General features: G+C 37.9%; 3 protein-coding genes across 9 annotated transcripts; 1 reads left to right on the forward strand and 2 right to left on the reverse strand.

Annotated features, from left to right (window-relative positions):
- Positions 1–7,902: 7,902 nt before the first annotated feature.
- LOC132603336 (protein APEM9) lies at positions 7,903–12,696 on the reverse strand. 2 transcript variants are annotated; one of them, XM_060316349.1, is made up of 6 exons: positions 12,498–12,696; positions 12,169–12,327; positions 10,527–10,715; positions 9,744–10,029; positions 8,966–9,324; positions 7,903–8,218 (listed from the first exon to the last, which is right to left on the reverse strand). In XM_060316349.1, the coding sequence occupies exons 1-6, from the start codon at positions 12,530–12,532 to the stop codon at positions 8,089–8,091; spliced, it is 1,158 nt and encodes a 385-aa protein (XP_060172332.1). In that variant the 5' UTR covers positions 12,533–12,696; the 3' UTR covers positions 7,903–8,088. The 2 variants fall into 2 exon arrangements, with proteins under 2 accessions (XP_060172332.1, XP_060172333.1); XM_060316350.1 differs by having other exon boundaries at positions 10,638–10,715; positions 12,498–12,687.
- Positions 12,697–15,889: 3,193 nt separating this feature from the next.
- LOC132603337 (lariat debranching enzyme-like) lies at positions 15,890–44,833 on the reverse strand. 6 transcript variants are annotated; one of them, XM_060316355.1, is made up of 12 exons: positions 44,693–44,833; positions 41,420–41,542; positions 40,727–40,884; positions 38,668–38,789; positions 38,252–38,445; positions 29,277–29,459; positions 22,091–22,209; positions 21,872–22,011; positions 21,485–21,576; positions 20,516–20,632; positions 19,789–19,890; positions 15,890–16,125 (listed from the first exon to the last, which is right to left on the reverse strand). In XM_060316355.1, exons 2-10 carry the CDS (start codon positions 41,540–41,542, stop codon positions 20,597–20,599), a joined length of 1,167 nt encoding a protein of 388 aa, XP_060172338.1. In that variant the 5' UTR covers positions 44,693–44,833; the 3' UTR covers positions 15,890–16,125; positions 19,789–19,890; positions 20,516–20,596. The 6 variants fall into 6 exon arrangements, with proteins under 6 accessions (XP_060172338.1, XP_060172334.1, XP_060172336.1 ...); XM_060316351.1 differs by having other exon boundaries at positions 21,457–21,576; XM_060316353.1 differs by lacking the exon at positions 44,693–44,833 and adding an exon at positions 44,532–44,684 and having other exon boundaries at positions 21,457–21,576.
- Positions 18,727–19,569, forward strand: LOC132601434 (uncharacterized). The gene has a single exon (XM_060314514.1). The coding sequence runs from the start codon at positions 18,727–18,729 to the stop codon at positions 19,567–19,569; it is 843 nt and encodes a 280-aa protein (XP_060170497.1).
- Positions 44,834–72,089: the final 27,256 nt, after the last annotated feature.

Here is a 72,089-nt window from a genome sequence, read left to right on the forward strand (position 1 = left end):
TAAAAACCTGAAAGTCAGTAACGAACCCCAAACATCCAATTAAACATATCCATCATTCCAACAACAAACCTTTCAATCGTTCCATCGTTCCAACATTTCACCGGAGAAATCTCCATTGATTTTGCTGCTACAACATCGGAAAAGATAAATACATAATATATAGCGTTTCAATTGAACGTAATTCAACTCAATTTGATGCTTTATTAAGTTTAGATTTGTTAATATTTGAAAATAATAACAAATCATCTTCTATGAACTAAACAACTGATATTCAGTTGAGATTCAACATTGCGAATCATAATTTTACTCAACAACATAGAATTGATCAAATTTATTGCTTTGTTCTGATTTTGATTAGTTTATACGTTCCATTTGATTAGTATACAATGCTCAATGACTTAGACTTGAAATTATAGTAACTTCAGTTGACAAAAAATAATCAGGCAACGTTCTGAACAAGTATGCCGGAGGAGGCAGAAGTTCACTTTGCAAAAGAACAAAGTATGCCGCTAGAGTCAAACTTTCATTTTCATAAGCAAAACATCAAGTATACAAGTGTTAAGAACTAGAAAAGTATGTCGGAGGAGGCAGAAGTTTACTTTACAAAAGAACAAAGTATGCTGTTAGAGGCAACTTTTATTTTCATGAGCAAAACAAAAATTTACGCAAGTGTTATGAACTAGAAAAGTATGCCGGAGGAGACAGAAGTTTACTTTACAAAAGAACAAAGTATGCTGTTAGAGGCAACTTTCATTTTCATAAGCAAAATAAAAAGGTAAAATTACTCAAATGACTATCTTATGGTAGTTTTCTATCATTTATAGCTACCCTTTTAAATATTACCATTTGTAGCTATGTTTTCCCAAATTAAGGTATTTTTCAGATGTATTTGATGCGTGTAAATTCATAAAAACACAGTAAAAAAGAAAACATATCCCTTGATTTTAGGCCATAACGGTGGGATCATTTAATTAGTTATTAATTGGTATTTTTACCATACATTTAATTAGTTATTAATTGGTACTTTTTACCATACTCTTTCACATTATCAGATTTTAGATTTTTTTTCCATAACCGTTTTCTAGTCCTTCATCAAATCTTTAACATTCAAACGTAAAAAATCAAAAATTCAAAATTTGAAAACATTCAACAGTCAATGTATTTGAAGTTTTCAATATTGATTTCGTATTTTATTTACCCATGTATTTGATAACATAACTAATGTATTTGAAATTTCCAATCAAACTCCATGTATTTTATATTAATATCATATATTTGTGTGAGTAACAATTTGCATCAACTATGTATTTAGTGGTAATGTATTTGAAGTTTTCAATATTGATTTCGTATTTTATTTACCCATGTATTTGATAGCATAACTAATGTATTTGAAGTTTCCAATCAAACTCCATGTATTTTATATTAATATCATGTATTTGTGTGAGTAACAATTTGCATCAACTATGTATTTAGTGGTAATGTATTTGAAGTTTTCAATATTGATTTCGTTTTATATTTACCCATGTATTTGATAGCATAACTAATGTATTTGAAGTTTCCAATCAAACCCCGTGTATTTTATATTAAATCTCATGTATTTGCGTGAGTAACAATTTGCATCAACCATGTATTTGATGGGATTAATTTGAACAAAATACATAAATATATAGAAAACTTACCATGTATTTGTGTCACCCGTGTATTTGAAACTAGATGAACTGATGGAATTAATTTGAACAAAATACACAAATATATAGAAAAACTTACAAAAATACACCACCAACCACAACAATTAGTAGTTATATCATAGAACATACACAAATACATATATTTTTCATCTTCTCAAAACCCTAAAAAACTTTCTCTCTCCCCTTATCTCGTGTGCGCCGCCATAACCACCACCACGGCCTGGAGCAAAAACAATCATTTCCACCAAGTTGATTTTGTGAAAAAATAATAACACAAATAGCGAAAATTTTATGAAACAAACGAGATTGGATAGAACGTGAAAGAGGCCAACTTTGATCACATATACCTTGAATCGGAATAACCGTACTGAAAATACCGTTTCAGATTGCAATACCCCAAAATAGAAAATCGAATTATTGTGATTTTTAATAATTCACAAGGAAATAGAATCTGAGGTGACGATTGATATACTGGAACTTTAAAAGAAGAAAGAAGAGTACTTTGAGGTTTTTTTTTTGTTTTTTTTTTGAAAAAGAAGAAGAAAGAATACAACGAATCTTCTTGATTGGTGAGAATGAAACTGAAATTTTTGCAGAAGGGTGAAGAGAAGAAGAAGACACTATTTCACTAGGCATTCACAGATTTTTTCTTTTTTTTAAAAAGGTAAGAATTTATGAAAAAGGAGAGAGAATGGTAATGTATATTAAGTGATTAATATTGTTACCATTAAAAGGGGATATGAGATTGGGGGTACTAATTTTTAGGTGTATTTGTGAAATGGTAATTAAAAGTTACTGTGTAGCTATAATAGTTAAATTAGAAAAGTATTTAGTTATTATTAGTAATTAAAATAAAAGATAGATATTATCACTAATTATGTATTAGAAGTAGTTATAACGCGTAAGAATTAGACAAGTCTGCCGAAGGAGGCAGAAGTTCACTTTACAAAAGAACAAATTATGCTGTTAGAGGCAAACTTTCATTTTCATAAGCAAAACATCAAGTATACAAGTCTTAAGAACTAGAAAAGTATGCCGGATGAGACATAAGTTTACTTTACAAAAGAACAAAGTATGCTGTTAGAGGCAACTTTCATTTTCATAAGCAAAATAAAAAAGTACACAAGTGTTAAGAATTAGACAAGTCTGCCGGAGGGGGCAGAAGTTCACGTTACAAAAGAACAAAGTATGCTGTTAGTGGCAAACTTTTATTTTCATGGCAAAACAAAAATTTACGCAAGTGTTAAGAACTAGAAAAGTATGCCGGAGGAGGCAGAAGTTCACTTTACAAAAGAATAAAGTATGCTGTTAGAGGCAACTTTCATTTTCATAAGCAAAACAAAAACATTATTAACAAAACAACACCAAAAACACATAAGATTGCATAAAAACCAAAATTATTAACAAGACAACACCAAAAAACCAAGCACACATAAATTAACTTAATTCATGAAGTTATGCCGGAACAAGCATAACTTTATGCCGGAACCGGCATAACTTCAGTTTACAAAATTACAAAGTATGCCGTGAGAGGCAAACTTTCATTTTTCATAACCAAAACAAAACATTATTAACAAAACACCAAAAACACATAAGATTGCATAAAAACCAAAATTATTAACAAGACAACACCAAAAAACCAAGCACACATAAATTAACTTAATTCATGAAGTTATGCCGGAACAAACATAACTTATGCCGGAACCGGCATAACTTCAGTTTCAAAACCAAGAACTCTGCCGGACCCGACATATGTTGCCTCAGACAAACACATTCTTCACAAAAACCAGATTATTAAATAAAAACAGCAGCAACAACATAAAACAGCTGTTCACAGGCAAAACTTCAACGATTCAACAAAGAGAAAACCAAAACGCATATCAAAATCAACTAAAACATATTACGACATTCAAAAAACCAAAATATATACATGGGGAATGAAACTAAAGTTCAAAAAATCATACAGACACTATAACAAAACACTATAATTTTAAATAAAAAAGGATCAATTAAATATAAAAAACGATGAAGACAAGGATATCAATTCAACAAATAACAATTTAACATAAAAACAAATATTGAAACGAGCAAAAGATCCAAATTCGTACCTAAGTTTTAGAACAGATGAGACAAACAAAAAACAGAGGAGGAAAGAAGAAGCAAAAAAGGAAAAGAAAAGGGCAAATGACGAAATAAAAAGGATTTTAATGGGGTAGGGGTAATTTTGTCAAAAAACTTTCATTAAACAGGCGGCAAGGACAAAATTTAAAGAAGACATAAATGAGGTGCAAAATATTAAGACCAGCCCAAAAGAAGGGTACTCCGCACAAAAAATTGTTCTTTCAACTAGAGCTTAACAAAAGAATTTGCTATAACAGATGTGTTTTTTGCAATACTAACAACCACCCGAATTAATTTAACGTAAGGTGATCATTTAATCTTCAGAAACTGAATATTTTGTGATCCTTTTCTTTTTCTTCAAGCTCTTATTTCAGCTTTATTATGACAGTCAAGTTTCCTTCTTAAAAGGAAGGCATAATTCATAAACAAGCCCTCAAACTTGGCCTCAACTGACAAGTATGTCCTCCAACTTTGGGTGTGCACAAGTAGGCACCTCAACTTGTATAAAGTTGAACACGTAAACACAAATGCTAACGTGGCGTCGACGTGACACATAAATATTGGAGGTGTCTAGATGATCATTTTGTAAGTTGGAGTGTTCAACCGAGAGCGTGGAGACAAGTTGAGGTGCCTACTTGTGCACACCCGAAGTTGAAAGGCATACTTGCCAGCTGAGGCCAAATTTGAGGGTCTGTTTATGTATTATGCCTAATAGGAATCAATTGAATCTAGAGTTGAAACTTAGCACAAACTGAACTGTAGATTACTAGCCAAAAACTAGCAATCCACCTAGATATTTGATCTCCATATATTGGGAGGTTAACACAGACCTAAGCAATACACAAGGCACTACATACACATTCAAAATCTTTCAATTTACATTTGCATTCTATAAAGGAAACAACTAAGGAACTGAGTTTAATAGTTAAAACTTGAAATAAAATGAATGGCACCGCTGCATAACATTGAGAAATCTGAGACCCTCTTTTCGCTAAGAGAATGAATTAATGCCCCAAAGAGAAAAAGCGAGACAAAGTTACGGATGATGCAGTACTTTATTGGCAAAGAATGCGAACTTGAAGCAAACTTTATTAATACTAGTGAATTTATCCGCGCTTCGCACGGTCATGAAGAGCCTCATTATTCATTAAATATAAGAAGTAATCTTTTTCTAATATTCAAATATTAAGAAGATTGTACAGATTCTTTTTAGCCTTTCAAATCCAAATAGATTGAATATATATCAAGTTAGGATATGAGCAGAAAGAAAAGAATTTCAAGAAAATTTGGCCTATTTAATTGTGTGCATAAGTGTAATACAAATCTTATAACATGGTTTGTCGTTCGTATATTACATGTATATAAATATCTATATTTTTTTTATAGAGAGTTGAAATATAAACCTTTAATGACTTTCTTCTCGTTTAAAATCTAAAAAGAAGGTGAAAAACAACCAAAAAGTAGAAGAGAAACAACACTTAAAACTTTTTGCTATAAAAAATTGTTCTTGTCATCAATATCATAATTATGAGAGGACTGGCATTCTACAGTAGTAGAATATTTCAAATTTCATAATTTTTCCATCACATTATTCAATAAATAGTTCTCATCGAGTTTTTAATAAAGTATGAGTAGGAAATACTATCAGACGATGAAGAGAATGCAAGGATATCCTTTTCTTTTGGATCAATGTTTCCTTACTCGCAGGTAGAAGTCTACACGTGAAGCATATACGACGCAAAAATAAAAGATAATATGTCAATAAAACTATCTCTACCAAAAAATAACTTCTTCAGTCTAATATAAATAATTCTACCGCAATTAGTGAGATAGGAGAATCAGTCTTTGAGAAATAAATTTACGCATCATAAAAATTGATACGTCTTCCCTTAAAGCTTATAATTTGGAGAACATGGCGGATAATATGTTGCTAAGAGAAAGAGCATATATCGTCTTCTTTCCTTTTTTTGCATTGCCATACTCATAACGGAAAAGGGCCTAAAATACCCTCGAACTATTGAAAATGGAGCAAAAATACCCTCCATCCACCTTTCAGCCCCCAAATACCCTTATCATCCACCTATTGGGTCTAAAATACCCTTATCACCACCTATTGGGTCTAAAATACCCCTATCACTAACAGAAACTTTTCATTAAACACGTGTCATTTTTCTATTGGTTGGATTATAAAATTAATTAAACTAATTAACTTTTGTAATATTGACCAGATAGTGCCCCCCCCCGTGAATTTTTTTTTTTTTTTTGAAAAAAAAGTTGACATTTTTTTTCGCACCCCACCCCCGCACCCTACCCCTCCCCCGCACCCCTACCCCCCCCCCCCCGACGCAAAAAAAAATTAATATTTTTGAAAAAAAAAGTTTTGATGTTTTTTTTTGGGTTTTTTTAGCTGGGAGGGGAGGGGGCGTAGGGTGCGGGGTTTGGGGGGTGGGGGTGGGGGGAGAGGGAGGGTGCGGGGTGGAAAAGAAAGTCAACTTTTTTTTTCAGCTGGGAGGGGGGGGGGGGGGGGGGGAGGTGTAGGGTGCGGGGTGGGGTGCAAAAAAAATATTGTTACGCTTCTCAACTTCCTAGTAAAAAGCACAAGTACTGTGAAATGTCTTGATAAATTAAAATGTCTAATGTAATTGAGTTACCAAAAAATAAAATATCACACCCTAAAAAACATGGTATATTTTCAACCAAAAATCTAAAAGGCACAAGTGTAGACTACAATATTTTTTTTGCACCCCACCCCGCACCCTACACCTCCCCCCCACCCCCCAAAAATCTAAAAGGCACAAGTTGACTTTTTTTCCACCCCGCACCCTCCCCCTACGCCCCCCTCCCCTCCCAGCTAAAAAAACCCAAAAAAAACGTTAAAACTTTTTTTTTCAAAAATATTATTTTTTTTTGCGTTGGGGGGGGGGGTAGGGGTGAGGGGTGGGGTGCAAAAAAAAATGTCAACTTTTTTTTCAAAAAAAAAAAAAAATTCACCGGGGGAGGGGGGGTCGGGGGGGGGGGGGGGTAAGGGGGTGGGGGGCACCTGGGTTATCTGGTCAATTAATTTAATTAATTTTATAAGTCAACCAATAAAAAAATGACACGTGTTTGACCAGAATATTCTGTTAGCAATAGGGGTATTTTAGACCCAATAGGTGGATGGTAAGGGTATTTGGGGGCTGAAAGGTGGATGAAGGGTATTTTTGCTCCATTTTCAATAGTTCGAGGGTATTTTAGGCCATTTTCCGTACTCATAATTCATACTTCAAACACTTTAAGTAGTCGTTGAACTGTTACAGGCATCCAACGTGAAGAGAAATCAATAACCATGTGAATTATGTGTGTCTAAAGATGTAGATAAAAACATGTGAAGATGAAGCTGAACAAATTAGAAAGGAAAAAGTACTTCCACTTGACAGGTAAATTACAAATTAGTAAAATTTAAGAGACATGAAAAGTAACATTTCACTTGACTGTTAAGACGGACATGCACAATGTAACATTAGCCTTACCAATTATATGGTCTACTGTTCCAACCGAGAAGGCAAGTGGAGATTTGTTTTTTTCTTCTCTTTAAAATGTTCATGAGATCAACCACCATCCAGATTAGGGGAAAGAATGAGAAGCATCTGGAAGAGACTTAAACAAATGTTTCAAGACTGAATATCAGTGTTGCTTCTTGAATTAACGATGCTTCCCAAAATGTGATGGAATGTGAAAAAGATATGTCAGTGTTAAATAAGAGAGGAAAAAAATCAAAAATTAAAGAGAAGGGAATGTGTACAACCAATTAAATAAGGGATAGAGGAAAAGACATTTCTGTTAAAATAAGAGAGGGAAAAAAATAAAAATTAATTAAGGAAAAAAAGGGCGTAGAGTTAAAGCTTTGTTTATGGGCCTTAAATGCAGCAATTGATTGAAAAGAATGAAAAAAGGAGCAACAATGATCGTGGGCTTTATTGCAGAGGTTATCTGGGCTTGAGTGCTATATTTATTGTGTGCAGCTTTTATTATTAATCATTAGGTTAGCAGCAGAAATACACCAAAAAATGTAATAAAAAAATGAGAAAAATGTCAAAAAAAGGGAGAAAAAAGATAAATGCAAATGCTGGTCATAGAGAGGTGCCACATCACCTTGTCTATGCCTAGCTTTATATTATAAATAGATTGCTGGATGGTCCACTCCAATTTAAGATGATAGAAGCAATCTCTTCAGTAATCTTTTATTTATCTACAAGTAACAGCTCTTGTTTTGAGCAACTATGAGGAACAAAATTGTGCATCACCGGCTTCCACGCGTTGCAGGTGGGAGTGGTTGAACAGCAGCAAGAGGGTTCACTTGATACGAGAATGCAAGCTGCCAGAAGTCAACCAAAGCCTTCTTCGTAGATGAAGCTTGTCTCTTAAGAACGCTGTAATACAAGACGGATAAATGTCAATGAGACAATAGGCCCAGCTATCACGTAGTTGACAAACAATTTATGCCTAACATAAGGCAAGTCAAGCATGTCGTAGCCTAGCAATTGCAAACTTAAATATGCCAGAAAAGATTGCAGAAATATCCCAACTGAACATCTCCACAGCATTCTACAATCTCATTAGAGATTTTGATTCATTGAGTAAACTTAAAAGGCAGGTAGAGGTGAGTTCTGACTGTGGTATGAGATTATCATAGACCCACAGATTTAACATGTAGCTACTGCTAGAGAGGCGTAATTGCATCATGCTTGCATGAGGTTTACTTGTTACTTTTTTCGTATGGTGTCCAGTCCAGCTTGCACGCACCTCGACTAATTCCAAGGAATACTTGCAACCTCCCACCACCAACAGGTGCCAAGTAACTCTGTCCACGAAGGCATAGACAGATGGGAAGATCAAGAATCATTTTCAGTTGTTTCAAGATAATGAAGGGCATTTGATATGTCCACTAAATCCTGTGCTAATATTATGCAAGTTAAGTTGTTAAGGGAAAAATTTTCTTCAATGCACAAGCTGTGCACTAAATCTGCTTTATCCTATACACTGTCCATGGGTCATGAGAAAAGTTGGTAGATTTTATACGATAAATATGTGCCTCCCACAGCTATAAGATGAAGAAAATCATAATAAGAGTAAATGCTTCTCTATCTAGCAGAGAAGTGGCAGAAAGATTATATTACCTCCATAAAGAGGCTTGTTTTCTCCGCAGAATATAGTACACAAGTGCTGCCAGAAAACCAAGAAAGATGCTTCCATTTGATAAAACCAAGCGACTGCTTCCGAACTTCAAAGTGATGGTACGAAACCACCAAAATGGAGTTCTCCGTCTAGATAACTCCATAAGTGATTGTTTAGTGGTGTTCTCCCCCTTAGACTGGTCTTTGTGTTCCAATATATTGGCTGTTCCATTGCATGATGTTTCTTCAATCAGGGCAGTGGAATCAGTTGTACATTCATCTACTTGGAGCGGTAATTCCGAGGACTGCGAAGAACTGCCAAGCTTTAAAGTGTTCATTGAATGCAACCGCCTCAAAAGATCCTGGAATACACAGAAATAAAAGTTCCCAAACTATAAGTTACTCGGTCACGAACCAGCTAAACCACCAATCGCACTAAGAGAGCATAGCAAAACACATCAAAGGTGTCTCAGTCAGACATCGTTGCACAACTTTTATAAGCATATTTCTCCTTCAAAAAAGTTTAATCTCACAAAATAAGGACTTGTCAGACTATATATTCAACCATAATTCACCAAGAAAGTTCAACTCATAGTGCTAAGTACCTCAAAAATATAGATTCCAAAAAACAGAGCTTATAAGGAAAACAACAGAGTAATTCCAATTGATGCCCTGCACAAGCAAATATTGGAGTGGGGCACAGAAAAAGGGCACAAAAGAAACAAAGCATTCACATGAGACCATCATTTACTTAAATGAAGCAAGAAAGCTTATTGTTTACCTGCCTCTTCTCCTCAGGTAGAGCGGCTTTCTCAACCCAAGAGATAGCAAGATCTAAATTTCCTATAAACCTCCCCAAGAAGGTTATCACATAGAGCTCAACAATTTGCAGGTACTTATCAACGCCAAGGGAAATCTGATTGCTGAATTCTTCAATGTTAGGTACATCAGCTTCCATGCTTGCAACAGTATAATACTTTCCATCAACATGTTTCCACTTTCTAAGGAATTCCTGTAGAATTTCTTGAACTTCAGCAGAAGGGCCATCTGGTATCTGGAGACACACCCTGAAGAAGAAGTTTTGGATCATTTCTATATCAAAGGGGGGAGCTTTTCTAGAAATGTTGAAGGAAAAGGAAGTTATGAGGAGCAACCTTGCAATGATAATAGTCTAAGAAGATCAAGCTCGGAAGAAGGATCGTGAACTTTTTTCCGTTTACGTTTACGTTGGATACATGGGATATTGGGGAGTACATGATTTCAGATACAGGATTTCAAAAACAAAAGAAACATGTCCAAGGAAAGAGTGTGATCTCCATTTTTAAAGTTACTTTTATACCTTATGCTATTCATACAAATCCAGTCATAGAAACCAGTACGAGAAAGGTGAATGATAAGGAATAGCAGCATAAATAGAAAAAGGTAAATAAAGTTGTATTCTAACACCTGTATACCAACCTTATTTAAAAGGATAAAACATCATCTAACTCGATCAAAGAGTTGGAAAAAATCAAATTCACACCTGACTGCCTAACCTTATTAAAAGGAAAAGAAATCATCTCACTCGACCACAAAGTTGTGAAACACTGAAACATCAAATTCACGAGGATGATCATCTGTGCTAAAGGAAGAAGTGCAATTATTGTGGAAATAGCATGTCCAAGAAATGAGGTACCCAGTAAGGAAAACTTGGGCAGGAATAGCAGTGACTGAACCAAATAGCAGTACCAGCTGCTTCAGTATTTCTGATGTCCTGTCAAACATAAAACCCAAATTAGTGTTACAATTGAAGGACAGTTGAAGCATTTCTTCTAAGAAAGAAAGCAGCAGGATTAACACATCGAGAAACAGAGAAAGATGAGAAAACAGTTCACGCATCTGACCAATAATACACATACATCGGAGCAACTCTATATAAGGCATTTCAGAGGTACTCATTCATCCAAGCAATATCAATACAGAAAATCAATATCCATCTACTAACAACGTTTGATAAGTGTGTCCGGTATGGAGGAAAACATTTTCCAGAAAATGTTTTCAATTTTCCCATGTTCGGTTGGTCAAAATTTTAGGAAAACATTTTCATGAGGAAAATGACTTCCCTAGTAGAAGTAGGGAAGACAAGTTCCACAAGTAGCATACCACATTAATCGTATCCTACCACCCTCCAACACAGCTCATCCTCACCCCACCCCCGTGGCCCACCACCCCACACCCCTACCCCTCACCCCCACCTCCCATAGTGTTTGTCTAGATTATATACAAATGCTTTTAGGATAATTTTTCTTGCTTATGTACCGAACACAAGAAAATAAGTAAGAAACCCACTTATTTTCCTGAAAACCATTTTCCTTCCTACTGAACACACCAAGACTATCAATCAACCCATTTCGAGACCAACAAATTCCTCAGCCAGTACAGTTTGTAATAGCCAATAATGGAGCAACGTTCACCTTTAAACACGTAACACCTCGAGCTCAACTCGCATACTCACTAACCCAACTAAGAAATATTGTTATCTAGCCCTAAAGCTCAAGCCAATGTTATTCTAAAAAGTCTTAAACAAATCTTAATTATCCGATACTGCACTAAGGAGTCGTTTGGTTGCTGGTTAGGAAGGGAGTTGTTCATGTATTAAAACTAGCATAGCTAATACCATGTTTGGTAGCTTGTTAGTTGCTTTGTATAAAAATTCAGCACACCAACTACAATGTTTGGTTATCGTTTTACAATCTCGCATAAATAAAACATGTATAAGTATGAGTCAATTTATGTATTTACTCTATGCGGGGTAGACGATGGAATAACTAATACATCACTAACTAAACCAACAACAACAACAACAACAACATCATACCCAACAAAGTGGGGTCTGGGAGGGTAGATTCTACGCAGACCTTACCCCTACCTTGACAGGTAGAGAGGTTGTTTCCGATAGACCCTTGGCTCAAGTAAAGCAGAAACACAACAAGTCATGAAAACATAGTAACAACATCAGAAAAATAAGAAAACTAAAGAAGAAGAGACAACAAGTAGTAATAGCAAACTAAGAATAAGACATACGCGAATACTAAAATATTTTTAAAAAAAATACTAATCCTACCGGTAAGGAACTGAATTACTAAAACGTGCATAACTAATCCTGAATTACTAATACTTGCATAAGTAGTAGCTGATACAAGAATGGAAGTGGGATAAAGGAGTACCTTCCAAGCTCTTTGGAGGACTGCACAAAAACCATGCCAGCTGATTCCAACAACTCCCAATTGTCTTCTTCATTAGTTTTACCATTTTTCTCAACCAATTGCTCAATAATTGAGGAAGATAAAGATGCTGCTTCTTCAAACATACAACACACCAGATATCTGCAAAAATCAAGAATTACTTTTTTAAAAGAAAAAGTAAAACCCCAATTCAGTATGATAATTAAAAAACAATTTTGACACTAACCCAAATGGCCAAATTGCTACGTAGTGAATCAAGAATAAATCTACTAGTAATATAAGTCAAAAAAAAAAAAAAAAAGAGAGAGGACCTTTCTGAAAGTTCAATTTGTTCCCAAGTAGCCATCTCTCTTTCTCTGGTTAGATTCTGTGTGTGTTTGGATTTGGAATTGGAAGTTGGTAACACACACTACAAGAAAAACAAACCAACCACTTTTCGTTAGTGCAAAAAGAAGAGTTTTTTTTTTTTTTTTTTTGGAATTGTTTTTTTTTTTTTAATAAAGATTGGCAAAAACAGAATTAGATTTTAAATTCATGAGAGATAATGGGTGTGTTCCAAGAAAAAATGTTTTCTAAGTGGGTTCTTACTTATTTTTTTGTGTTCGGTAGTAGGTAAGCAAAATAATATTATCTTAAAAGCATTTATATATAATATAGACAAATATTATGACGATGGGTTTTGTGTCGATAGACCTTGATCCGAGATCTTTTTTTATCAAAAATAAAAAACAAACCGCTTTGTAGGCCTAGGGCCCAGTTTGTCCATAGATACCAAAAAAAAAACATTTTTTTTTTGGAATTTTGGAGTTGGAATTGTGTTTGGCCATAATTTTTGAAATTGTAGTTTTTGGTGAAATGTAGTTGTAAAAAAGTGAAAAAAGTGATTTTTTTTTAAAAAACAAGTTTTTTGAGTTTTTGGTATTGCGGAATACAACTTCAAGTTTGTATTCGGAATTCTAATGGCCAAACGCTGATTCCGGAAAAAAGTGAAAAAAAAATTCCGGAATAAAGTGAATAATTCTTATGACCAAACGGGAGCCTAATTTCATTAGAAAAGTAAATTTCCTCATTTTTAGAAACTTATTTTTTTAGAGAAAATATTTGATGTTTTCCTCCGTAGTCCATACTGAACACACCCAATGTTCTGCTGAATTGAGTCGAAAGACAAATTTCGAAATCAAACTGAAAGATAACTGATTTACTCTTTAAATAATAGTAATAAAATTTTGTATAATAAAAACATGAAAGTTCAGAAAGATACTTGAATTTCAAATGCGGAGTTTGAACCTTTATTAATTCATTTTTATACAGGTATCACACATAAAATTAGCTCATTATTTTCTCCACTTTTCACCCATCAAGTTCCTCTATTTTATTTTATTTTTTGTACATTTTGAACGGATTTATTTTTTGGGTACCACCCATGAAATTTATTCATTAATAGGTTACATTCATGAAATTTTTCTTGAGTTCGAAATGGTGTAAGATGTAAGTGAACTCTAGAAAAAATTTCTTGAGTTTTGAATGATGCAAAAAATGGTACAAGTGGAACTTCGTGAATTCTATAAAATTGGTGCTAGTGAATCTCCATGTTATTTTCAAAATGGTGCATGACAATATTTTGGAATTCGAGAAGGAGATAATTCAAACTCAATGAATTTTTATTAAAGTTTGAACTGCACATTTCAAGTTCTAAGGATTTTTGAACTCCAGCATAGTATCTAGAGTTTGACATGATTTCATATCGTGTTTTAGACAGAGCTATTTTTGTCGGAATTTTACTTCATGTTAATAGTCGGCTAAACATTGAATAATTTTGAAACAGTAGTTAAATGTTAACTAACGATCAAAAAGTAACCATTTGACCACTTCTTCCCATAAAAACTATCAAACTGCATAGCAAAGGAGTCTGATTCTCACTTTAAGTTTTAATGTGTGATCTAGAAGAGAATGAGTGAGAAACGAACAGTAGCGAGGTCAGGCTCGGGTTAACGCTTTTGTCCATGATTGCAAAGGAGGATCCCGGGATGACGATTTTTTTTTTTGTGTGTGTGTATACAATTTTCAAAATTTTAGAACAGTTTTTGAGCGAATTTTTGGAGTTTGAGGCGAGTTTTACTCGTTATTTAGGGAACCAAAAGGTGGAGTTTCGTCCTAAAATATAGGTATGAATTCCTGACACTACCCTAATGACTATAATATAATTTCATAATTTTTTACCCATGCGAACTTGTAGAAATTAAGGGATAAAATGGACACTTTAGCCCTAATTCTAAATTATAAAGTTCCTCGATTTGGGTTAGCAATCGATATCAAAATTAGTTTTTGATTATTGTAATGGTTCCCTAGCTTATGAGTAATGCTTTCACGGATTCAATTTTGAAATCTGAACAGTTGATCCGAAGGCTTGGTTTGAGTTGACCGCAAATTGACTTTGACCCCGAGGCATCGTAAAATTATGCAAATAGGTCATCTAGATTAATTTGGATCAGTTAATGATGAATTTGAATAGATTGAGATCATTGGAGCTCTTTGAACAAAATTTGGCATTTCAAGTGAGGTTTCACTGCCATAAGTAAGGCTTAAACTCTTAGACTACTTGTTTTTCCAGAAAAGCATATGATATATAATGTCTATGTGCATTTAACCTATTTAGTTCGTTGAGTTGACAATCATGATTCGAATTGGATAGTTTGCGGTTGTCTAGCGAATGACTGTAAGAGTTCTTTAGTGTGCTTTCGCTTGATTAGATACTCGCAACAAATGCGTATATAAGATGGTATTGTGATGGGTGTTTACCCCACTTTATCATCTCTTTAGATGAGCATACTCCATCCAGCCCCAAGGGGTATCCGGATACACATAGCTGTTAGAGTAATAAAAATTTAGGTAGGATTGTGGAAATCTTCACTCCGGAAGATAGGGTAAGACATGGACAATTACGTACCATACCGTAAGCAAATTTCAAATTTAGTATATTCATGCTTTACTTGTTGAATATCATGATATCAGATATAGTTCATCTGTGTATTGTTTTTGCACTTACATTGTTTTATGTGCTTTTGTCCATTACTAGGACTTGCCCCAGGGGTAAGCTGAGAGAGCATGTTAATGATCTTGCTGAGCCTTTTGGACTCACGCTTATTGATGTTTGTATGTGTGCAGAAGCCACAGCTACGACCAAGTAGCCGATACCTGATTGTTTCATCTTTCTTAAATCTAGTTTAATCGAGGTGAGCCACCATTAGACCATACCAACCTCTTCTTCTTTGCACACTTGTTACATCTTCCGAGCTACGTCTCGTATTTTATATTCAAACTAATGGTTTCATGACTTAATCATACAATGGAATTAATAGATAGACTCGGTACTTGTATTTTGTTCCTGCACTGATCTAGATGTAGTGCTACTATGAGTATATTCTTCCTTTATTTTTCCGCATGTTTAGCTTAGAGCATACACCTACTAGGTAGAAACTCGTCAAACGCCCGATTACGGCTCAAGTATCAGATTTGGATCGTGACAATATTTTTCTACATTTGCTTAAGTACTTATTTGCTACTTTGTCGGGGTCTTTACGCACTTTTAGTATGCTTTGGGAAAACTTGCATCTAGAATTTATTCACTATTTGCATGCTTTATCTATTTCCTTAGAAAATTTATACCTAGTATTTACTCGGTAAATATTCAATTTGTATGATATGGTTCAACCCCTTAGGTACATCAACCATGGAATATTAACCCATAAATGTCACTGCGTCATGCTACAACTTACAACCATGGAAAAGTTTGCCCTTTCAAGTCCTGATTGAAATAGTAGAATACACATAGACGAGGGGAATCAAATAGCAAAAAGTCTTCAGTTTCACCGAGTCTGCTGCCCATTTTAGCTAATCCATCCACAAACTAGTTGCCCCTCCCTAGTAGATCCACCTAGGCTGCAATCAAATAAAATAGGCGAGTATTAAACATACTCACAACCCTCTTATGAATCTACATTGATCTCCAAGGGTGTGAAGTTGAAACGTAAAGCCACTTTTAATTCTGGCAGGAGGACAGGCTGATCACTTAGCATCAGGCATCAGCAGGCCCAATAGCATAATTGGCTCTAATAGCTTGGCGTCAGTAGTCATGCTTCGCGGCTGGGGGTGTATGCTTTTCTACTTGGCATGTCATATCAGCAAAAGTTAAGATTTATTGAACATCAGATTCATGATACATTCATTTAAAGACATAGGGCATTAGTTGTCTGATCTTTACAAAGACCAGAATTATCCTGAACTTAAACTCACCAGCCTCTACCACATGCCTAGCTAAAATACAAACAAATTTACTTTTCCACCAACAATATCATAATTCACACAGTACAATAATACTGTAACAGCAATCAGAGCCAACCATAACACGGCTTTTCAGCAGGACTGGAACACAATTGCTTTCAATAATTGGTGAACTCAATTATGATTCAGTCATGTAAAACTAAATGGCTGTATAAGCATACATCAAACCGAAATACTCAATAGCACCACTGTTACACTTGTGCCTAAGGTGGCAAATCCCAATTATGTCAAGGACTACAGGCCTATTGCCTGCTGCACCACCCTATACAAACTCATCTCAAAAGTGCTTACGGCAAGATTAAAGACAGTGGTGGATAAGTTAGTGGGGCAATCCCAGTCTGCTTTCATAGAAGGGAGGAATATTTTAGACAATGTGATCATTGCACATGAACTAATAAAGTCCTATTCTCAAAAACATGTTTCTCCTAGATGCACCGTTAAAGTAGACATAAGAAAAGCCTATGACTCTGTTGAATGGGCTTTCCTTGAGATGGTGCTGGTAGAATATGGGTTCCCTCACAAGATGGTCCAACTGATTATGACATGTGTTAGTACTGTGCAGTACTCTTTGTTGATTAATGGTGGACTAACCCCAAGTTTCCCTGCCAAGAGAGGGTTAAGGCAAGGGGACCCCATGTCCCCTTACCTCTTTGTTTTGGCTATGGAATACTTGCACAGATCCTTGAAGCAACTTAGACATACCCCTGAATTCAAATACCACCCCAGGTGTGCACGGCTGAATTTGGTGCACATCTGCTTTGCAGATGACCTACATATGGTGTGTCGAGCTGATATGGGGTCCCTGCACTCAATGCTACAAAGGTTCTACCACTTCTCAGAGGTGTCTGGGCTCAAAGCAAACATGGAAAAGAGTTCATTGTATGTGGCTGGGATCACTGATGTTCTTAGGGACCAGATGCTAGATGACTTCCACTTCACACTAGGGAGCCTGCCATTTAAATACTTGGGTGTTCCTCTGTCATCTAGAAAATTGACAATAAGCCAGTGCCTACCTCTAGTGGAAAAGATCATAGCCAGAGTAAAATGCTGGACCTCAAAGTTCCTATCCTATGGGGGCAGAGTACAACTTATCAAGAGTGTGTTGTTTGAAATGCAAACCTACTGGGCCCAAGTGTTTCTACTAGTGTTTTGGACGGCGCGCGGCAACAAAAGGCGACGAGGGCCTGCCTCGCCTGTGCGGCGCGTGGCGAGGCACTCGCCTTTTTGAAGTGCGGCGCCAATAAATACCAAAAAATTAAAATATTAATTGCATATGTAAATAATCAAAATCTCACTAGCAATAACATATTAGCAAATATTTCAATTCAAAAATTAAAAGTAGATAGTAGATACTAAAAGTCTAGAACTTAAATGAGTCAATGACTCAATAATTCATAAGTGACAAGACAAGCAACACTAAAATTAAAGCAACAGTGCAATACTAAAAGTCTATTCAAATTCAAGATCTTCAAGATTTCCAAATTCTTGATATCCAAGATTCTCAACATTATATTGCTCCTCATCTTCTTCCTCCTCGGTCTCGGACTCGGAGTACCACTGCCTCACTGGTCCAAACAGAGAAAAAAAAAACAGAGGAGAAAAAAACAGAGCAAAAAACAGAGGAGAAAAAAACAGAGGGTAAAAAAACAGAGGAGAAAAAACAGAAAAAGAAGAAGAGAATAGAAGAAGGAAAAAAAAAATGCAGAGGTGGCCGGAAAAAAAGAAGAAAGAAGAAGAACAGAAGAAGAAGCAGAAGTCGAAAATACAGGAGGAAGAAAGAAGAAGAACTGAAGAAAAAGAAGGAGAAAGAGACGTACCTGAAACCTTGAAGGAGAAGAGAGGAGGAGGCAAAAAAAAAACCCTAGCTGCTATTTTCATTTAAGTCCTCCACTTCATTTAAGTCCTCCACTTCTTTTAATTGCTTTTTTTTTTTTAAAAAGGCATCTCGCCTCGCCATAACTGGGCGCCTCGCCTTGGCGCCATTAGCGCCTTTGGGGTGCCTTTTGAAGGTCTGCTCGCCACAGCCATAAAAGGCGCTGCAGCCTCGCCTCGCCACGCCTCTCGCCAAAGGCGAGATGGCGCTCGCCTTTCACAACACTGGTTTCTATTGCCCAAAAAGATCCTCTCCCTAATAACTAGTGTGTGCAGAAACTTCTTGTGGACTGGTAGGAAAGATTACTCTAGAAAAGCACTGGTCTCATGGGACACTATGTGTCAGCCCAAGTCCACTCTGGTGGGTTGAATATCCTGAATTTCTTCTTGTGGAATAAAGCTGCTATCTGCAAATTGCTATGGGCTGTTGCAAAGAAAAAAGAGAGACTGTGGGTGCTATGGATTCATGCTTATTATGTGAAAGGTGATGATTTTGGGCAGACTCCGACCCCCAAGCAGGCTAGCTGGGTGGTTAGGAAAATATTTGACGCAAGGAAGTGGTGGGCTGATGGGGTGGATTGGTTGGGACACTTAGACAATGCTGTATCAGCCGGAAAGTTTAGTATCCAGACGATATACAAATCACTCACACCTCAGTTCCCTAAAGTATCTGGGAAGAAATTGATTCTGGCTCCAGGCATGATACCTAGACATCAATTTATTCTATGGTTAACTATGCACAAGAGACTATCTACAGTAGATAGGATCAGGAAGTGGGGGATTCATGCTGACCCTGATTGTGTGTTATGCTCCACTAATGCTGAGGAAACGCATGACCATCTGTTCTTTGAATGCCAATATTCCAAATACATCTGGCAGTCTCTCCTCACATGGATAGGCATAGCTAGACAGGTTGGATCATGGTCTGGAGAAGTGCAATGGCTTGTGGCAACCATCCGACCCAGTAAACCAAAGACCCTGGTGCTAGGAACTTTGTTTGCTGCTACTGTATACCACATCTGGACCAAGAGGAACTATAGAGGATTTCAACAGAAGCAGCAAACCAAGCACAAAATCCTCAAAGAGATAGCCCTGCAACAACATATTGTGGGGAGATGCAAGCCTAAATGGTCCCAAGTATTAGATAGTTTAAATTGTTTCCCATGTTAGCTGCCTCCCACCCTGCTGCTAGATGAAGAAGCTCACATATTGAGCTACTGATGGCTTGTGCAGTGAGGATGAGTGCAGAATATGTTGAGAGAGCGATTTATGTTTGAGATTTAGCTCTAGAGTCCAAATGAGCTGATTGTACATAATGCTATACTTGGTTGAATAAAATTTCTGTTTGGCCAAAAAAAAAAAAACCGAAATACTCATATATTTATATACCTTCCTGGAGTTCAGTGGATGACCCAGAAGCACTGCCAACGATAAACAGATATCGGTCCCTTTTGCTGGGTAAAGTCATCGATCTTTAAAGCCAAGCAATCTCTGCAAGTGGATCCATGGCAAAATGAGTTCTTACGATCATACCTTTTCTCCACGAAAAGAATTGGGATGGCTTTTGTGATTCACCATAATACAGTCATCAGCTAATATTGGCAAAATCAAGGGGCACATTTATAAGAATGTCCTCTCATGTGATGATGTTACCTACAACTTCCACCTAACACTAAGATATTGTGCACAACCTAGGAAAACTTTAAGAGAACATGCAATTCAGCTGTGCCCAATATAAGAAAATCATAACATTCCACCATCGATATTAAACCAGCAATAGTTCAAATACCAGTAAAGATTTAGTGATCCAGACAAAGGTGATGAAATTAGTTATCAACTCCCACAAAGGCTTAAGCACCACCTACCCATTGAAGGTTCGGCATAGCAAGGTGAGAGCAAGTAAAAGATACTAAGGTCTAAAAATGGACAAAAATAACGGAAAAGGGGCAGCGTTTCAAATGTCAAAACAATTCTGTGAAGTGAAGCTGCCCATTAAAACCGCAGCTTTCATTTACCCTTTATAGCGGCAATTCTTTGGGAACAGCCTTTTACAAAAATTTATTGTCAGGCAGAAATTAATCATGACTGTTATAAGGAACCAACAAAAAATAAGTACCAAGATCTGAGCTTAAGATTAATCCTTCTTAAGCATCTTCTGGGTCAATCTCTTTGAAATCCTCCATACCATCCACATCATCTATGGGTATATCTTCACTATCGTAATCAGAGGAACCTGAAAATGCATTAAAACAAGGTAAAGCTCAACCCAAGTTATTGAAGATTACTGTTACCCTCTTCTAGAATATAAAATATACATCAAAACTAAAAATAGGAGACTGAAGAGCTATGACTCTACTATACAAGATATCTCTATAGTAGAAACACGTCAACTATACTTAATTAAATTGCATAGCATACCCGTATATAGGGTATACAATGACATTGCTGACAAAAGAAAATGTGAGTGAAAACACGGTAACATACACAGTTTTCAAAGCAGAATTCGTTATCGAAGGTCGGCAGCCGCAGGGAATGCCATTTTAAAATCAACCAACAAAATAAATTTATGAAAGGTAATAAACCATGACTCACCTAAATATTTGTAGAAATTGTAAAAAGTAAAGGTTCAGGGTAGAAGCTATTACTCCTCAAAGGATTACGTATAAGAATTCTGCTTGTCAATTCTTAATATACATGTAGTATTCCTAAACTAACCTGAGCTTAAGCCCTGCACTAGCTATTTGAATCCTTAGCGATGGTCGAAAATATTACCTATTAAATTGTATCTAAGGTGGCTCTATATTATGTCAGAGAATAGTTTTTCACGAGGAAAAGTGAAATGCTCTATAGTATATGTCAGAGAATCATTTTTCCAGGAGAAAAATGTAGACAACCACATACTTCTATTGTTAGAACTTCTGGTTTCTTCTCTCCCTATGTCATAATAAACAAAGAGTGTAGTACATAAAACTTCAACCAGTGTCAATTGAATAGAGATAATGGATCATAAATCGCAAGGCCAAATAACTTTACAATCAATAGAGGAAGAACATTTACATCCTGAAATAAATGAGGCTGGACTTGCAGCAGGCTCGCTTGATTCTGGCATTTTATTAAGAAGATACTCAAGTTCCAGGAACTGCAAAAGAGCTTCTGTCTGAGGGTTTTTATAGAAACCTGTGAAGGAAACAGAAAGGAGAGTGAATCAACATGCATTGCTATAAACTATCTTGCAATATACTAATAGATAAGAACGAGAACTAGAACTATGTTTAACTGTACTCAAAGACTTCAAAATAAAGATAACAGTGAGCTTCTACTGGACAAATTTCAATCTCGCTTGTTAAGTAGTTCAGGACAAACTCAGTTTTTATTCAAGATGATTATGCCAGACTCTCAATTGACTCCACCGAGCATCTTATGACACAAAAGAAAGTACGCATAGATAATGTCCTGGTGTACAGATAATCACCATGGAATACACCATTGGCAACAGGTTGAGAAGGATTGTAGCATGGTGCGGTCTGAACAAATTCAAACGGCTTGGATCCTCTTGTCCGCAGCTTATTTCTTACAAACTGGCGGCACTGTTCTATGTCAAGATGTACATTACTACAATCAAAATGGAGGGAGTTACGAGCTGATTTCCATGAAACACGATAAAAGAACAAAAATTATGAAATGTACGTACTTATAGTTCACACTCCTGATTGTCAAGGGCAAGGCAGCATTATACTTTCTTGTAATAGCCAACCATTCTTCATCAAGTTGAAGTTCATGAGGTCCTGGTCCGGACTCAATTTCAATAACCTATAAAGCACAGTGAGTCACACAAATCAATACATTACTTTAGGCTGAATACATATGCGGCCCCTTAAAATTTTCCGATTTTTTTTTTTTTTTCATTTGAGCACTTGAACTTAAGAGTTGTACCTATTGAACACTTCAACTCGAGCCAAATTTGAACACTTAATTCACGATTCTAAACAAATTAAAGTGCGTGAAAATCACTTGCTGTGATTTGCAAGTAAAACCAATGATGAAAGGACATGTCAGCAAAGATATCAAGTAAAAAAAGACTGAGTTGACCTGAAAAGACTTGTGTAAATCTCCTCTCCGATGAGGCTATTTTCCCGACAAGTAAACCGGAGAAGCAGAAAAAATTTCAGATTTGGAGCCTCAATAATAGTTCCGGCTCAGACTTGGTTCACGAAGGTCTTCCTAGATCTGGCAGAATGATATCGAGAAAAAACATAATTTTATATCGTGCTGGACAATATCTTCCGGCGAAGTCCAATAGATTCCAGATTTGTGGGGTTATATAAATCTGTTTTCAAAGACTTTGAGGGAAGGATTTTGGGATAAAAGGAAGAAAGGAATAGTATAAGAGGAAGGGGTCTGATGGCCGGCACTATGGAAGATGCGATTTCACTTGAATCTGAAGAAAAAGAAGATCTAAAAGCATGTATTATTGTTCTATAACCAATCTCTACTTATTAGCAGTAAGAAAACAAAGAAGAATTCTCAAAAATCATTTGCTGGTGTATTCTTCTTCTTAAAGAAATTCTCCCAGGCCCAAATCCCGAGGTAAGTTTCAAAACCCTTTTCAGACTTTTCTCTCTCCTCTAACCTTCTTTCCGACCATCTCTTCTACTGCTCCGATATGACCCGGATCCATCTCCGACCTTCTCTCTCTTCCAAAATGAACCAGATCCTATTTCCGACCACCAAGAACCTTTTTCCGGCCACCCAGAACTTCTTCCGACCAACTCTCTTCTGTTAGTCATCGTTTCTCTTCCTCTTCTCATGGAGAACAAAATCTTCTTTATTTGTGGGGAGAAATCTTTTGAGATTATAGATTCCGGCGACGGGTGGTTTGTTCTGATTGAAAGGGGGAAAAGATTCTCTTCAAAAGTCAAAATAGAAGAAGAAAACTTCCGGCGAGTGTGTGAGGCTCTCAGACAAGCCTCCAAACGACCAGGAATTTTTTACAGAAAATGGGGATGGAAATCTCAAGCCTACTATTACAGGGTTTTCGCAAACTTTAATAGCTATGGTTGTTTCATACGCATTGAGTCATGGATGGGGGATAGGATGAATGCAGTCATCATCCCAGAAATTGTGCCTAACTCGGGATGGGGAGATATCGCAGAAAAAATTCTCAAATTCTTGGGGAAGCAAACTTCTTTCAGATTCAAGCACACCAATACACACCAGTTGAACACCTATGTTGATACAGCAAAACTTCCTCATTGGCCGGAGATTTCAAAACCTACTGCACCTCTTACAAGGGAAAACAACATGGAGACAGAAGATGAAAGTCACCAGTTCCTTTCAAGATGCTTGGTCGGAACCTTCAATGATCCTTTCAACTTCAGTCCAAACAACGAGGTGATTCAAAAATGGTTTTTGAATAGGTGGAAAATCTGTGCCGGCATGAGAGTAATTCCTATGGCCCACAACCAATTTCTTTTTGAACTGCCTTTGAGACAGGAAGCTATGAGAGTTCACACCGGAGATTGGTTCTGGAATGGTCTCCGGTCACCGGCACAGAATTAGCAACTCAAAGGTCAGGTCAAAAGTGGATCAAGGCTTTCGGAATCCCAATTAATGCGTGGAGGTTTGATACATTCAAATCTGTCGGGGATATTTGCGGAGGATTTGTTGACATCGATGAAGACACTAAGAATCGAAGTCACTATTCTTGGGCCAGAATCTGTATTAAAAACTCCACGATGGAGCCCCCAGATAAGCTAGATCTTGATGTCGAAAATTGGAGATCTGAAACCTCGATTTTGAAGGATGTAGCTGCTACACCAAAGCCGATTCGAGAAACAGGGGTCAGAGCAAGGCTTAAAGTTCAGAGTACCAGTACCCCGGAGATTGATTTGGGGAAAGAAGCCGATGGTAGGGTCAACTCAAAGCACGTGCGTGGACAGCTGGAAAAAAACCCTTCCATTCAAATTTAAAATTATCGGGTCCTCTACCTAGCCGTATCAGCAAGTGGGCTTTTAATCAGAATGGGCCCAATGAAGCAAGCAGCTCTAGAAATTACAAAGAAGATAAAATGGGCCATTCAGATTTCACTCATTATTACAACAGAAACCCAAAAAGAAAGGCCCATTCTAGAGCAAAGTCAAAGGCTCAGGAGTGGCGTCCAAATGGGAATATTCACGACCGGAGAATGCTCGAAGATACGACCTCCTCTCCTCTTGCTTCTTTACCACAGCAGTTCCACCCAACACCACCAGTGCTGTCTCTCTACCACATGCAGAAGTTATGGGGTCAACTTTGGAGGCTGAGCAGAGGAGGCAGAATCATCCATTAATAATCTCAGATTTCTTTCTCAAAGGCTGGGTTGGCCAGTTTCTACTTCTTCTGCCATCGTTTGTTCTGATACGTGATTCACTTCCACTGCTTTGGCATCAAGATGATCAATTGGAGACAAGAATTCAAGAGCCAAAATTAGTAGAGATTTCCAAATGGACAAAGCTGACTATGGGGAAGGCATGCAAAGCCTTTGGGATTAATTCTGAAGGATTTAAGCATGAAATCTTTGAATTAATTATGAGAATGGACAAAAACAGACAATTACAATTGCAAAGGAAAAATTCTTCTGATACACCCCACAAGAAGAGACAAGGGAAGAAGAAAGGGGAGATTGAAGTCCAAAACTTAATTTGTGGGATCAACTATGAAGGGAGCAGCAAAAAAGGTAGGGGCAGGCATCACCATAGCTTTTCTAGATGAAAGTGAAGGTATTGAGCTGGAACATCAGGGGTCTTAATGAAATGGATAAAAGGAGTACCATATCATCTCCGGTAAAAAAAAAAAAGGAAAGCAGATGTTGTATGTATTCAGGAATGGAAAACTTGAGCACTGACTTGATCTATCAAATTTGGGGAAACAGATGGGCAGAATGGCAAGAATTGAAAGCCAGTGGAACCAGAGGTGGCATTATCATCTTGTGGGATAAGAGAATGTGGAAATGCATTGATTTCCACCAAGGTTGCTTCTCAATTACTTGTTTTTTTGAGAGCCTTCTAGAGGACTTCAGATGGGGAATTACAGGTGTATCCCTCACACTAACATCAAGAGGGAGGAATTCTGGAATGAACTTGGGGGAATCAGGGGTCTATGGAGTGACAACTGGGTTGTGAAGGGGGGGGGGGGGGGGGGGGGGGGTTCACTGTGTGTAGATATATAACCGAAAGACTGAATTGTACCAGAAGATCTAAGTCTATGAGATGCTTTTCGGAGATAATTGAAGATCTTCAACTTATAGATCTACCATTGGAAGGGGCACAATTCACATGGTCTAGAGGTGAAACTTTGCTACAAGCCTCTAGAATAGACAGATTTCTAGTCTCTTCAGAGTGGAATGATAGTTTCAAAGTCATCAAACAAATAGTACTACCAAGAGTCATCTCAGATCACAATCCTATACTACTAGAGAATGGAGAATGGGATGCACCACCTTCTTACTTTAAATTTCAAAATATGTGGCTTCAACATGAGGGGTTCCTTGACATAATGAGAGGATAGTGGCAGAATTATTCAGTTCGTGGCACCCCAGATTTTGTGCTAACTCAAAAATTGAGAAACTTGAAGAAAGATCTTTCCAAGTGGAATAAAGAGGCTTATGGCAGATTTGAAACAAGGAGATGCAAGGCTCTTGAAGAACTAGCTATCTTAGAGCAGGCAACAGAAACCAGGATTCCATCTCAGTTAGAAAAACAAAAGTTTATTAGCCTGAAACTTGAGTTGGAAGTGATTGCCAAAGCTGAAGAAACCTGCTGGCGACAAAAATCAAGATGCCTGAAACTTGAGTTGGAAGTGATTCCCAAAGCTGAAGAAACCTGCTGGCGACAAAAATCAAGATGCCTTTGGCTGAAAGATGGGGACAAAAATACCAAGTATTTTCACTCTCCGGCCAACTCACATAGGAGGTTCAACTCTATTGATAAGCTCAAAATTGGCAATGTTATTGATCAAGGGGGAAATACTGAACTACTACCAAGAGTTATACAAAGAAACTGAAGAATGGAGGCCAACCACCAACTTTGAGGGCGTTGCTAGACTTCCTATGGAGGACAGTGAGGGACTAGAAGTTGCCTTTGAGGAAGAAATAGTTCATGCAGTCATTCAGTCTTTTGCACCGGATAATGCCCCAGGGCCAGATGGTTTCACAATGGCATTCTTTCAAAAATCCTGGGAGTTCATAAAGCCAGTAATCATGGGTGCTATCAGTCACTTTCACCAACACAATTATATGGTGAGATCATGCAATGCCACATTCATCTCCTTGATCCCTACAAAGACTGGTGCTATGGAAATGAGGGACTTCAGGCCAATAAGTCTCATTGGTAGTGTTTATAAAATAGTTGCCAAACTTTTAGCAGAAAGGTTGAAGAAGGTAATTGGAAAGCTGGTTTCCAGTCACCAAAATGCTTTCATCAAGGGAAGACAGATAACTGATGCAGCCTTAATTGCTAATGAAGTTTTGGATTGGAGGATTAAAACAGGAACCCCTGGGATCATGTGCAAACTTGATTTGGAGAAGGCTTTTGACAAGATTAATTGGTCTTACCTGACCTCTATTATGAAGAAAATGGGATTTGGGGCAAAATGGCTTAAATGGATCAAATATCGCATCTCCACAGTCAAATATTCAATTCTGATAAACAAAGGGCCCATGGGTTTTTTCTCTCCACAGAAAGGAATCAGGCAAGGAGATCCACTTTCACCTTTCTTATTCATCTTGGCTATGGAAGGTCTAAGCAAGATGCTGGAAAAAGCTAGCTTCAATGGATACAGGGATTTAGTGTGGGCATAAATACAGGAAACAAAATGACTATCTCACATTTACTGTATGCTGATGACACACTGATATTTTGTGAAGCAGAGAAGTCTCAAATCCTTTATCTGACTCTTACACTGATGCTTTTTGAAGCATTATCAGGATTGCATATCAACATGTTGAAAAGTATAATTTATCCAGTTAATGATGTTCTTAACATGGAGGAGCTGGCAGGTATTTTGGGGTGCAATATAGGATCATTTCCTAGCACTTATTTGGGCCTACCTTTGGGTGCCAAATTCAAGTGTCGTGATATATGGAATGGGGTGGTGGAGAAATTTGAAAAAAGGTTAATCCAGATGGCAAATTCAATATCTCTCATTGGGTGGAAGGCTCACACTTATCAGTAGTGTTCTTGATAGTATACCAACCTACCTCATGTCCTTATTCCCCATTCCCAAGAAGGTGCTAGATAAGCTAGACAAGATCAGGAGAAATTTTCTATGGGAAGGGAATAGCAGCACTCACAAATTTCATTTGGCAAAATGGGACAAAGTATTGCTCCCAAAGTGCAATGGAGGCCTAGGAGTCAAAGATTTGGCAATTCATAACAATTCCTTACTCAAGAAATGGCTTTGGAGGTTTGGCTCAGATGATGATGATGGAAGTCTCTGGAAGAAGGTGATCATAGTTAAACATGGTAAAAAGGAAAACTGGAGCTCTAACACTGTACTTTACCTTATGGAGCTGGGCCATGGAAGTATATCAGTAAGCTGGGTTCTGAGTTTTCTCATGAAATCCACTTCAAACCTGGTGATGGTGTTCATATTAAGTTTTGGAAGGATAGATGGCAAAACAATACATCTCTCATGGAGGAATACCCCAGCCTCTTCAACATTGCCAGAGACAAGGATTCCTCAATTGCTCAAAACAGGATCAACAACAGTTGGGATGTGCATCTCAGAAGGTTTGTACAGGATTGGGAACTTGGGAGTCTGATGGAAATGTTAGCAAAGGTGGAAGCTCACAACATTGATGAAAGTGCACCAGACAAGTTGAGATGGGGAAACAAAGGCACATTCACAGTGAAAGAATGCTATAGGCAACTATGTTCTCATAATCAATTGCCTGATTTATGGCCATGGAAGCTAGTATGGAAGACTAAACTGCCTATGAAGATTAAATGTTTCAGCTGGGTTATACTAAAGAATGCATGTCTTACTCTGGATAATCTGAATAGAAAATGCTTCCAGTTGGACAACATATGTTATTTCTGCAAGAGCACTCAGGAGACAGTTAACCACCTCTTTCTGCATTGCCCATTAGCTTATGACCTTTGGAACATGTTCCTATGTATTTTTCAGTTAAGCTGGGTGATGCCACAAAGTTTGAGAGAAGCCCACATGTCTTGGAGTTTATGGATAGTTGATAAGACCATCAGAAAGGTCTGGAATATGATTCCTGCTGCAATTTTTTGGTGTATTTGGACTGAGAGGAACAAGAGATGTTTTCATGATACCTCAATTCCTATTCAAGCTCTTAAAGCCAAATGCTTAGTTAATCTTTTTTGCTGGACAATGTTGTCCCAGTATCTAATACTGAACATTTCTTAGATTTTATTAGTACTCTTAACTTTAGAAGGAATCAATGTATAGGGGCCTGCAATTCTCTTTTGTTTTTTTTGCCTATCTGTAATTACGCCCCTGTAATTATGCATCTACTTGATGTTTTCTAATGAAACATCTTACTTCATCAAAAAAAAAAAGAAACATACAAGAAGAAAAGTTGGAAAAATGGCCTGAAGTCAATTTTCGGGCAAAACTCTATTTTTTCCGGCAATCATGTGCTCAAGCTCAGGTGAATAAATATGCAACTTGCCAAGTCACCAACGATGTTTAATAGGCACATTTTGAGATTAGATTTAGTGTTCAATAGGTTATAGGCTTAGTTTAGGTGTCTAAATGAAAATTTCCGACAAGTTTAAGTGTTTGTGTAAGCATTCAGCCTTAACTTTATGTGCGAAGTGCGAACTATAAAAAGGTCTCGACTCCGTAAACAACAGGATGCAGAGAAATACCTGCAAAAACTTTCTACCAGGGAGGCACTTATCGAGGGCAAGAAACTTTGTGGAAGGACCATCCTTCTCATGCTGAACTAAAGCAGAAAATTTGCAGTGCAGATGTGCAGAAAACCAGTAAGAAGGCCTCAACTTTCCCAGTAATTCTGCAGCAGGTTTGCTTCCCAGAGTTCTATCCTTTATCTGAAAGAGTACATATCTTAAATTATCAGGGCATTAAGGGACCGAGAAACAAATATAATTCTACACTTCAGAAGGTGAATATGATACAAGGCCAAGGAAACTAAAGAAATGTACAAACACGTGTGCTACTTATGGTTGAAAGATACTAACTACAAAATGACAAACACAACTTCTGTAAACATAACAGATATGTAGATATGTTCTTTATGAAGAGAACTAAAATAACAGGAAATCAAAGGATAACAAATATTACATCAAGGAGTTGTCCAATTAAATGTGATAGGAAGAAAACAAGTGAAACAATGAGGTTGCTCCAGTGGTAAAGCACTCTACTCCAACCAACCAAATGTGTTGGCTGTTTGAGCGACCAAGTGAACAAAGTGGGTACTCTGTAGTACCCATTCTTGACTTGGGGAAGGAGGTTTTGGGGTGGGTTTACTATATCCGGAGAAAGAAGCAGTGAAATAGTAGTGCTCTTAGTCTTGCTGAACACCTCAAGAAAGGCACGTCATGGAAAAACAAGTAACTTAACCTGGAGGCAGAAAAGCACCCACTACGCAAGACTTCAGTACAGAGCTGAAATACTTGCACATGATATAAAATGAACCAAAAGACTACTTATATTGTACAACTGAATCCTCCTGCTATTAAAAATTGAGAATTCAGGAGGAGCTGAGAGATGAACATAGAAAGAAGATAAAATGGGTGGTCAGGCCTAGCTCTAATCAAATAGATCAGCAGAAACAGGCTAAGGCAAATGAGGAGATTCAAAAGATTCTGGATAACAACTCTGTGGTGGTGGTCACATCTCAACAAGGGGTACATTTTCAGCAGGAAAATCAGGTTGGGCAATTGCAATCTTCTATACCTGTGGTAATTTGATCTCCAGTTCCTGTTAAAAACTCTTTACAACAGTAAGCCAGATTGATGAACTTGGGTCTTAGATATGCGATTTTCAAGAAAATTTAGTGTGCCTCTGTCATGAACCATTTTTAATGTGAGGGTACTCAAGGATGATGTCTATAATAAATAAAGGAATTCGGTTTAATATTATTATAAGAAAGTCCTTGCACATATTTGGAAAAATCAACTATCTCCTAAAACAAGCAGACTGCTCTGTACGAGAAGAAAATCAAGTCTCTTCATTCCATAGAGGATAGCTTTTGGACATGAAATCTTTTTGGAATTTTGAGCATCGAGGTCAAGCAAAATGCACCACAACCACATATCATTTTCTTTAGAGCAGCCAACGGCCCAAGCTTTACTTAAAAAGAGTTCCTTCAAAGTATGTAAAGAAGGAACGAATTAGACAAGGATGGAAGATTTGATCCTCCTACATTGAGATTAAGCCTTGTCAAAGGAGTTAGGTTCTGGCAGAGATAAGATTAACCATTTTCCAACCGAAGTGTTTAGTTAGCTATTCTCAGGGATGCCACAATAGACCTGAATTTGGACAAACAGCAATGCCCAACTTTAAGGATCAGATCCAAGAAGATTAAGGGTCTGTTTGGACATCTACCTGGTAATTGGAATTGGTGTAATTACTAGGGTAGTAATTAAACAGCCTAGTAATTACGCAGTATAGTTATTTTATTTTATTTTTTGATAGGTAACTGAAAGAATTTATTGAAGTAAAGAGGGGGCCAACTTCAAGAAAAAGCTGGATAGAAGTACATCTAAAAGATAAACTTTACATTGAGTGTAAAGAACTAAGAAACTCAGCCAACGCCTCCGGCTCTAAAACATTTGCCGAGGTTATGTTGCACCAAAAATTAAGCAAAAATATACATTTGTGTTTTAGATTAACTACATTGTCCTTTTTGTTATCAAAAACTCTAGCATTTCTCTCTTTCCATACGACCCACCAAACTACTGCTGGGATAGACTTCCAGATGTAACCCGACGCTTTATGCAAATCCTGTTTGTGCCATGAGAGGAGAAAATCAACCGTGCTCCTAGGTATGCACCATTTGATACCAACATGACACACAATAAAATGCCAAATCTGACTGGTGAAGCTGCAATGCAGAAATAAGTGGTTCGCATCTTCCCAATCCCTTCCGCATAGAGAGCAACAATTACAAAGTATTTTGCCTTTCTTTTGCAAGTTGTCAAGAGTAAGGCATTTTTCATGAGCTACCAACCAAGCAAAACATTTGACTTTATGAGGCACCTTACTTTTCCAAAGAGTCTTCCAAGGCCAAAGGGATTGTGAAGATGTGCCGATAAGAGTGCGATAGCAGCTTCTAACCGAGAAGAGTCCTTCAGAGTTGGAATTCCAGAAAAGAGAGTCTGAATTTGAGCCCAGAGGAGGAGAAGTGTTGAGTAGCTCCAAAAGCAGTGAGAATTCTTCCAGTCATTAAAGTTCCTTCTGAAGGGGATGAACCACCCTTGGTTCTGCCATGAATCTGCTATGGACAAGAGAGAGCTAGAAGCTAGTCTTAAAAAAAAAAAAAAAAGGGGGGGGGGAACAAATCCTTCAGAGGAGAATGACCAAGCCACGCATCATGCCAAAAACTAATTTTCCTTCCATTACCCACCCTGAATGAAGAGTGATCCCCCAGCAAATCCCATACAGCTCTAATATGTTTCCAGACCCCGAAGCCGAGAGGTGGTGAAGGGATGTTAGCGGTCCACGCTGAAGAAAAACCATATTTAGAGCAAATAACAGATTTCCAGAGGGGTTCTTCTTCTGAATTGAGACGCCAAAGCCACTTGCACAATAAACTTTTATTGTGAAATCTCAAATTTTTAACGCCCAAACCTCCCATTTCCTTATCCTGAATAACAGTATTCCATTTGACGAGGTTGTAAGCCTTCTTTTCCTTGTTCCCTCGCCATAAGAAATCCCTTCGAATCTTGTCAAGCTTATCGGAAACCGATGCGGGAAGGGGAAATAATGACATTGAATATGTGGATAAAGCATCTAGAACACTGTTGATAAGGGTTACTCTTCCACCCAAAGATAGATACTGTCTTTTCCAATTGAACAACCTCTTTTCGCATTTTTCCAGAATCCCATCCCAGATGGAAACCGAGGTAGATTTTGCTCCTAGGGGGGGACCTAAATAAGTTGTAGGAAAGGAACCAAAGTAACTAGATATTCTGAACTTCATTTACTGGGAAAAGCTGACTTTTCGAAAAATTTATGTGAAGACCGGAGATTGCCTCAAAGGCCAGTAGAATAACCCTCAGATAAAGTATTTGAGAACTTTCAGCATCAAATAATATGAGGGTATCATCCGCACAAAGGATATGAGATATGCACAAAGGATTAGAAATCCTTACAGAAGGAGAAAAACCTCTAATCCATTATTGAAGAACCGCAGTCCTAATCATAAAGCTTAACTCTTCCATAACCAATATGAAAAGGAAAGGAGATAAAGAGTCTCCTTGCCAGAGTCCTCTATGAGAGGGGAAGAAATCTTGAGGTGAACCATTAATGAGGATGAAAAACTTGACAATAGAGATGTAAAAAGAGATCCAGTTTTGCCCAAAGCCTATATTTGCCAAAAGAGATAAGAGAAAATTCCAGTTCACGTGATCAAAGGCTTTCTCAATGTCAAGTTTGCAGAGAATGCCTGGGGTAAATTGTCTAGATCTAGAGTCTAAACACTCATTCGCTATAAGGTCTGCATCAGTGATCTGTCGCCCCTTAGTGAATGCTAATTGGTGAGGAGAGATGAGTTTCCCTATAATCTTCTTTAGCCTGCCTGCCAAGACTTTGGAGAGAATCTTATAAAAGCTACCCACAAGACTGATAGGTCTGAAATCACGAACTTTCTTAGCTCCCATTTTTTTAGGAATGAGAGCAGCTTGTTCGTTTGTCAGAACATAATTATAGTGTAATTACAAGCGTATTGTTTGGCTGGACAAGTGTAATTATACAGTTTGATTAAATTTTAAAAATAAAAATTAATCATCAAAAATTGAAAGTTAATATTTGACAAACATATGCCTTTATAAGTGATACTAAATTAGATATTTAAGATACATATTGTTTCTTGAAAATATATTAATTAATAATCATATATTGTAACTAATATTGTAAAAAATAATTCATATGTATTTTTCATATTAATAATGATTTAATTTAATTAATTAAAAAACCTAAAAGCTTACATTTTGTAAGAATATCATGGACGCATGTTTGAGAAAAAAGAAATATTTATAAATATAGTTCCATAACATTATTCAAATGTTTGACAAAAAAAACATCTATCAATTCTAATTGAAAAATGAACGGCATGCAATGTGAAATAACAAGTCAATACTACTAAAACAAATAAATTGGAGTCGAAAATATAACGTAAATTCGAAATCCAATTTTATTTAACATAATACTCTGATGTCAAGTTCCAACATAACATAAAATAAGTTCCAAAATAACTTAAATAAATATAATTCGAAAGAAAAGAAAAGAAAAGAAAAACATAAGTCTGTAACCTCATTCAACAATGAAATTATACTTTAATGACAACACTCGTTATATGCCATGTTTGTTAACGACTCATTTTTTCTAATATTAGGAGGTGCAGTTTCAAAAAACTATAATAAATCAGTTACGCTAAATGAAGAAATAAAAAATGCGAGCAACTAAATGGAATCCGAAGAAGTAAAGGTTGAAAAATGAGAAGAAAGAAAATGAAAGAAAAATATGTAAAAAAAATTATTTTAAAAATAAAACAATTTAAAAACTTAAAAAAATTAAATTAATAGAAATAAAAAATAAAATTGAAAGAAAAGAAACTAAAATAATGGAAATGAAAAATAAATTCAAAAAGAAAGAAACTTAAATAAAAAGAAAATAAGAAATTACACCCAATTCTTAACCCCCCCCCCCCCCCCCCCCCCCCCTTCTTCCCTTGAGAATTGGAGAGTGCAATTACACCCTCCCAAGTAAACCCAATTCCTCTCTAACTTGGTAATTACCTAGCCAAACAAACATGTCAAACTGTGTAATTACACCCAATTCCAATTCTGTTGTGACTTTCCAACCAGGCTATAAATGATCACATTGAGCACATACCAGGAGAGGAGCATGGCAGTTTGCAGATCAGAATGAACATTATCAAGGCCAAAAAGTTACATTATAGATTACTAATAAGCATTTTTTTTTTATTAAGCACCGGGTGTCCGGGTCTCTTTGAGCCCCGACTAATCCCGGAGGTGCACAGGCCCTCGGCAAGGAGTTTCCCGCAAGTGCACCACGGGTAATTCAGGGTTTTACCCCAGTCCGATGGCCCTCAGAAATTGTTTGCACCCAGTGAGTTTCCCGCAGATTACTAATAGGCATTCTCTACAACTGTTAGCAGTGAGCATAGGAGCTAGAATTTAATTTCTTTTCAAACTTGCTAGTTTCCACTTTGGACATAATGTAGCTGCAATTGCAGCAGACACAACTGTTATTTCCTTTGCTTTTATCTGTAATAAAAAATACATCATTAGGCAACATACCTAATGGTCTATTGGTTTTAAAAAAAAAAAAAATATATATATATATATATATTGGACTCGACATACAGTACCAAGTATGGTCCATATGCCCCCATGTACTGCCATATCTCCTCCCGTATCACAATCCCTGAAGAGAAGAAGGGTAAGGATTTAAACAAAGTGAAGTGTATTAAGGATGATTCTCAACAAGTGTTGACAGGAGATAACGAGATCAAGGAGAAGCTACTACTTTGATCAATTGTTCAACTCGAACCAAGAGAATAACATTTTCGATCTCACATGTCGATGAATGATAGAAACTTTAGCTACATTCCTAGAATTAGACCGACAGAGGTAAAGGGTGCCATGAAAAATATGCAGATTAGAAAAGTTTATGGTCATGATAGTATCCCTATAGAGGTTTGGAAGTGTCTTGGAGATGTCGGAGTAGAATGGCTCACCAAGCTATTCAATGCTATACCAAGAAGCGGTAGGATGTCTAATGAATGGAGACATAGTACCATGATTCCTATTTATAAGAATAAAGGAGATATTCAAAGTTGTGAACTATCGTGGCATCAAACTCATGAGTCATATGATGAAACTCTGGGAAAGAGCAACAGAGCCATACACTTAGGAACACAAGAGTGAAAGAGAACCAGTTTGGAATTATGTCTGGTAGATCTACAAAGGAGCCGATGACTCAATATGGGCGGTTGAAAAGAGTTCTTTCGATCCGATCATTGTGTAAGCTGAGAGTTCAATAAATAAGGAGCCAAATGACATATTTAATCAGTTAGGAGCGAAGAGTGAAGACCAGGAAATTCCTTCCTAATAGAGTAAGAGCATAGGAAAGTCTTTTGATCTTTAATCCCCCAATTCAGGAGCAATTGAAGCGAATATAATAAAAGAATGCAAGGAAGGGTTCCCCCAAGAGAGGCATCTCAACTGCTTCCAAAATCATGCCATCAACCAGTAATGCGACTTGTAGAAAAGTCCCTCCCTATACCTAGCAGAGTTGGCACTAGCTACCCGCCATCAAAAGAGGCACAACTTTAAGATCCACATGCAAGGGAAGATCCGCTTATTCTTTGAGATGACAAATCTCCCCACTAGACGCAAATTGCCAAATCAACACTATAGGAGTGCTTTCTCTGATCGGCGTTCCCCAAACCAGAGCTAAAAGGACATACCATCCCCCAAGGATTATCGGGCACCGGTTGGAGGAGAAGATAAGGACAACTTTCTTTCTTCCATTCCACTCCTTGCTCTAATCCCAACTGGATAAATAGAGCTAGCACTTGCTATAAGGGCTTCTGACTCGCCTGTAACTAGCTGCAAGGAAACTAAAAAGCTTTATTTATTTTAATATAAAAGAAAAATGCACTCATCACTCTTCTCTATTGAGTTCATCTTGTATAGGGGAGCTATAGCTCAATAGTATGGGTATTTATTCTTATAAGAGGGAGAGTGTGCTAAAGCCATAGGGGTGAGCTCCCACAAGAAATGCTAATAAGCATTAATCAGTCCGTCTGCGGAGATAAAGGGAGATTCTTCATAGAAGATTTTGTTTATTCCCACCTCAAGCTCGGTCATTGGTTAACCTCCTCAATCGATTGGACTATGGTGAATCACCTGTGTATTGGTCTATAGGAAAGTGTAAGACGCTACTGCTCGCAACTAAGTCTTGAGTATCGATCTAACAAAAAAGATAACTAGGTTATATTCTTGCTAAGAAGATTGACAATATCTATCACGTAAAGAAGAAAGACCAAAACATAGTGTTTATTGATCTAGAGAAAACATAAGGTCCTATGGTGGGTGACAGAAAAGAAAGGAATTCATATTAAATATATAAATGTCATACAGGACATGTATGAAGGAGCCGTCACTAGCGTGAAAATAGTAGTAGGTGATACATAGAAGTTTCCCATAACAATGGGTTTACACCAGGGATCGGCATTGAGCCCTTACTTGTTTACCCTAGTTATGGACGAGCTAACCAACACAATACAAGATGAGGCCCATTTGCGGATGATATTGCGTTAATCGACAAAGCGAGGTTGTCAACAAAAAGCTTGAACTATGGAGCACTTTAAAGAGTAGGGTTTTTAGGATAAGTAGAATTAAGACTGAATACATGCACGGCACATTTAGTCAGCATGAGAAGAGAGGTTGAGAAGAGCCTAGATGGGATTGTCCTGCCAAAATGCAAACAATTTAGATATCTAGGCTCGTCGTTTCAAGAGAATGGAGTGATAGATGAAGATGTTCCTCATAGGATTAAAATCGGATGGTTGAAATAGAGAAGTGCTACCGGGCGTTATGTGATAGAAGGATGCCTACTAAAGTGAAAGGAAAGTCCTATAGAACAGCTATAAGACCGACAATATTATATGGTAGTGAATGTTGGGCTGCTATAATCCAACATATCCACAAGATGAGTGTTGCAGAGATGAGGATGTAAGATGGATGTGCCGGTCATACCAGATTACATAAGATTCGAAATGACCATATTCTCCAAAAGGTGCAAGTAGCACAACTTGAGGACAAAATGTGAGAAGGTCGCTTGAGATGGTTTGAGCATGTTCCGCGTTGACCTACAGATGCACCGCTCTGTAGGTGTGAAACTATGGTAAGTGAAGGTGCTAAAAGGGGACGGGGTAGACCTAAAATCACATGGAAGAAGATGGTCTTGAAAGACATACAAATGCTTGGTATCAACGCAGACTTAGCTAAAGATAAGGCAATGGAGGAAAAAGATCCATTAGGTGATAGCTACCAGCTGAGGATAGGTTTTAGGCTTGTTAACGACCTTCTATTATTATTTTTTTGATTGATTAAGCACCGGGTGTCCGGGTCTCTTTGAGCCCCGACTAATCCCGGGGGTGCACAGGCTCTCGGCAAGGAGTTTCCCGCAAGTGCACCACGGGTAATTCAGGGTTTTACCCCAGTCCGATGGCCCTCAGAAATTGTTTGCACCCAGTGGGTTTCGAACTTGAGACCTTGAAAGGGAGCACCCCAAGGCTCAAGCCAATTACCACCAGGCCAACCCCTGAGGGTTACGACCTTCTATTATTATTATTACTATTGTTGTTACTATTATTATTATTATTGATATTATTGTTATTATATTTTCAACTTATTTATCACTTTTATTTTATTTAGTGTGATGATGATATGATATGAGTTTAAATGAAGAAATGGGGATTCATATAGCCAACCCGACTTGTTCGGGACTAAGACATAGTGGTTGTTGTTGTATGGTATTTTCCAGTAGGATAAGCAGATCTGTGTATAAGCTTTATCAAACAAGGTATATCAGCGATGGAAAAATTGAACCTGCTCAAGATTACCTCTTGCTCAAAAAAAGGTTTTTGACGAAGAAGAGCTTTCAAGTCCCCACAGTCAGTGATGCCAACAGGCCAGTCATGTGAAAGAAAGATATCAACTGGTTCCTCAATTTGCAAGAGCTTGTGGACATCATACTCACGAACATGATATATCGATCGAATATCCCGTTGACTATAAGGCAGCTTCTCATAGTGCCCTGCCAATATCAGGCAATTGTCACACATAACAGTCACGTAAATCCAATTTCAAGTTTTTGAAACTTATATTCAGTAACAAATCTAGAGGAGTTAGGTACAGTGAATTAGCCAACTAATACAACATGAAATTTGATAAACGCTACAAGGTTGCTTTCACTAACTCATCAACATTAAAAATGTTAATATCCAAATCCAGGTAATATTTGCTAGGACTGACGTACCCTGATTGTAATGGTGTGATTTATAAATTCCAGAAAGGCCACCAATACGAATGTTGCCAAACTTGATTACTCCAGCAAATCCAAGGAAGTATATCTGAGGTGCTGCCCATCCTCCATAGTACCTGGAAGCAAAAACAACCATTGTATTAGGTAGGCAAGCTGAGGAAAGTATCATACTACGTTTCATGTTATTTCTCATTCACCATTCCATCCTATAATACCCTTTATCAACTATAAGTAAAAAACGCATCTATGAACACTAAAAGAATTTCCTTCTCATGCTCAAGTTTGCAAGAAGAAGAGAGAACAATCCAGAATGCATCCAACAAACAAATTTTAAAGGAAGCCGGTGAATTATGTATTGGAGGAATACAACATGACTGGTCATATCAAACCAGCTATCAAGTGTCAACACTTTGTTCCTCAAGTAAACTAGACAATAACCTGTGAGAAAATGAAACCCTTAATGTCCTTATTCTTTTTTCTATGTTCCAACTCCTCAAAGGCTAGTTCCACAGATAAGTTTTTTTTTTTTTAAAGCAAAGTGAAAAGTTCTATAAAGCTGGTGTAGTATTGTTATATGGGAGTGCATACCGGACTTTTAAATTCCTGCATATTCCGAAGAGGAGTGTCGTAGAAATGGCAGAAGTTAAGATGGATAGGAGGTCATTAGAAACAATGCATCCGGCAGAAGGAACAAATATCATACATGGAGGATAATTCGAGAAAATGCTGCCTAAGATGATTTGATTATGTTCTACGTACACCTCCAAAAGAACCGGCCAAAAGGTATGATACTATGGTCATTAAAGGTGTTAAAACGGGACAAGATAGACCTAAACCACATGAAGGAGAGTTGTCCACAAAGATCTAAAACTTCTTAGAATTCAAGAGAACCTAGTGAAAAACATAATGCCATAGAAGTAAAAGATCTATAGGTGATAACAACTACTACCTCCTTCCCATTTTATGTAAGCCCTTTAACTGGGCATGGAGTTTATGAAATGTGCAAAGACTTTTGAAACTTGTGGTCTAAAACAAGTCATAGATATTCGTATTGCTATAAATCATCTCATTAAGGCGTATATAGGAAGTTTGAAGCTAAATTGTTTCTAAATATAAAAAGGTAGCATTCTTTTTGGGATAGACCAAAAAGGAAAGTGCATCACATAAGTTGGGACAAAGGGAGTACTGGGATTAAGGCTTAGTTGTGTTAGTTTACTTACATTATAATTCCAAATTGCTTGATATCTTTCTGGTTAGGTTAGAAGTCTGTATGTCAAATGAAAATAAGGTGAACCTCTAGTGCTATAGAATTATTGAGTATTGGCATAAAATTGGTCCAAATGGAGAAGAATGGATGTTGAGGATATATATAGCCAACCAAAACTAGTTTGGGATTAAAGCATAGTTGTTCTTGTAGTGAGTGGCATATCCATAATGGCGGTGTCTCGACCAACATGTACACACCTCGACTATTCTGCTCGGTAAGTTGCATGTCCTTAATTTAAACATTTATTTTAAAGTGATAAATATGAAAATAAATAGATGCAAGCAATTCACAAGTCAAGAGACTAAATATTAAGAAAGCAAAATGGTTCACCTAAAACAAACAATCACCAGACAGCACAAACATAAGCTCTTCATACACAGACCATTAACTCATTCGCGATACTTCCAAGACTTCTTAAATTTCCTTCATGTCAATATTGTAAGCACTTGACAGTGAATAGACACTCAAATGTCAAGTAATACAAGAACAACAAAATTTGAATAGTTAATTGCAGAAGACGGCTATCTATCACGGGTAACCTGATAATATGGACTACACCAGATGACTATAACTCTATAAGACAGCTGACAAACCATTTTAATTTCAAGATTGAACAGTTTTTATTAAGACTATATATCATCACAAATAAGATCCAGTGAAAGAAAGCTATAAAAGTGAAAACACGGATAAAGATGCTTTGACAGTTCCAGATTAAGAGATGAGGTACAGAAATGTATAATCAATCATGGGTAACAATCTCATGCAATAATGACTGCAACAACTCACAGTTCCCAAAGGTAATTGGATGCTTCGTGGTTTCCTCCGATAAATACAGTAGGAAATGGTGCTACTTTCTCTCCTGAGTAATACTTCCAGAAAGAGTTCATGCTCCGGTATTTAGGTGGCACATTTAAGCTTTCCAGATCCTTCACATTCCTAACAGCCTGTTTGCACAAATAAAATATCTCAGCATATAAGTCAAGTTGAGGATTTAGGTGTTTTAGATGCATCAAATTGTTATAAAATTTCAGCCAAGTCAACACATCCGAAGGCCAAACACAATTTGTCTATTTACTCGTTTCATCAGTTAATACGAGAGACCAAAACACTAAAGAGTTGTACTGCTACCATTTTCAGAAAAAACACTAAAAAGTTGTATCAAAGAAGAAAGATTCAAAATAATGAAAAGCACACTTAAACTGAACAGCATCTGTTAAAAGGAATGAGCCAAAGCCTAATTTTCCAATTAATGGATAATAATTTCATATAATCATGCATAGAAGATTCAGAACAACAAAATCCAAGTGTAATCATTGTTGGGTGGTATATGATAATAAAATGAGCCAAATCCCGATTCCCATTATTAGGTCAACAGCAACAACAACAACAACATACTAAATGCGATCCATTATTAACTCGTTTGGGAAAATCAAATAATAACTAATGCGTCAAAAGTTAACAAGGAACAAGTGTATCTACCTGAAAGTCACCGCAGCATAAAAGGAGATCAATCTTTATATTCTGAACTTCTTGCAAATGCAATAAGGTGGCGTAGACATTATCCAAGTCTCCATGCATACACCCTTCTACTGCTATCCTCATCTGTATATAACTCACCAAAAAAATCCATTAGAGCAACTGAAAATCCATATATAGAGATTCCAAAAAAGAAAAAGTAAGGATGTTCTCCCCATTAATGATTTTCCTCTGCAAACCAGTGAAATAAACTAAACAAACTGCTCATGCAAATTAACACTTTCAGAATTTGATCAATATCTATAACTATCTATATTATTACAAAAGTTGGAACCGCAAAATTAAAAAGTTGAAAGACCTAAATACCCTTCTAAATAACCTGAATACCCTACTTTTAAATAAGTATTATTTCACAACAAATGTTAAATAATATAAATATTTAAATTTGTTTTGTCCTTCTGGAAAGGTTGTGGCCCTCTAATTTTTTAACTTACCTTTTGAATTCTAGAATTAATCATTGGTGGCTTGTAATGAAAAGCCACATTCTTATATGGAAGTCCTTGTCTACAACAGACAATGAATGGTGAACAGCCATTCTTCTTAACACCAATCTTCATTAACAAAACCCAAATGTCACGTTTTTAAGAAACCCAAAGGTCACTTCACAATTACACTCATAATTACACCTCTTAAGAACCGCAATATGTATCATCCAACCTTCTTTTCATGGAATACTTGGTAATGGATAATTAAGTAAGTGAATGTTTCATATAGAAACAGGAAAAAATAGTTTCAAAAATTTCCTCTTGCACAAAGTTATAATAACATGGGTGCAAGAAGGTAGCCAAGTTAGTTTGCTCTGACTTTTATGGAACATCACTTTTTCTAATTTGTCAAATAACTACATCGTTCGGGATGTAGGAAGGAATGTATGATGCCACAAATGGCATAGGAGAAAAATGGAAAATGTAACAAAAAATGGTAAGTATGATGTAAGGTAGATTTTAGTAAATTGCACCTATATAGGTACTTTGGCAGAAGTTTATACTGTGTTATGCAATATATTCCACAATAAATACAAAGTCTTATCTTATATCCTATTATTCACTATTCACCAATATTGATTTATAGTGCTATTAAACTTCCTTAGACTTTATGCTTATAAGTCCTTTTCTTTTGGATCCAAGTTCCGAGCAAAGATTAATTTCAAAACTATATATTTTGGTGTTTGGTTTCAGAACCAAATATATTGGTATTAGAACTTTTTTTTCTTTTGTCATCATCTTTATTTCAATTAATTTCACTTGCTCTCTTTTCCCAATTCTATTCTATTAAATATATAAAAAGCTATCGTTAGTCATTTAAAGGTAAGGTATGTTATGAATGTTGATATAGTTTTAGTGATTGAGTTCTTGAAATAAAAAAGAGATAATCATCAAAGGGTGTGGCGGGATGATTAGTTTAACTAAGTCAATCTAATCTTAGCCATGGAAAGATGCGTGTCCCAACCCAAAGCAAAATTCTTTTTCAATATAGACAAGCCAATACCCCCACTTGCTGTCTTGCCAAAGCTCCAAACAGTTACACCTAAACATTCAGTTTTCAAGAACAATTCATGTGAACCTTTACCTATTTTAGCAACACAAAGTAGGTACAGATCATCCTAGTAACGCCTGCCTGTGATTCACAATCCATGATGTTCATATGCAATGACTTTCAGTTGCTAATCACAGAGATTGGGACAATCATAATAGGAGCACTCACAGATATTTGTAATTAAGGTACATATGTCTGTAACTCAGCACAACCAAGTTTCGAGGCCCATCCCACATTTAGAACTAAGTCAAATCAGATGGGAACTTCAGGACAACAATCTAAAAGCAAGGTTACGAATTTGAAACTATACGGTTCAGTGTGGTGAACATACATTTGTTTCTGTACAAGGGCTATGTAGGATTTTTCATAAGCGGTGTCAAAATTTTAAAGGCGAACAAACAGACGAATCATAAAAATAATATCGTCTTAAAAAAAATAGATTATAGTAATAAAACAATTCAAATATCTTCCTACAACTCACCTAAAAAAATCCTCATTATTCGAGGTGTATTCATACTAACCTCATTGAGGATTACTAAAAAAATCTTTTTTGGCGCAAAACGCCAATAGAACTTTAGGCTCAATGGGTTCATTGATACTTTTTATGGAAAAGATCAAGAGTTCGATAGCTTCTACCTTTATTTTTTTTAGAGCTGAGCTTAAAAGTTTCAAAAGGTTAGTGGACGGTGAGGTTCGATCTCGCAACCTAAACAACGGATATGACGCACTCGATCTTCGCTAAGATGTCCCGGTTGTCAACTTCTTGTTTTATCTACGATTATTTTTGTTTTCACATATTATTTGTAAGTGTAGTTAGAAAAAGATTTGACCAAACGGTGTCGGATGGCACCGCTTGGCCTAAGTTAAATCCACCGGGTCTATTATTGAACTCAATAGTTAAGAGCCATCCGAGGCGGGTCCAGTATTTGTGGATTTGAAGTTGTGGGTTCCACCCATTTCAAATTAAAAAATTGAAAGAGACAAACCAAAGACCTATATGGTGACCAAGGGAATTCGAACCGTTGACCAAGAGGGCAGCAAAGCTTAAAATGCTTCGTTTCTGCCACTTTGGGAATGGGTTCCCTCGTCGTATTCCTCATATACATTTACTGAATTTTTCAATACAAAAGTTACTGGGTTCCGGGAACACCCATTCAACACCCTAAATCCGCCCCTGAGTCAACCATGTGGCATAAATGATCCCTTGTACGATTTGCCAACAAGAATTTCCAATTCAATGCGTGCGATGGTAACACATACCTAGACCTACTGCTACAACATATTTATTTATGACAAAAGCACCCCACACTTACACCTAAGTGATTATCAATAAGCAATAAGCGTTTGGTTACTCAGACTTCACCAAATAGGTGTAAATGTCAGTGTGGCAAATAATCAAACACATGGTGGGGGGGCAGTAGCTAAAAAGGTGTTTCACATAGTTCATCCAATACAATAACCAGCTAGCAAAGTAAACAATTCAAATTAAAAAGTGAAAAAGAAAGGGTCAAATATTTGCCTGAACCCACTATTTACGGAGTGCAGTCTCAATAACTGGAAAGATGTTTTACCCTCCCAATAAGTGGGCGTTATAGTTGATGCAATAGGTAGCAAAGTAATTCGATTGGAACATTTTAATAAGCGAAAAAGGGTCGAATCCAACGGAGAGAGAAGAGGTACCTCGTTGTTTGTTTGGAAGAAGGTAGAGCTACTGTGTTTACGTTACGAGTTCGTCCAAACACTTATTTGACGTTCAATAAAATACATTACCAGTACTATTTAAAAATTAAAACGCAGTAATTTAAAGAATTAATGTTTGTCCGTGAGAATTATTTAGTAGGCCTTTTGGCCATAACAATTCGCTGTTTTTAAAAAAATTTGAAGTTATAGTTGAAGAGGGAGTTGCGTTTGGTTATATTTTTTCTGCAAATAATTTTTAGATGTATTCCTAAACTGAAAAATGTGAAATACGATTTAATTTTCTAATTTCTAAAAACTAGCAAAATCACCAAACTTGACTAATTTACCCGAATTTGTCATCCTTATTATTTTCTTCCTCTATACAAACCCCATTCATTCACTCTAATCCTTATTATTTTATGCAATATATAAAACTACATCTGTTAAGTCTTAAGGCTACTTATTTTTTCCGTCCTGATCAACTCTCAGAGAGTGTCAATCGCCAAGAATTACATTCAGATGTTGTTTCTTTGCAACGTAATTCAAAGCATCACATGTGGACGTAGAGGTGATACACACGCTTTAGAAGCAAGCCATAATTGTTGCAAAGTAAGGCAAATGTAGGGAAACAAACGGAAATCACATGTGCATATCAAGGAATCAGGTCACGTTCTTGAATCCCAAACAGTGCAAGACACCAACAAGAAACAAATTAGGAAATATCGGTGAAATATTCAAAGAAACAATATAATTGGGTATTTAACCTAGTTGTTGGCTGATATTATTGCGGTAAAATATATAAAATAAAAAATTTAGGCTAAAATTTGAAAAAGGAAAAACAAAAGCAGCAAGGGTCATATACCGAAAGTGAAAATAGTGAAGTTGTATTTGAAATTTTCATGGTCAAATGCTAATTTTCAAAAAAAAAAAAAAAAAAAAAAAAAAGTGAAAAACATCTCCGGAAAAAAGTGAAAAAATTTCATGGCCAAACAAGTTCTAATTTTTTCGAAATAATTCATACTTTATTTCGAATAAGTGTGAGGTTGCTCAGACGGTAGGTTATGGGTTCGAATCACCAAGGAAGCAAAAAGAGGAGTTCATGGGGGAACGGTAATTTAAAAGAAAGTGTTCAATTATAAAATTTACAGATTCAATTGGAAAAAATGGTCTGAACTTTTTCCCCAACATCATCCTCATCATTTTCTAAATAAAATGCTTTTTTTTCTTCTTTGCAAAAAGTATAATAAAACACAACTCCATCTTCAATTTTTTTTTTTTGTAACTAACTTGTTTTATTAATCACCAAGTGCAAAAATACATAATCGTAACAGTGCTATCACAGCCTGTTATCTCAGTACATCAACTCTTCTAACCAAGGCCCTATTGCAGAAATTAAAATGGTAATCTAGCTACAGCAGTCCTGACTCTATCTGAGGCCCTAACATTACATACTACTACTATTTCTCTAGCCAAATTCTCCCAGTTTCTACTCTTTTTTTCAAACACCCTCATGTTTCTTTCGATCCATATCCCATGTACAAACTGTGCATAGACCATCCTAAAGATTTGAGCTTTTTGGGCTTTGCCTTTTGAACTGGCAATGACAGATTGCTTAAACTGCTCCCAGTTCACATCATCTGGTACTTGCTTTTGTGGCCATTCCAGCAACCTATTCCACACTTTCTTGGCAAAATCACACTACCTGGAGATATGATCAGTTGTTTTATCATGGATTTCAGAAAACACATTTTGTATCCACTTCAATTCCCTACCTTGTGAGCCTATCTGTTATAAGCAGCCTTTGTTGAATTTGTAGCCACATGGTGAACTTTGCTTTAGGCCTAGCAGCATTCCTGAACATGAGACACTTCCAAGGGACCCTGGGATTGTCTCCTAACAGTTGTTTATAGTACTGACTGATGATGCTTTTACTTGTGGTTACTGGACTGCTCAAGATGTCCAACTTACTCCTTGCCTCAAAGATTTGCCTAAGCATCCAACATCCTTGCTGGGAAACAGGCATAGTATAGAATGATTGGTCCTTTATATAGTATGAATGCACCCATCGGATCCATAGCTTGTCAAGTTTATGTGCTAGGTCCCAACAGGTTCTTGTAATTGCTGTTGTATTCCACAGTTCCATGTTTATCAAGTTGAGTCCACCTACAGCTTTTGGTGTGCACACTCTACTCCAAGCTACCAAGGCTTTTTTGGTGATTGAATTTGCTCCTGACCAAAGATAGCTTCTGCAATAGGATTAAATGACCTTGATGATAGTGGTAGGAATGGTAAAGAGTTGAGCCCAATATGATTGCATCCCAAATAACACAGATTGAACTAATTGACTCCTACCAGTATAAGAGAGCTTTTTTGCAGTCCATAAGGCAATTTTTGCAATAATCTTATCAACTAGTGGCTGCCATTGCATGAGTGTCAGTTTCTTTGTAGAGAGGGGAATGCCACGGTACTTAAATGGAAGATTTCCACTTGAGTAGACTAGGAATTGTAAGATTTTCTCTCTTTGTTGGCTTGACTCCTCCAAAGTATATTGAACTCTTATTTTGGTTAGCTTGAAGTCCTTATACTTGTGAGAAGCGCAAAAAGCAGTCATGTAAAGCAGTGATTGATTTTAACTCTCCTTTAGCAAATAACAACAAGTCGTCAGCAAAACATAAGTGTGTAATGGAAAGCCTGGCACATTTGGGGTGGTATTTAAACTCTCTAGCCTGTTTTAGTCCAGCCAAGCTTCTACTCAAATATTCCATGGCAATAGTAAAGAGAAATGGGGACATTAGGTCACCTTGACGCAGTCCCTTTGCTGCATCAAATGGTACTGAAGAATCCCCATTTATCAAGACTGTATAGTTGACTGTCTTGACACATTCAAGTATCCAGTTCACAAATTGTGCAGGAAATCCCAAATCATGCATTGTATTCTAGGAAGGGCCACTCCACAGAGTCATACGCCTTTTGAAGATCAATCTTCACCATACACCTAGGGGAGATGTTTTACCTGGAATAAGAGTGGACTAATTCATGGGCCATTATGATATTATCCCCAATCTTTCTTCCTGGGATGAATCTTGCTTGTCCTCAGAATAAAATATTTGAAATCTATGGCCAAAAACCTTACTTAGAATCGGGAACACATAAAATTCCCGACTCCACCTCGTCATTTGTCCTCAAAATATATTCAAGGGCTGAAATGTATTTCATAACTTAACCTTACCAAAAGAAAAGTTTGACCAGAAAAATAGAATTAAAAACTAACAAGGACCATTAGATGTATGGATGGCAAACGATGCGGGGCAGAGCAGGGTAGGGCAGGGCACAGGTTAAACAAATCGGGGCGGGGCAGGGCAGGGCGGGTCAAAGCTTAAATTTTCAAACTGGGGCAAGGCAAATAAAAGCTTGCTGTCAGTGGCCTCCCATTTATGCAACCATTTAAATTTTTCTTTTCAGTTTCGTTTTTGTTAAACCTTATCTCAATTAATCTTCATGACCCTCCCCCTCCCCCCCCCCCCCTCCCGCAACCCCAAATTTCATTCATAAGCTAACCTTATATAGTGTAGTTTTGCTTAGCAAAACCATAACTCATTTGGTATTAAGGTTTGGTCGACTGTGTTTGCTTAGCAACAATTAATATGACTATGCTTCACGTTGTGGATCACTTATTCTCCAACTTCTTGGAAACTTTTCCTTTTACTAATGGTGCTTTTGTTTTCTAACAATCGATGATCTGAATTACTTAATTTCTGCAATCATGTCGAGAGCTAAAATTAAATACGCAAGAGTGTTATTATATTACTTTAATCTTCATCTCAGGTGATGAAAACCTCCAATAATGAGTTTCACTGTAACTTCTTACAGTGAAGTAGTCTATGTGAGCTAAAACTAAATATTAATGAGTCTTATTATAAATTATTCCATATGAGAACAATTTCAAAATCAAAATGGATTAACATTAAAAGTAGAACTAATAAATTTGAAAATTGCAAAAATTAAGAAAAAAGTTGAAAATGACGTAAAAGTATAAAAAATATTTAATTAATTTTAATAACAAAAACAAAGAAGATGTGAATGGGGTTAAACGCGGGCGGGGCTAAATGGGACAGGGCAGTGACTTAAACAAGACAGGGCAGGGCAAAATCTTAACATGGGAAGACTTAACCTGCTTCGCCCTGCCTGCCCTATTGCCATCCCTTAGACACAACATGCTTCCGTTTTTGCTTTTATTGCAAAACTATACAATCTATCACAGATGGCTAGTATTCTTTCTAGCAACAATAAGAGAAGGTTATAATAATTATTTTAAAAGAAGAAAAAGCAATATTTTTTACCATGATAAAGATAAAGAAACCCAAATTTGACACTAGCTGAAATGATATCCACCATCTATATAGAAATTAAAATGTAATCAGTAATGTGATTTATGTCAATTATAATCGATATTATTGCCTTTTTTTTATTTACTGATTGTCCTTCAAAGGCGCTAGTCTTTAATTTTTGCCCCTCAAATTGCTGGTTTTTACTTTTTGCCCTTCGCTTAAAAAAGTGACCGAAAATATCTCGAGGATCTGGGCTCGAACCACACCTCAATCAAATAAAAAAAAAATTGCAAGGCAAGGCTTCGTGAAAAGTCAGCCTTAAAATTCTGCCTTAAGGCCAAAAAAAAAAAAAACTTTTGCCTTAAGGCAGAGGTTTGATTAAATAGAAAATAAATATTTTTGAAACACGTATGTCTTGAAACTTATTAATAAAAAATGAACACAACCTACTTAATAGAATATAGTGACTATAAGTATTAATTCCCTACACTTTAATGTAATTTATTTGTATTTTTATTAATAGATAGTAGATATAAAATCTTTTAAATATTTAGCAACACATTTTTTATTGAAGAAAATAATGAAAAGAAGATCTAGAAGAGTTTCGAACCAAGTAGAAAGGAAAGGTGAAAAATAATGTATTATTTCCAAGGTAAATGTTGTCAAAAGTTAATAATGCCCCATTGGCTAGAAGCAACCATGTCAATCCACTAGATTGACTGGCTCTTCTAATACGGTAAAAAAAAATGGAAAAATTTAAAAAATATATAATTTGCTCACTTACATTGAAAAAAAATATTCAAAATTTACATTGCAAAGCTCTGGCCCAAAAACACTTTTATATAGTGTTATACACCTGTACACAAAAGACAAGTACACTATGTATATAGGTGTTTGAAGGTGTACAGTGTGTAGGTATATACACTAAAAAAAATTAATTGTACTATACAAGAAAATACGCAATTATACATATTTATACACAATTATACAATATTGTATAAGTGGGTATAAATATAGACCTGGACTGGTTTTGAATAAGACTTATACATATTTATACACCTATATACATAAGTATACAAGAAAGATACATTATGTATATAGGTGTATAAAAATGTATAATAGTGTATAACAGGGGTGTATACACCTATATACACTATTATACATCCACTACCCTGCACCTACCGGTTTCTCCATCGCCGACCTCAACCATCTCTGGCGACCCCCGCCGCCGGTAATTTCATCTCCGCCACCTGCGCTCCACCACCGGCTACTCCACCATCACTTCGATGAGTATTCTGATAGATCTAGATCTAGCAAGGATAGATCTAGGGCTAGGTAATTTCTGGCCAGATCTAGCTCAGACGGTCGGTAGTGAAAGAAGTTGACTCGCTGCACCGACACGACGACGGGGGAAAACGGTGAACGACAGTGGCGAAGGTTGGGAAGCGCAGCAGGGAGGGGTACGATGCTCAGGCTGTCAGTGGTGGAAGAAGTTGACTAGCCGGCGATAGGGGAAGACGGTGAACACGGTGGCGGAGGTTGGGAAGTGCAGCAGGGAGGGGTACGACGCTCAAGCGGTCGGAGAAAAAGTTTGGGTCATTTTTTGTAAGATTTAAAAATGTGGGTCAATTTTGATAGCATTGTTACCCTAATTAACATAGGGTATAATTATCTCAAAAAAAATTACTAGTTGACTTATTCAAGGAGTTAAGAAAATAAGTGTATACAATAATAGGTACTTTAACAAATATAGATATACACCAGTTGCTAGTACAATAGATAAATATTTATTATTCTTGATTCACAACCACATCATAATAATATTTTCTATGTCTCGACTAGTGTAATATCTTAGGCTTTTTTAACTATTATTTTCATGGTAAAAGATGTTTTATTTTTATTTCATAATTGTTTTAATCCTGTTTTGTTGTTGCTAAAATAAAGTTGGGACCTATTTGTTGCATTTTGAAGATTTACAGCAGTGACGGAGCTAAAAATGTTATCAAGGGTGTTCAAAATTTGAAGAAATAAATAACAAAAAAATTTCAATGAGCGGGTTCACTATCATCTTGTTCAACCTAGCGATTTTGCCGTGAAAGATCCCAATATCTATTTCTATCAAATAATTTATCAAGAACCTTCATTTTTGTTCCAATTGCGTTGCTTTTATTAATGAAAATATACGGACTGTTGACACCCAATTTTGTCCCTCCTTTATTCCAATTTATTTCCTCGGGCTTCTAAATTTATTGGCGAGCTAAACATTTTTCACTATTAATATCGTTATTTTCATTTTTTACTATTACTAGCATCACTTTATCACAAATTTCAAAAGAGGTTCGTCATCACTTTATTTTCGTTAAATTAATTATACTTTATCAAGTCCTTTATTTTCTACATATTAATCATTAATTATCATAGTATATATTGTACTAGTTATTAAATTAGAAGCCCAAAAATAATTAATATGGAAGAGGAATTTCAGCCAAATAAATGGCCCAGCCCACGTTTTCTTTTAATGTCATCAGATCAGCCCATACTTAATTAATTAGACCAGCCCATTATCTACACTTACTCGATCCAGCCCAACCACATCACCCGACCCGACCCACTTATCCTTAAAAAAACTATCCCTCGGTTGAAGCCTAAAACAAAAAACCTAATCGCCGCTTTTCTCTTTCTCTTTCCTCTCTCCCTTCACCTGCCGCACCTCTGCTCTCTCTCTCTCTCTCCTTCCTCCTCACCTTCATCTCTCTCCGCTCCCATTTTAGCAAACCCCAGTCATCTTTAACCTTACACAGCCTTTGCCCAACCATTTCTATACAAGATTTGTCTGCTCTCTACTCTCTCTCTCTCTCAACCGACGATTTGGGTAAAATCACAGATCGTTTTCGCAAGAACCAGGATATGCATGGCCATTTGTGGAAAAGGAATTAATGGCCGGTCCTTTCCCCCCTCAGATTTTCAACGGTTGAAAGGGTTTGGGTTTTGTTTCTTTTGCTGTCCTCTCTCTGCTATCTAAAATGACTTTAATGGTTTTGTCCATTTCTCTGGTTCTGATCGAGAAAAGTCAAAATGTGGACAAAAATCCGAACGTTGAACAGAAAAATCCTCGCCCAAATTTTCAAACCCGTGGCCCCCTTTTTGACGTTTTTCGATTTTGAAATTTGAATACTAAACCCCAACTTTTGTCTCCTATAAATGCTATCCTATATCTTCAGCAAAAGGGAGGTTTTTTTGGAACCACCGACTTTATCACATTCAACATTTCGATCTTTCCACTACTCTAGATTTTGGATTTGTTCAAATTCCGTTCCGTTTCGAGCCATTTTTACTTGTGTTTTGAGATTATTTAAAGAATCAAACCAAACTTCCTTTTTAAAAATAGTATTCTGTTCTGTCGAAATTTTCGATTCGAAAGACTTTTTTTCGAGTTCGAGTTCGTCGTGTTCGAGCGAAGATCCGCGACTCATACCTCTATTCACTGCCCCCGACAAAGGTGATTTTCCCTCCCTTAGTTGTTTTAATCAGTTTCTGTCGATTGTTTGTTGTTTCGGTTCACATTTTAGTTAAATGTGGTATTAGGATGTTTTGGTGTCGTAGTCAGTAGACCAGCATATCTATTCATGATTTATTTGTCAATTAGCAAAGTAGGCGATAAGATGTTAGTTTATATGATGCGTTGGTTAAATGATCATGTTTAGCTTAAATGCTGTTGTTAAAAGTCGAGTAGGCTAGTTAAGAATCTGTGTTCGATTACTGTTTGTTCACGTTTATGTTGAGGCACGACGCTGTCATGATGCTTTTAAATGTTTCATATAAGTTTAGTGATTACACAATGCCATAACTGCATGAGATTAAGGCCTATAAGAGATAAATCTAGTTTGATATAGGTTATGTATGCACATTCATGGTGATATTACATGGTCTTAGTAACATTTTATCTAGTTATTGTGGTTAGTAAATTTGCTAAACTGCGATGTAGTTGGCCTAATTAATAAGTGTTTAAACATGAGTTTTAAGTCTAAATTTTGCACTAGTGAGTATATTGCCAAAACCTGCCCGCGTTCTTTGTTTATAGGGATTTATTGTCTCAAATGATTCTGCTGTAATTGTTTAATTGAGGCTGCCTGGACTGCTAATTATTTTCGACTTACTGTTCCCCTGATTATTAAGATAGTTAATCCATGCAGTAAGAGCTGAAACTGTTTTAGAAAGCTCAAAGATAGATGGATTGTTGATTGTATTTTGTTTTGGTAAATGAATGTTATCTACTCCTTAAAATCAGTAGGGTATCAACTAAGCCTAAAAAGTATTGGTATTTGCTATCCTTAGGAAGTCATGCTCTTAAATGTCTATTTGTGTTAGTCTAATTAACTGTGTGTTTCCTTCCACTTAAGTTTTGCCTCGTAATGTTAACTCGTCATAGTCTAGTTGAATCTGGAAAACATGAATGGTAAGAACAGATTATGTATCTTGTTTAGTATGCAAAAATCCGAAAGTGTTCTTTGTTGGCGGAAGATATTGTTGTACTTTAGATTCATCTTTCACATAAAAAAAATTCATGCTTTAGATTTCAAGTCGCGCCTAACCTGTCATTTTTAATCCAACTACGGTAAGGAAAATGACATGTACTTCACTCGGTTATTGACTTAAGGCATGCCAAATTGTTCTAATGACCAAATAATTTGACTTTATACGAGGAAGGTTGTTTTAATAATAAATATATCTTGTTAGTATAAATTTTGTATAAGAATCTTCTCCTATATTGGTAATATGCCTTAGCGTTTTTGTGGTTGTGATTTAATTACACTCTCATTCTGCCTTCAACTAATTGTGCATTTTATGTTCGCTTACGGGAACGCAAGATTATATCGCTAATCTTTATTTCATTTTTTCCCCTTTACATGTACACTTTGGAGCAAAATGGAGTCTTCATAAAAGATTCGACACTGCCGCTAGACTTGAAATCTGCACCTCCTTCTCATTCATCTCTCTCGCTCTTCCTTAAAAAATGCATCCGAACAGAGAGAAAAAAGGGAGCGAGAAGAAATACAAAGCTTGCATCCGCTTCCTAATTCACTCCTCCTTCCCTCTTGAAAGCCATCTAAACAAAAGCAAGAAAGGGAGGGGAAAGGAAGGGAATGTTTGTTGCATTTCTATCCTTCTTATTTTCATTTTTCTCTTGCGATTAACTATTCTGTTTTCCTCTATTTGTGACTGCTTATCCTGTTTATTTTGGAGTGTGCAATATTATAAGTTAGAACATTTTTAACTTCTAGAGGAGAGTAATTGTGATATCATTAAGTGAAAGTCTTGAGTCTTAATATTGTTTTCAATATTTAACTGAACTTTCTCCCCGAATCTTTCAACTTCAAATTTTTATGAGTCCAAAAGAGTTTCAATTATATATTAAGAGTTTATTAAAGGTCCAAATTTTTTATTAAGAGCTTAACAAAATCCTTCAATAAGGTTTTCTTAGAATTAGTTTATTCATTTGAAATGTGGAACAATTGCAATCTCTTTCAGTTTTATTCAAAATTATTGTTTTCAAATACTTTAACTCAATGAGGAGAAAATAGATTTTCTTTCAATTTGAACCACTCTTTAAACTTTGGAGCATGGCGTATAAATTGCATACTTTAAAAGAATCAACTGAGCATGGTTGGAAATGCCTAAAAAATGATTTCTTACAAGCCGTTTTGATGCCTCTTCAAAAGTAGATCTAGAACATGTTTTATCTTTTAAAGCCACCCTCCTCTCCAAGATCAAATGACCTATTTTTCAATCAGGAACTCTTGTTTATAAAAGCTGTTTTTTGGCTTGATGTACATTGAAAGTTTATTATCTCACTTAGAGTGGCTAAAGCATTAGTTGATTTGGCTCATATTCTTTTTTTTTTTCGAAAGCTCAAATTACACTAAAATCATTTTCTACAAACAACTGCATTATTTAATGTAAAATAATTTACTTATATTTGCACCTTTAACCTTAATTAATTAACATAAGTCCGGTCGGTTCATTATTAATGGATCTTAGAGGATGCCTAATACCTTCCCTCTAGATTAATTGAACCCTTACCTAGAATCTTAAGTTTCGTAGACCTTAAACGGAGTTAACTTTAAAAATAACTTTAATGAACTTTAGGTGTCCTAATTCACCATAAAGAATTAGGTGGCAACTCCCTAACTTTAATTAACCCCAGAATGTTGTAAACTATTTTGGCTTCGGTTAAAATAGGGCATAACACGGACTACTGTATAAAGTGAAATATTAGCCGAATGACCAGTGCATCTAGATTTGTAAAGATAGATCACACGATATAAGAAAAAAAAACTTTACAATTTTGGCTTTGGGTTTGATGTTATGTTTTTTCGGTTTAAAGAATGAAATTTGACGCAAAATTGTGACCGATTGTTTTACCCTTCAAAGTGCATTTCGTGTTGGTAAAAGTATAGATACAATTTATTGTCTATATAAGAACACGTTTTAGGAAAATAATTTATTCATATAAATAACTCTATGTTGATTTAAATTTTAAATCATAATATTAAGGAGCTTGACAAATATTAAAGAATTTTAGACAAATTAAAACTAATTAATTATTCAAGTTTATTTTAGTACGATTATCACCCAAAATATTGGTTAGCTCTCTAAGTAATTGTAGGATTTTGATATCTGTACTTAATAAAGTGTGTGCACTGTGGTTTCAAAAGTCTGTCAAAAATAGGGCGCAGTATGAACACCCTTACCGTCGCACCAAACGACTTGCTTGTGACAAGGGTGTTCAACGTTAAGGTTATAACCATATAACAACAGATGTTGCTCTATGACAGACAGAAACGGTACCTGCAATAACAACATCTGAGGCCTCTACCTCGGGCTTACCCAGAAACGAGTAACAATGGGCCCCACCACGTCCAGTCTGAGATCCCCCTCTCGCACTCTGGGACCCATCTCTAGCTGCCTGGGATCCACCTCTGGAACCCTGAGAACCACCGCGGCCTGACTAAGCGTCGCCCCTCTGAGAAGCACCACCAGACGATGTCAGAGTCCTCTGTGGCTGATAATCCCGTCTGGGTCGGGAACACCTCCTAATACTATGACCAATCTCTCCACATAAAAAACAGATCAGAGGGGACGAAGGCTGATAAACTGAAGCTGAGGACCCGGATGAAACAACCCCGTCTACTGGTCGAGAAAATGAACTCTCAAAAGCTCTCTGTCTGGGTGGCTCACTGGAGGTAGGCTGTAAAACTGAGTGCACAGGGCGGCCAGAATATGGCTGATACGGCCTAGAAGATTGACTGGCGCCCTTCGAACTAGAACCACCATAACTCCCAGTCTGACGCGGTCTCTTGTCACCATTACCTCCAAATGCACGGGCCTTAGCGGCCTCAACCAAAGAAGCATGCTCCACGATGGACTGGAAAGAAGCCCTCATGGCCTCCATCTGGAGGCAAGTAATCTGAAGAGGACCGACCAACCCACTAACAAAGCGCCTAATCTTGTTCGGCTCAAAAGGGATCAAGAGGGTGGACTAACGGGCCAGATACAAATAAAGAGTCACATAGGCCTCCACAGTCATACCCCTCTGCTGAAAATGTAGAAACTTCTCCCTACGCGCCTCTCTCAAAGATCAGGGCACATACTTCTCAAGGAAGGCTCGGTAGAATTCAGTCCAAGTCAAGGGAGGGGAACCCTCAGGTCTGCAAGCAATAAAATACCTCGACCAAGTTTTCGCGTCACCGCGAAACTGGTAGGACACGTAGTCAACTCTATGGTTCTCCACAATCCCTATCCTATGTAGCTACTCATGCATATCCAGGATAAACTCATAAGCGTCCTTAGTAGAAGTACCTGAAAACCTCGGCGGCTCTAATTTCCTGAACTTCCCAACAAGGTCATGATTAGACACGGTCATAATAGCGCCTTCCATGGGCCTAAGATCATCACCAGGAGCGGGTACCGCATCAATACGGGGAGCTATAGCTGCAGCGGGGTGTGTTACCCGAGTAGGTTTCTGCTCAGAGGTCTGCACCACAACTCTGGTCTGTGAACCTCCGCCAGGAGTAGTAACACCAGCGGGCAGCCTGCTGGGCATCTAGATGAAGTAAGACCCTGGCCATAGTATCCTGCATGGCCTGATCAGAAGTAACCTCGGGTTGTGTCAGTGCTGGGGCCACATCCTCTGCAGCCTGGTCTCGATCCTGCTGATCCTCAGGCTCTGGAGACAGATATCTCTCGCGCCGCTATCCTACCGTAGGAGCCCTGCCCCTGGCTGGGGCAGTCCCGCGGCCTCTAGCTCTGCCGCGCCCTCTGGCTGTCGCTCGCCCTCTGGTGCCAGCCGCAGCTGCGGGCTCTGGCACCTGACCTCGGGCTATAGTAGCTCGAGTCCTCACTATCTGTGAGAGAAGAGATTAGAGTCAGATAGTGATTTTATTGTTCCAGATACCAACTAAAATAAAGTAGCACGAAAGAATGAAAGAAAGTGAGATTTTCTAAATGTCCTGTAGCCTCTCGCAGATAAGTACGGAGCTCATCGTACCGATCTACGAGAATCTACTAGACACGCTCTTGTATTATAGACCGGGTAACCTAGGTCTCTGATACCAACTTATCACGACCCAATTTGGCTAAGCCATGCGGGCACTCACCTTTCCCACCTCGATAAGCGAACCCTCAACCCAACAAAAATAAAGGCATAAATAAATAAATCAATTAAGTGGAAGAGAATAATCACGTAAGTCTTATGATAATAAAATAGAAAAAATGCGGAAATAAGAAAATACACCTAGGGTCTGGTCTAAGCCATACAAGAGCATCTAAAATTCGAAATATACAAGTCTGGAAATATAATAATACATCAAATCTGTATATGTCTCAGAATGGAAAAGTAAGACATAAATAAGGAGGAGTCTTCAAGGCAGCGGACATCTCGTGCTCACCCTGTCGACTCGAAGCAGTCCTGATAGCGACTATCAGCCACGGGAGACGGAAGAAGACCCAACCTGGAACTCTGCACTCATAAAAGAATGCAGCAAATGCAGGTCAGTACAAACCACAGTACTGGTAGTTATCATAGGCCGACTAAGTATAGCTAACATAATCCAGACAATAAAGTAAGATAGGCAGATAAATCAACAAGTGTAAGTCAAACATAATCGGAACTATGTACACGTCATCGCCTAAGTAGAGCATCTAAACCCAAATGTGCCAAGTCTCCATATGCCCAATCCGAAACCAACATCACAAATGAAGCACCAAATCATCAAAATATAAGCCATGATGCAATGCAATGCAATAATGTATGAATGCAAATGCAATGCTGTGTACACATGTACTCCGGACGGAATACCTCCACGTTTCGGTAGCACAACCCAAGGTGACTTGCGAAGTCTAAGTGCTACTCGTCCCGGATCTTTGCTCAACAGACAAACGAGACTCTGGATCTTTGCCCACGGAGGATTTTTATCAGCACCACCTGGGGACCCGCGGAGTCCATGCACTCACTCAATCCACGATTCCGGGACAAACATCAGATATTGGACTCTCACATCACTCTCATCCAAACCGAGCCCAGCTCATCACAGTGTTTCATTAAGTATCAACAATGTATCAACAATATATCATGAAGAATGAGAATGCGTGCAATGTATGTGTCAATATCAATAATCAAATCAATATCACAAGTACCAAACATGGGCACGCCAACAATATCATGAAAGACTACACAAGTCATATAGAACTCTATCCCCGTATCAACAATAACAAGTAAGGTACTATAATATCACAATCAAGATGGGACAAAAGTTCCCAATATCTACTATTAACACGTGTCATCAAGCCAACAACGATAGAACAATCAAGTCACAACACAATGGGGTGGCTAACCCCCAATCACACAACAGGGCCCAACCTAAGATAATATCTAACCCAACTTCATACCTGAAGGTTTACATGCTGTCTCCGATAATATGATCTAAATATATACTTCGCTATACGAAGTCTCACCAAGGGTAAGCCATAACCTACCTGGATGGCTGAACAGCAAACACCAACAATCACTCATTTGCTTTCCCCTTCCGCTGAGCCTCAAGATTAAGAAAGTCTAAGCATATTCGAAATCTAGATTAGAAATCATAAAGATTGATACCTATATTGTTATCATTCAAATTAGGTCAAAACCAACCCTAGAATTCGGGAAAACGGGGCCCACAAGGTCAAAACTGGAAATTCGGGGGGTAAAATATCCAATTAAACACTAGGTGGTCAAAACCCATCAATTAATTGCTAAATTAACTCAAGAATTCATCCAATTTCGAAATCCAAGCAAAACCCCCAATATTGGGTATAAACCTTAACTCTTAGATTCAAGGATTCAACACTAATAATAGAAGATATATGATTAACAACCTTAATTACGTCATAATCTAGCATAAACCCAATCAATTTCATCATTTAAAAGCCTAAGTAGGATATCCATTAAATCCACTTTTTATATTCCATTACTAAGGAACTAACAAGGAAAGAGGGATTCTAAGATGATTAGGAATAAGGAATTAGTAAGGAGATTAGCAGGACTTATCACTAAGAATTTCCCCCAAGAATTTTGTAGAACAGTTCCCAAGAGCTCAATTTTCGTAATGGTAATACATGATAGACTAAGGGCTTTTAATACACACTTAATGAAAATAATAGGCCAGATACCTTTACGGTGGCATCGGGACCGCCACGGCGCCACCGCCCCGACGTCCACTCAGACTGTCAGGACAAAATGAGCTTGGCCGCCCAGTGGCCATCCCACCGCTATGGCGGTGCCACTGGGACTGTACTGGTGCCGCCCTGGCGGACAACAGGTACCAGAAATCCTAATTATTTTCCAAGTCTCAACCGAAATCCCGACCAACTCCCGAGACCATCTGCTCACAAACCACATACACAGACCCACATAAAACACGCTATGAATGCACTCGTGGCCTCGGAATTTCCAACGGCGATATCGTTGATCGAGTCAACCCTCGATACCTCATTTTCAACTTCTCAACCCAAGTCCCAAAATGCATCTAAGTGCATTGGGAACCGAACTAGATATACACACAAGTTCTAAACGACCATCCGGATCTCTCGGAATCGATGAATTTTCGAAAAAGGTCCATTTATCCAAAAGTCAACTCTTCTCCGCTTTAAGCCCAAATTTCACAAAAGGTCACCCGAATCAAGTCTAGACACCTGGATAAGCGTGTCAACGGTCCCCTCGGGTCAAAAGTGAGCTAACCAAGCTCGGAAAGGGGAGAAAGTGCCGGAAAGACTATAATGACCAAACGGGTCGTTACACGTGGGCTTATTTACCTTGTACAATCTTTTCGTGTGATTTCCCTTGATGTAGCCGACTGGTCTTTGCAACTTTATAGGTTGTGTATATCTAATAGGCCTACCAGTACCTTTGAGTATTGTAACTGCACAAATAACTTGTCATTATTAAAATATTAACACTAACAAGATTCACCTAGGCGAGTGTAAAGAGTAAGCTGAGCTGCTTCAAAGAGAATGATTTTAGTGCCAACTCTCTACACACTCATGAAACAGGCAGTGTTCAAGGCTAAAACTAACACAACAATGAGGATGTGGTTGTCCATACTAAGTTTGTGACTAATGTTGTTTTGGTATAAACTAAAGATCGATGGTTGAAATATCACATCTACCAGTCGTCCGAGTATTCCAACATGTGTTAACTACGAAAAGTTCAAAGAAAAACCTACTTATTCAGAGGTCGATCAAACAATGAATATTGTTGAGTCGTTATTAGCAGCAGCGGAACCAAAGGTTACTAATACTTTTAGCAAAGATTATGTTTGAAGCTACAACTATGCTCCACTTTGATTGAGGGACGACGTATATGTATACAACAACAACACATGGTAGAATATGTAAAATATTTTGAAGTGACTGCTATAAAAATTATCTCAAAGAAATTTGACTACTTTTTAGAACGAGGTGTCTAAAAATGTACTTGGCTTGGATCAACAACACTAGTGATAAGGTTGTGCTGCAAGAAAAAATTTCCTTCATCCCTCCACTATCTCACTTTTACTTTTCTTTTGTTCCGTAAATCTGTATTACTTTCTTAATAATTAGGATTAAGAGGAGCCAACAATAGAGAAGTATTCTGCCTAAAACAGTAGGGATTTGCCTTCTAGGTCGAGCTCATCCCACGGGACTTGCCTAGTGCGGGTTATCTCTTCTGTGTGATTTGCGGGCTATTGCATAGGAGCAGGGTTTACCCTGTGCGAGTGGCTGTTGGTTCTCTTGAAATAAAAAAAATAAGAGAAGAATTCATAGAAGAAATGTCTTTATGCATTATTTTGGCTAAACTTGCAACCGTTTAAATCAACAACAATAATAACATATTCAGTTTAATTCCACAAGTGGATTCTGGGAAAGATATGACCTTACCCTACCTTTGTGAGGTAAAGAACCTATTTCCGATAGACACTCCGGTCAAAAAGGTAAAAGAATCAAATCAGGATTAAATAAAAAAGGGAAAAGGGAAAAGGTGCAAATATACCCCGCAACTTTGCGATTTAGAGCGGATATACCCCCTGTTATAAAAGTGGTGTAAATATACCCTGCCGTTACAAAATGATGCAAATATACCCTTTTTGATGACAGGATTTTAAAAAAAAAATCATTTACTTTATTTTTTTAATTAAAAAACACCACGTGGCTTTAAAAAAGAGTCTATCCATTTTTTTAGTAGACATATTTTTATAAATGTTACACCTCGTAGTTTTGTACGTTGAGATTCGTTAGGTGTTAATTGCTCAATCGTAGACACTGGAGTTATTTTCTAGGATATATGAGGTTATATGCGCCTATTTTATGGTTATGAGGGTTTAAGTTCATATAATAAGTCATGGAAGGATTGGAGAACAAAGGAATTAAGGAAATTAAGTTTGTTGGAACTTTGGAGAAAAGATGGGCAAGGTTTCGTACGATAATTTTGGCCTAACTAAAGAAAGGAATATCTCCTAGTATATCAGGAGTTTTGAAGTGAAACAAAAGCCTAAATTGGAGTTCAGGAAGTCTAGTTTCCAATGCAACAAACCGAGCGTCGATCCGACATCAGAATCAAACGTTATGAGCATCTCAAGACGGACTGCCAGAGCAAGGATTAACTCTGCGCGAACACTCCTGAAGGTGGCGCGAACGCGCAGAGTAGCACTGAGCAACTCTGCTCGAACGAGCAGAGCAAATTTTAAGTCGGTTCACACCGACCTCAACACACTATATAGGAGCCAAAACCCTCATTTTTCCACCAAATTATTTCCCAAAAAGCTCAGCACATATATAGGGGTGTGTGTGTCATAAAAATTGAGGGATTGGAGTGATTTTGAGTAGCGGAGCATTAATCGAGGCTCGGGTAGCGTATAGTTGTGATTATAGTATCGTATTGCGGTGGATCTTAGCTTGAATTCAAGGTGGATATTGAAGATATTATTGTTCTAGTAAGAACAAGGTATGAATCTCTCTTTAATGATATTGATTTAGGTTTACTTACGAAGATAGGGCTATTAAATAGTCGTCTAATGAACTAGTTGGTTGTGAAATCGGATAAGCATCGTGTGGGATGTTTTATGGAGTATTTTGGTATTGATGATGATGTTGTTGATGTTAGTGTTGTTTTTGTTGTTGCTGGCTGTTGGTACTGTTATTTTGGGCTAGGGATATAAACAGGGGAGATGTTGCCCGAATTTCGGCAGATTCCAAAAAGAATTAATTTGAAGGCTTAAGACAAGCATATGACGACAAGCCTAACAATAGTATGAATGGTTTTATATGTAGATTACGAGACTACGAATGATCTTATGTAGATTGCAAGACAAGAAGTAGGTTGGAAAGTCGAGAAGTAAGCTTCAGGTATGTTAAGGTTGTTCCTTCTTTTCTTGACATGATTCCATATATGGTATGAGCGTAATGAATCTTATGACTAGAGATTTGTCAAAATAGAGCTTGTCATATTGTTGCATAGTTTCCGAGTGTTATGTTATTCTTTCTGAGGGGCCATATCCCCTCCCTATGTCCTTGAGTTTATAGAGAGACATATTACAGTATCAGTATTTTCAGCATATGCATGATATACATATATTTTCTTTAGCCTGGACTACGGGTCAGTGAGACAGACATGCTTGGCCTATCGGTCAGTGAGACAGATTTCCTGGCCTACGGGTCAGTGAAACAGATATGCCTGGCCTACGGGTCAGTAAGACAGATTGCTTGGGCGAAGGGTCAGTGAGACAGATTTCCTGGCCGACGGGTCAGCGAGACATATTGCCCGGCCACTTAGTCAGTGAGATTTTACAGTTGCCTGGCCGCTTGGTCAGTGAGATGTGTGATACTATTACATTGCATTTCATTTGAGACAGATCAGATAGATATTCTAAGCATTCTTTGGCCCCCATATTGTATTATTTTCAGTTCAGTTATCGTTTGCCTTACGTACTTGGTACATTGTTTCGTACTGACGTCCCTTTTGCAGGGGGTGCGACATTCATGCCTGCAGGTACAGATCGACAGATTGATAGTCCTCCCCAATAGGCAGGATCTGATATCAGCTAATTGGTGAGCTCCTTTTTTGTTCGGCGTTGCCAGGTGTTTGGCGTCTCTCCCTTTTGATTACAGATTGTAGGGGCCGGGGCCCTGTCTCGAGCATAGTACAATCATACTTTCCCTAAAAGCTTGTAGACGAGTCCTGTATATAGTGTGTCTATGTGATAGCCCTGTCGGCTTGTATATGTCTGTTGGATACTGTTGGATTTGTACTATTATAGCAGGCTCGTCGGCTTGCTCAGTTATGTATTTAGTCAGTATTTTTATATATATCCAGATTGCTTCCTCGCCGGCTTGTTGGTATTGTTTGTGTGCAGGTAGGCCTTATCGGTTTAAGTTGGGGGTTACTTTCCTAGAGTTTTAGATTTAGAATGGTTCGCTTGGGCCTAGTTTGGCATCGAGTGTCGGCCACGCCACTCCAGATTTGGGGCGTGACAAACTTGATATCCGAGCAGGACTGTCCTAAGGAGTCTACAAGCCCTGTCTAGTAGAGTCTTTTTTATAGATATGTTATGCACCACATCATATAAACAGGAAGCTACATGGCATTTAGAAATTGGTTACCTTTCTTTCAGATCTAAATCGTGTTGTAGAGCCAAGTCATAGGATATTTGGGTTAAACTTACCCTTCCATATTTGTATACAACTATGCCGGTGACTACGAAGATTGTAGCTAGCCGAGTGGTGATATGGCAGCTGGTGAGGGGAACAGTAGGGCGCACCCGGCAACTGAGGCCAAGTCTGTGGGCCAGGGTGAGACCCTACCTCAGCCATCATCGATGACTCCACCTCTCGACGAGCTCTGGAGGGAGGCAGTATGTCACGACCCAACTCGGAGCCGCGACGAGCACCCGATGCTAACCCACCCGAGCACCCTCTTAGCTTACTCTTATACTTACATCTAGCTGATCCACATAATTATACATGCATTTCCATTCATTCGTCAACTAGTCCCATATGGACAACCGTACATTTATATCATCATAGGCATTTATGCCACATCAATATACATGGGCCAACGTGGCCGACAAAATGATATACAAAACATAGGCCGACAAGGCCAAACACATCTACCCACACACACACATGTCTACGAGCCTCTAACAGTATAACGTATCACATTAGCGGGACAGGACCCCGCTATACCCATAATTATATACACAAAAGAATGAGTACCCAAAAGATATGGCTCCGAAGGAAATGGAGCTCTCTATGTAATCTTCGAATAGGCAGCTAAGGATCAAATCTGTCTCCCTGTGCACCTGCGGGCATGATGTAGCGTTCACAAACAAAAGGACGTCAGTACGAAGAATGTACTGAGTATGTAAAGCATGATCAACATCAATATAGAAGCATAATAGATATCATATAAAATAGCATAGGAGGGGAGACAGTAATATCATCATCATCATGTCGCTTACTTGCATACATCGTCGTTCGTATCCCATAATAATACTCGTACCATACTTGTGCTCATATTCGTATACATGTCCTTATTAGTATTCTTATACATAGTCTTATCACATTCATTTTCATATTATATACATAGCCATACACTTATATACATACATAGCGTACCCGACCATAAGGTTCGGTGTTTCATATGTACTTGGCCAACCAAGGCTCAATGTTATTTCTACCTGGCCCTACCAAGGCTTCAGGGTTATCCGTACCATCTGCAGATGTGCGCGCACGTTTCGTAATCGTATACATACTTCATACATATTCATATACATATATTCTACCCGACATTATAAGCTCGGGGTTCATTATAGCCCTTCATAGGCACATATAAGTATAATAGCCCGTAGGCACCTTTTGCATCATTTTTGATATCATTATCATTACCATTCTCATCGTTATCGTTACATCTACATTATGGACTTACTCGTCATACGAGGAACATAGTATAATCATAGTATATATCAAGGGTCGTGAGCTTATGAGCTCGGAATGTCAACCATGTGAAGACAACATACTCATATAGAGGAATTTAGGAATTTGGCCAAGGACCATGCCTTATGAAAGAAGGGTTAGCCTTACATACCTTTCCGTCGAACTATTCTACACTTGCACGTTCCCTTCCAATGCTAGCGTTTATACCTTCATTAATATCATAACAATGGCCATTAGTCATTCACATTATCCACATTATCTAGATTCCTCAATTTGCCTCTAATTCACCCACATTCATGATTATAACACCCATCTTCGTCCATTCGTCTAAAGTGTTTAGTTCATGATCTTAATACCATTTATAACACATTCATATCACAACACAACAACATTCATAACTCAATTCAAACTATTTCTCAAAATGTCACTATTCATCATTCATGACCTAGTTGACCACATTTTCTACAATCCATGTATTTTAATTCTCCAATACCTTAAACATCTTGTAAAAATCATGAATCTTACCTTAGAAGTTGTAGGAACAAGCTTTGGTTGATAATACTCTTCTTTGAGCAAAACCCTAGTTTTTCTCCATTTGGATTTCTTGACTTGGATGATCCTTGATGATTCCCTTATCCTTGATTCACTTGTCTTAATGTTATTGATGGCTTATAATCCTTGAAAACTCATATAATAAATGTAGAGAGAAGTTTTAGAGAGAAGTGGTGTAATGTTGTAATGAAATAAAATAAGTCTTGATCCTCATATTTAATGAATTGGAAAATCTGTGCTGGGTGAACAGTGGTCGTCCATGGAGGTTTACGGTCCGTATTCCACTTTACGGACCGTCCCTCGTGGTCGTCTTTAAGCTTAAGCAGGACCAGAGACTTTGGCCTGCATACATGGTGATTTACGACCATGGTTTACGGGCCGTAAATCACTTTACGGTCCGTCCACCAGGTCGTATTATACATTTTCCTCAGCTGGCAGAAAGTTGAAGTTTGGCATGCCAGTTTACGACCTGGCAGTTTACGGACCGTATACCAGTTTACGGTCCGTATTTGCACTTTACGACCACTGGCAGACAACTGAAGCCTTTGCATGACAGTTTACGACTAGCAGTTTACGGACCGTATTGCACTTTACGGTCCGTATTTTGTAATATACGACCACTGGGCAGTTTTGCCAACTTTCAATTTTTTCTCATTTCTCAACTTTTCATTCTAATCATCCACACCCCTTTACATACATTTCCCATGAAACATTATACACTCGCACTCCTCGCACACATCATTAGTTCATTTACTTGCGTACCAACGGGAAATTTTCCGAGGTGTAACACAGTACCTCCAGTACCCCCTCCCTTACCGACATACCAGGATCTTAGGAGTGCGGTGCACTTATTGACTCAGCTTGTAGAAACACAGAGACAGCTGAGAGCATCTACTGGAACAGTGACCACTGATAGGTCCACCAGTTCGAGGGTTCGTAAGTTCTTAGCACTTGACCCCCCAGAGCACTCAGGGGTTAAGTGGGATGAGGATCCGCAGAACTTCGCTGATAAACTTCATCGTATTTTTGGGGTCATGCATGCTACCGAGACCGAGGCAATAGAGTTAGCGGCTTTCCGGCTTCGTGATATAGCGGTCTTATGGTATGAGAGGTGGGAGCACGCCAAAGGTCTTGAGGCACCTCTCGCGCGTTGGTCTGAGCTTTTAGAGGCCTTTCTTGATCATTAATTACCGTTGGAGATACAAAAGGAGAGAGTAGATTGGTTCTTGACTATTCAGCAAGGTAGTTTTAGCGTTCGTGATTGTTGCCTCCGATTTGATTCCTTGGCCAGATATGCTCCATCATTCTTTTATTCATTGAGGGCTAGGATTTACAGGTTCATAGCGGGTTTGCACCCTGATTATGTTGAGGCTTGTGCCATTGCGGCGGTGAGTGATAATATGGACGGTGCTCGAATCCAGGCATTCCTACAAAACTGCGAGGATCGTAGACGTCAGCAGCGGGCGGCTGAGAGCATGGAGAGGGAGTATCATAAGAGGGATAGGGCTACGGGTCAACAGGGTGAGAGTAGGGGGACTTTCAGACCCCAGTACCAGGGTAGGCCATTTAGGCCACCATCAACTCAGTTTCAGGGATACAGATCAAGGTATTATATTCCATCTGGACCAGGTGAGAGTTCCTGTACGTCGGGGTCACAACAGCAGATGGGTCCGGGACAAGCTAGATCACTACCACAACAGTGTGGTAATTGTGGTAGAGCGCACTATGGGCGATGTCAGTATGGGTCGAGGGCTTGTTATACTTGTGGCAGCCTAGATCATTTCATGAGGGACTGCCCACAGGGGAGACCTACTGGTATGGCACAGCCGACAGGGTCTATAGCAGGGTCATCAGCATCCGTGCGTCCCTCTGGGCGCGGGTCTCAGTCTTCAGCAGGTAGAGGCAGAGGTAGGGCCGGAGCTTCTGGTACAAGCGGTACTCAAAACCGCATCTATGCTTTGGCAGGTCTTCAGGACTTCGAGTCCTCACTAAACGCCGTGACAGGTACATTGGCAGTCTGTACATATAACGTTTACGCGTTGATAGATCCGGGGTCCAATTTGTCCTATGTCACTCCCCTTATTGCGGGAAAATTCGGTATAGCGCCAGAATTGTTGAATGAGCCATTTTCTGTGTCTACACCTGTTGGTGAACCTGTTATTGCTAGGAAGATTTATCGTGGTTGTTCTATAGTTGTTTGTGGTCATCATACCATAACAGATCTTATAGAATTACAAATGGTCGACTTTGATGTCATTATGGGGATGAATTGGTTAGCTTCTGTTTATACTAATGTGGGGTGTTGGACGAAGAGTGTCACGTTCCACTTCCCGAGGGAACCAATTTTGGAATGGAAAAGTAATACGGCTTCACCGAGAGGTAGGTTTATTTCCTATCTCAAGGCGAAGAAAATGATTTTGAAAGGTTGTATCTATCGTATTGTTCGAGTTCAGAATGCAGAGGCAGAACCGCTAACTCTTCAGTCTATTCCTGTAGTTAATGAGTTCCCAGATGTGTTCCTTGACGAGCTTCCAGGCCTTCCACTAGAGCTGGAAATTGACTTCGCTATAGATGTACTACCGGGTACTCAGCCGATATCCATCCCTCCTTATAGGATGGCCCCTGCTGAGTTGAAGGATCTACTGGAGAAGGGTTTTAACCGACCTAGTACGTCACCGTGGAGAGCCTCAGTATTGTTCGTAAGAAAGAAAGATGGTTCGCTATGGATGTGTATCGACTATAGGCAGTTGAATAAGGTCACGATTAAGAATAAATATCCACTCCCGAGGATAGATGACTTATTCGATCAACTGCAAGGTGCTAGATATTTCTCGAAGATAGACTTGAGGTCAGGTTATCACCAGGTCAGGATCAAAGGGAAGGACATTCCGAAGACAACATTTAGGACTAGATATGGTCATTTTGAGTTTCTTGTTATGTCTTTTGGGTTGACTAATGCGCCATCAGTGTTTATGGGATTGATGAATAGCATATTCAGACCCTTCTTAGATCTATTCGTGATTGTATTTATTGACGAGATTCTGGTTTATTCTCGATCAGGGGTTGAGCATGCAAATCATTTGCGTGTGGTACTCAGGGTCCTTCGGGACCAGAAGTTGTATGAGAAATTTTCCAAATGTGAATTCTAGCTAAACTCTGTAGTTTTCCTAGGGCATACCATTTCAGAGGAGGGTATCAAAGTGGATACTCAGAAGATAGAGGCTGTGAAGACTTGACCTCGACCCACGACGCAGACAGAGGTTCGTAGTTTTCTGGGTTTAGCAGGGTATTACAGGAGATTTGTGGAGGCTTCTCTTCTCTTTCTGCCTCATTGACGAAGTTGACCCCGAAGGCAGCCAAGTTCCAATGGATAGATACTTGCGAGCGGAGTTTTCAATAATTGAAAGATAGGTTAACTTCAACACCAGGTCTGGCGCTTCTAGAGGGATCCGAGGGTTATGTTGTCTATTGTGACGCTTCGGGGGTCGGATTGGGTTGCGTCTTGATACAGCACGGCATGGTGATTGCTTACGCTTCCAGACAGCTCAAGAAGCACGAGAAGAACTACCCGACTCACGACCTAGAGTTAGCAGCAGTGATTCATGCACTTAAATCTGGAGACATTACTTATATGGCGATCATGTTGACATCTATACAGATCATAAGAGTCTTCAGTACATCTTAAGCAGAAGGAGCTAAACCTGCGGCAGAAGCGATGGTTAGAATTACTGAAAGATTATGATGTTGATATTTCGTACCACCCAGGGAAGGCGAATGTGGTAACAGATGCCCTCAGCCGCAAAATCTATGGGTAGTTTAGCATACCTGCGGGGCGGAGAAAGAGAGTTAGCTCATAAGCTTCTTCAATTAGCCAATTTGGGGGTCAGAGTGATAGATTTAGGAGATGCAGGAATTACTATACAGACTACAACAACATCATCCTTAGTAGCCGAGGTGAAAAAGCATCAGTATGAAGACTCTTCATTGACCCATTACAAGGATACAGCTTCGCAAAAGAAAAAATCACCATTCGGGCTTACTGAAGATGGAGTCCTTAGGTATCGAGCTAGGTTGTGTGTTCCCGATGTTGCAGGGTTACGTCAGAAGATTATGGCGAAGGCTCATTGCTCCCGCTATTCTATCCATCCAGGGTCAACAATGATATACCGCGACATCAAAGAGGTTTATTGCTGGAATGGATTGAAGAAGGATATAGCAGAGTTCGTAGCCTAGTGTCCTAATTGTCAACAGGTGAAGCTTGAACATCAGAAGCCTAGCGGATTATTGCAGGCTATGGAGATTCTGACTTGGAAGTGGGAAGTAGTTAATATGGATTTCATTTCAAGCTTACCCCGGTCTCAGCGTAGGTTTGATTCTATATGGATAATTGTTGATAGACTGACAAAATCAACACATTTTCTGCATGTCAGGACTACTTACTCCGCTGAGGATTATGCGAAGCTTTATATTAAGGAGATAGTCCGACTTCATGGTGTTCCTGTATCCATTATCTCCAACAAGGGCGCGCAGTTTGTGGCTAACTTTTGGAGATCTTTTCAGGAGGGTTTGGGGACTCAGGTGAATCTTAGCACATCATTTCACCCTCAGACAGACGAATAGGATGAGCGTACTATTCAGACCCTTGAAGATATGTTAAGGGCATGTGTGCTAGATTTTGGAGGTAATTGGGATGATCATTTGTCTCTTATTGAGTTTGCATACAACAATAGTTACCACTCCAGTATTCAGAGGGCCCCGTATGAAGCTTTATATGGGAAAAAGTGTAGATCACCAATTGGATGGTTTGAATTGGGAGAGATGAAATTAGTAGGGCCAGATTTAATCCAGCAAGCGGTGGAGAAAGTTAAGCTTATTCAGGATTGATTATTAACGGCCCAAAGTCGACACGAGTCTTATGCGGATAATCGTCGATGAGACTTGGAGTTCCAAGTGAATGACTGGGTATTCCTGAAGGTGTCATCGATGAAAGGCGTTATGAGATTTGGCAAAAAAGGCAAGCTTAGCCCTCGATACATTGAACCCTACAAGGTTGTACGTAAAGTGGGCCAAGTAGCCTATGAGTTAGATCTACCCTCAGAATTAGAGACAGTCCATCCAGTCTTTCATGTGTCAATGCTTCGTAAGTGTGTTGGAGATCCTTCTAGAGTTGTACCTGTGAATGATGTCCATATCACTGAACAATTATCCTACGAAGAAGTTCCCATTTCAATCCTAGATAGACAAGTTCGGAGGCTAAGAACTAAAGATGTAGCCTCAGTTAAAGTTCTATGGAGAAACAATAATAGGGAAGAAATGACTTGGGAAGCTGAGGAAGACATGAAGTCTAGGTACCCACATTTGTTTCCACTCCCAGAAGAAGTGCAGACAGAGACATCATTGTCTTCACGTGCGTAACGCTTTCCTTCTTATAGTTCCTTGGTCGTGTGGAGCCATTATTGTTGTTGTTGTTGGAGCTCTGTGAGGCACTGTATATTTTGGGTTGTTGTCACAGGATGGTAGTGGTACAATTACAGGGGGAACTCTGGCGAAATTTTCGTAGAATTCCTAAGAGTTTAACATTCGAGGACGAATGTTTCTAAGGGGGAGGAATATTACACCTCGTAGTTTTGTACGTTGAGATTCGTTAGGTGTTAATTGCTCAATCGTAGACACTGGAGTTATTTTCTAGGATATATGAGGTTATATGCGTCTATCTTATGGTTATAAGGGTTTAAGTTCATATAATAGGTCATGAAAGGATTGGAGAACAAGGGAATTAAGGAAATTAAGTTTGTTGGAACTTTGGAGAAAAGATGGGCAAGGTTTCGTACGATAATTTTGGCCTAACTTAAGAAAGGAATATCTCCTAGTATATCAGGAGTTTTGAAGTGAAACAAAAGCCTAAATTGGAGTTCAGGAAGTCTAGCTTCCAATGCAACAAACAACGCGTCGACCCGACATCGAAATCAAACGTTATGAGCATCTCAAGACGGACTGCCAGAGCAAGGATT

Source organism: Lycium barbarum, chromosome 7, assembly GCF_019175385.1.
Source record: "Lycium barbarum isolate Lr01 chromosome 7, ASM1917538v2, whole genome shotgun sequence".
NCBI lineage: Eukaryota > Viridiplantae > Streptophyta > Magnoliopsida > Solanales > Solanaceae > Lycium > Lycium barbarum.

Coding starts and splice junctions, on each gene's coding strand:
- LOC132603337 (XM_060316354.1), bottom strand. CDS start 41,542: ATGAGGATAGCAGTAGAAGGGTGTATGCATGGAGACTTGGATAATGTC. Junction 29,460..38,251: donor AACCTTTTTTTGAGCAAGAG/GTAATCTTGAGC, acceptor GTACTCTTTCAG/ATAAAGGATAGAACTCTGGG. Junction 22,012..22,090: donor ATCAGGAGTGTGAACTATAA/GTACGTACATTT, acceptor TTTTGATTGTAG/TAATGTACATCTTGACATAG.
- LOC132603336 (XM_060316349.1), bottom strand. CDS start 12,532: ATGGCTACTTGGGAACAAATTGAACTTTCAGAAAG. Junction 10,716..12,168: donor TCCTCCAAAGAGCTTGGAAG/GTACTCCTTTAT, acceptor TATGTTTGACAG/GACATCAGAAATACTGAAGC. Junction 8,219..8,965: donor AAACAAGCCTCTTTATGGAG/GTAATATAATCT, acceptor CTTGTATTACAG/CGTTCTTAAGAGACAAGCTT.
- LOC132601434 (XM_060314514.1), top strand. CDS start 18,727: ATGGGACACTATGTGTCAGCCCAAGTCCACTCTGGTGGGTTGAATATC.